Source organism: Falco cherrug, chromosome 4, assembly GCF_023634085.1.
Source record: "Falco cherrug isolate bFalChe1 chromosome 4, bFalChe1.pri, whole genome shotgun sequence".
NCBI classification, from domain to species: Eukaryota; Metazoa; Chordata; class Aves; order Falconiformes; family Falconidae; genus Falco; species Falco cherrug.
This window is the reverse complement of record NC_073700.1, coordinates 66,149,750-66,221,838: the sequence shown is the minus strand read 5'-3', so window position 1 is coordinate 66,221,838 and position 72,089 is coordinate 66,149,750.

Sequence of the window (72,089 nt, the reverse complement as noted above, 5' to 3'; positions counted from 1 at the left end):
AATAAAGGAGAAAGCTAGAGTAAAGGAAAAAGTACAATTATATGGGAAAATTCTGGAACATGTCTCAAAACAAGAAGTGGAAATGATGTGCTGGTAAAGAAAGCTAAAAAGGACCATAATCCTTGACAAGCTAAAACCAAAATCACAAAAAACATGCCAAAAAAATTGGAGAAACTAATCTTTAGTGATACAGCAGTTGCTTCGTATTCAAACCTATCAGAATAAAAAAGGTAGTCTAGTTCCAAGATACTATTAAGAAATAATAGGAATATTTGTGTAATATATAGTGACTGCAGAAAGGCTAACTGAATTGTTCCCATATCACAGCTACTCTTTAAAAGGAATGAGCTTGAGGAAATGTTTCAGACTGGTACATTAATGAAAGTGTTTTGAAATAAGTTAATGCACTTCAGAATAACAAATCACTAGAACTTAGTAGTATTGTCTCTAGAATTCTAAAAAAAGGTAAATATAAAATTGCTGAACTGCTAATTGACACTTGTGATTATTATTTATATCTGTCTTATTGTCAGAGGAAAGCAGACGGGAAACACAGCAACAAACTTTGAAGAAAAGCTTCACTCATGATTCTGGGAAATATGAATCAGCAATTCTGATCTCCACAAAACAGTAGAAATGAAAAAATTGATAACGAATAAATTTAGTAATGCAGTGAGGAATATGACATATTTGGGAATAGGCTTTTGATGAAAGCCATGGCTTTATTATAGCTGAGAAAAGAATAAATGAACATGTAGATATGGCTGATCCAAAGGATATAATGCATGAGGATTTTCAAAAAGCATTTGACAAAATCTCTCTTAAACAAACTAAGCACTCTTGGGATAATAGAACAATATTTCTTATGGATTAATGGGTGATCAAAGAAGGTTAGAAAAAAATGACATGGTTACACAATGGAAAAATTGAGAAGAGTTAGGTACCCAAAAATTTGCAAAATCTTCTTAAGATCAGTACAGGGACATATGTAAGCTCAGCATAGTCTGCATCTGAAAATGAGGATGAATGTTTTGTCAGTCACTGTTAAACCTCCACATTGTACAGACATTTTTGGCAGAGTCTGTTTTGACGTTGACTCTGAAGAGCTACAAAAGGATCTCACAGTAATGAACTAGAGAATGACTTACCATCTCAATATAAAATTCAATGTCACTGAAAGCAAGGAAGTTGCACAAAAAAAGTAAGTTTTGCTCCAGGTACACATTTATGGGTTATAAACATATTTTTATGAGATATAATCATTGTGGGTAGTTCTCTGAATGCATCAGCCTAATACTCAACGGTAGTGAAAAAGGTAAATAGAAGATTGAGCAAAACAAGATTAGTGAAGAAGAGTTTCTGTCTTTAAGTTGACCAATTTCCGCACATCTGTAAAAAGGAATAAAGTATCAAGAAAGTTCAGGTCACCCACTCAAAAGCTGGAAAAGTATCCTACTTATTTAAAGAAATAAGGTGTAGCAGAACAGAAGCTGACCATTAGTTAATAACACCACATAGTGACAGAAATGTACATGTTGAACTGAGATAGGTATGCCTTTGATTTTGAAGAATTTCTGCCCACTTAGTCATTTCATTCCTCAGCTTGAGGATGTGTGCTTTTTAATGTGCACTAAGGTTCTTTATCTCTTTTCCAATGTGTTTCTCTAAATTCTGGTTGAAGATGGTCAGCACGTGAGAGTCTGTGACTCCCACCTTTGGAATGGGATGCCTCCTTGACTGTCTTATGACCCACACAAAGCAGAGTGCTGGCCCTTGGGAAGTCAAGAATTTCATCCCCATGTCACCTTTCTGCTGATGCTGATGCTCCACCTAGAAATATTTGTTCTAAAGACAACTGAGAACAGTTATAATTTTAAATCCCCTTGCTTTCGTACCAAGTGATCTGCTGTATCATCAGGGCCCTGAAAGCACGCATGGGCCTTAGTGTCTTCTCCCCGACCCCATCTCAACCCAGCCTGGGGCCATCAGACCCTGCCCCAGCCATGGGATGCTGTCTCCAGCCCTGCCACATCTGTGCTTTGCTGGGCGTCTCGACCCAGAGAGCCCCAACAGACCAATGTCCTGCTCAGCCTTGGCCATCCCCATCCCAATGGAGGCTGTCCTGCTCCCTGGCTGAGCTGGCGGGATGGGACCCCGCTTGCCAGGTCCTTCCCTGCCTGCCCCAGGGAGCTCCTGCAGCCCCTGGCCCCTCTCCAGGCAGGCCACAGCTCCCTGTCACCCACATTTACTTTCTCAACCACGTATATCAAAAAAAGAGAGTTGGAGAAAATGTGGTTAATGTTGCTGCCGTGAGAAAAATATCACATTCTCCATCTTAAGTCCTACCAGAAGTCCCTCAGCAGCAGTGAGCTCTGAACATCTGGACCTGAACCTTATTTAGATGAAAACAAACAGGCAGCACAAAAAGGGCATAAAAGTAGGGTTTTGTTCATAGGAGGCAAAGTGGAGCTCCCCAGTTTTCTTTTCTGCAGTATAGCAGCCTTGTGCCTTGGTGAAGCGTAGCTTTGTTTTTACCCCCAAAGTGGCTATTATTTGTCAAAACAGATGTAGTGATTTCTGCACAGAAGTGTGTGCTTTTGTGCAGCATTCTGAACTTGTGAAGTATTATCTTAATACATAAAAATTCATAAACATTTCACCTCATTAGCAAATCCTGAATCAATCATTCCACGTAAATCATAATTAAAATGAGGAAAAATAACTGGTGCTACCACTCCAGTTTTATATTAATTAAAGTTAATAAGAGTTTCACTAGTATTTGTCAGAACTGATGTTCTCTTTCTATACACAAAATACAGATACTTCCTGCATATTTCACTTTAAGAAGACAAAACTATAGAAAAGCACTAACCAATCAAATAATTGTGCAAGGCACTTAAATGTCATGTTTTGTAAAGAAATTTTATGTTTTGTAAATAAAGAGATCATCTCAGAGAGAATATACTGAATTCCAGAGTGGGAATCCCACCACAGGTAGCAGAAGATTAAGATGTAAATGCTGTGATAAGTAATTTCTGCTAGTACCTGAATGGCACCCTGAAATTCAGAGGCAAGTATTCTAATTCTGGATTTGGTTGCTAAATATTATTTCTTTAAAATAAAAGACAACTTGGCAATGTGGCTTACAATGTATTGTGGCCTATTTAATAAATAAACACAGAAATCACTGATTGAAGATATTTAGTTAATTAGTGGAAAAGAGCTTTGACGAATGCCAGGAAATAATTTCACAGCCAAGGCATAGTTCTATCTGTGTTTTGAATAATTCATAGAAAATACTCCTCTAAAATGCCAAATATTTTATTCCTGGATAAAGCTGGCTGCCTTATTGTCTACTTTCTAAGTCAGTTACAGATTACGTCTACTTTTTAATTCCAACAAGGAAATGACATATTTTCATCCCCTTAAAGATTAACATTCACTTTGACCCTGTACTTTACGAAAATAAATTTAAAATCTTACATTTTTTGATAGCACTACAGCTCTAAATTTGCCGATTAATATCCACGGGGATATGCAACTCAGCCTGTAAGCTAGTTAAAATAAAAAAGTGCTCCTTGTGCTTTGGTTGCAGCTCAAAGAATAGCAGGTGGTCACTGCTTACCCTGCTAAAGCAAGCCATTCCGTTACAGAAAGCTCATTTTGGACCAAAGCTGAACACCATGCCTGAGTGATTCTACTCCTAATAAAGCAGCCGAGAGTCTCATTCACATTGTTTCATTTGAATGAGAATTAGCTACTGGCAATGGCATGTCCAGGAGCTGCTATTTTAAAATGGTTCTCCAGGCTTGTTGATGACTCTGTCTAAGAATTTGGGAACAATGTCTTAATGGGTCCCCACTTGCCACGTTTGACTTTGCCAGTGCGAGTGAAAGTCAAGCAGATGCAGCAGAGGCAGGAGCGGGAGGTGTGGGGAGTCAGCATCCTCTCTCTGTGGCAGCCACCCTCGCTGCTTGGTGAGTACCATGGATGTGGTAGGCCTATATATTTTCATTATAAAAAGGAAATGTATGTGCTCAGTGTGATTCCAGTGAAACTAGATAGGAATCCATGCTCAGAGTGCACACTGTCAATACAATCACCATGCATACTGTTGTGATCATTACCAGATCTTGGACAAAAGATTGAAACAAGCTGAGATATAAATGCTATTATTTTTTTTAAGTAACAGATTCCCCTACACACACTTAAAAAAAAAAGTCCTGGAAAAGCTAGTGGCTGTAGATCTTAGCAGAGCAGGAAAATGTCACCCTACATCTCTGAGGCCTGCTTGTGTAACAACAGGGTCTGAGATGCCTCCTCTCACGTGTGCAGTATGTCAGAGCTCATCAGAAAAAAACGATTCACATGCTTGACTCTAAATACTAGGGCCACGCTTCTCTAAACAGTCCACAGCAAAATGAAAATTATTGGTGTCCAATTTCAGCTTCTTATGGGCTACCAAAGAAAGCTAAAAATTCTGCATGCTTCAGGAAGCCACCTTTAAAATGTGGACTATTTGTGGTTTATCCTCTGTAATAACTTTTTTCTTGTAAAGAGTGCCATTTAAAATATGAAATTAAGAATGGAAAAAAACTCCTACAATGCTTAGATTGTTATAGTTGGTCAACTAGTAAGCGTTCCCAAGTTATTTATGTGGGGAAACTGGAAAATGGTAAAAGCCCTTATCTGGGTTCATTCTAGGTACCTATGATATACAGGCCATCACAAATACATTATGTAGAATCTACCCATGTAAAGTTAATTAAAAGGGGGTTTAAAAAATCAGCTCTCCTAACAGGCTCGGTGTGGTTTAGACAATTATCTTTAACACAAAGTGGAACAATTTTTTTTTAAAATTAACACATATATCTATGACCATAAGTGAAAATACCAAAGTATTTTGAAAGAGACTTGTATTTTGAGAAAATTCCAATCCTGTGAAAGCAACTAGTATTTGGAATCTTGTGAAACATTTTGAGATTTGTAGCTTTAAAATCAGACTGATGGTTAAAAGAAATTGATTTGACCCTTTAATGTATAGAATATTTATCTAAAAATTTCTGAAACACTTGGAATTTTACTTTAAACAGGATTTGGTTATTTCTGTCCTTGAATGTTCTTCTTTTTAAATACTTTTTCAATACTAAATTAATCTTATAGTATTTGACAGTTTACTGCCATTTAAGAAACACATTGCCATCTTAGTTAACATGCTTATCAATGCAAGAACAGTGCAATCTAATCAATCAAAGACAAATCTGGAAGCCTGTTTGTGTTTTTTCTTTTAGTCTAGATCGCATGGTACTGTTCTGTAGCTCTGGAAATGTCTTATCAGACAAGATTAACTTCTTTTTTTAGATTTTTTTTTAATTTCAATTTAACAGCAGTGAAAATACTGAACTCCTTGGTAAAGCAGTTTCTGATCAAATGATGAAAAATGCTGTGTGAGAACCTAGGTATTATTACTAAACCACGATCCAAAATAATGACTGGTACAAAGAAACTCTGGCTTATTACACTGTCAAACTTTAAATCCTACCATTGACTTCCAATGAAATTCTTCATTAATGTTAAAAGTTTGTCTGATAACTCAGACACTTTCTTGGGTTCATAGATTTTAGAACTACTGGAGCAACACACCCCATTTCTCCCTCTCTGATCTGCTGACTCATTCATTTCCTCTTACCAGTGAAGATAAGAGGAAGACTGCTGGGTTAGAGCTTTTACTGTTCTTGTCCTACGCATCTGGCACTCCTTCCTCTAAAGATTAGACTATTTTTAGCTGGGGAGCTTTTAAAATAGCAAATTAAAATCTCTTTTTGCTTGATAAAGTATTTGATTACTGAAACATGAGGATGAAGTTTAACCTCTAAAGTTATTGTAAAAGGTAGGATTTTTTTCTCCCCTTTTTCTTTTTTATTCACCCTTGCAAGAAACGAAATAATTTGTTTCCATAATATATACATTGCCAAATTCCTTGATCTTCCCTGTTGCTCCCATTCTGAAGATTTTTGCTCTTTCAGTTAAAAGTTGAAACTTTCCCCTCTCATGGGTCTTTGCAATAACTTAAACATATGACAGCAATAGAACGTTCAGCAGTGTATATATTCACAGAGTTATTAACCTTCTTTGCAGATTAGCAACTGACAAAAAAAAAAATCACGACTCCTTTAAAAAATACCACCAATTGTGAAAACTATTGAAGGGCTCTTCAAAATGATTGGAAGAATTTGGGATCTTCTGCAGTATTTTTCAGAGGGGTGACTCACAGCACAAGTTGTCAGGTGGCTGGCTCTGCTGGCACACGAATGACGTGTAGGAAGAAAAGAGCAAGATGCCAAGAGTACACAGGAGGTGAGGCAGGACTTGACAGGCACCTGAGGACTCATTCAGTCTCTGAAGGGGAGCCACAGGAGAAAGGGGATATGCATTGGGAAGCTTTCTGTTTCATTGCTTTGCTACAGTGCAGGGCTTTCTGGCAGCCAATGGCATGAGTTAGCTGTTGTTTGGAGTGTGAAGAATCTTTGAGTTGTTTGACTAAGATCAGCTTTGGATGCTGGTGTATTTTTTCTTTTGGGATGGTAATCAGAATTTTGGTCATGGCTCTATTGTCAGCATTGGACTCCTGTTTTGATGGCTTGTTCTAAAAGACAGATAAAACTCATGTGCGGACCCTGAGGAAGATAATTTCTCCTCCCATGGAAACTCTACTGATGGATTTAGACCTAGAGTTAAATCCAAGTTAACCCCCTCCATGACATTGCCCTTGGAAATCATGTTGATTAGGATCATCCAGAGCAGTTTCAGAGGTCTGGAAAGCAGGCAGAGCCCTCACTGAAGGACTGTCAAGCAAAAGCTACCTGTTTCAGCAAAAATGTGGTGAAAACTTCAATACCACCACAACATTGAAAGCAAAGAAGAGATTTCTTGCCCATAGGATTTACCAAATCCCTGAGTTGCTTTAGGTTGCAGTTATCTAGAAGGAAAATCCTACCTGGCTTTACTCCATGACTGACATGAGATACTTGTGAGAAAAATCAGACTGCTTTCAGATGGATAACATTTCTGTGGAGCTAGTGCAGTATCTTCCCAGCAGAAATGCTGCAATATTCCTGTTTCATTTTCGTGCTTGTCATGCTCTGTGTAGTAGTGAGGAGATTGGTGACATTTAGGCCATGATTTGGAGGCTGAAAACATGAGTTTCACAGCTATTAAATCCTAACAGGGGCACCAAGTCCTGTGTAAACGAAATTGTTACTTCAAGAGCCCAGGCCAGTAGCTTTGCTTAAAACAACAGTGATATGGCTTGTGTTTGTAAGACATGGGTGGGTGAGTTGGCCAGTTTTGTTTTTTGCTAGCTCTTTCATTTTTTTATTAAGCTTATGGAGAAGGTCACAGTGAGACAAAAAAATATGGGTTTTATGTCTGTATACACTCATATGTACATATATAATATACATATACATACATAATTAAAGCTTCCTGTCATGGCACAATGTGAAAACTGACTTTGTTTAGCTGGCAAGTGACTTTTCCTCTCCTGGTGGATGAAGTCAGAGTAGTTATGCGTATCTATTTGGCTATTCATGGGATACTGCTAAAATACCTATAAACCTAAGTGTTGTCACTGGTCTGCTCTTATTCTGAGAGCTATTTTTTTGCAAGAGTTTATCCTGCTCTGTTTCTCTTACTCATCTTGGAAACAAGCTATTGAAGGTGCTGGTACGAGCACCTAGTTAGGGCTACCTTCAGTGAACAGACACATGTTAGCTTTACCTTTTCTTTTCTCTGCTCCGGATGTCATGGTTAAATCCTTGTTCCTGGGTCTGGCTGGTATCGCCACATGGATGTATGAAAGTTAATTAAGGATTGTGTTGGATGGCATTTGCTTTGCTGGTATCTTCACAGTTATACATATCTTCCCTTAAGAGAGTGGCTGGGTGATGTGGGGCTTGAGGAAAGGGGAGGTGGCTCCTCCTCAATCAAGCCTATGAGCACGTTTGAACACAATGTGATGGAGAAAGTGAGGGATGAACTTGTCAAAGGAACAGAGAGGTGGAGTCTTGTGGCATGGTGCTGTGAGAAACCAGCCAGGCTTTAGAGTTGATAACTTTCCTAGGACCCAAAAAGGTACAGGGAAGAGTTTGTTGCTGCTCCATAGTAAAGGAGTTGCCTGGAATCAAGGATGTAGTAGATGAGGAAAGAGGTTGTGTACAAAACCCAACCCTACTCATTTGTCCTTGTTTACTTTGTTTTCCCTATTTGAAAAGTTGCATATCTTTGCTCCCCACTCTTCCCTCCAAATAAAGTCTTCTCTGAGAATTTCCCTATAAAACAACGGTGTAGACCCAATCCCACCGTAGCCAATTTAGCATCCTGTCACTGTGCCCAAACTAGATAAAAATAAAAAACCCCTGGGATTATTATGAGGAATGTATTTTTCTGTTGTATTGCAGGTATTTGTCAGCCATTTGTTTTTTTGTTTTCCCAGCGAACAGTCTGATTTGCTTCTCAGTTATTCCATGATTGTCTTAGAAGTAGCTGGAACAGCTTGCTTACGTTTGCATGTGGACAAGAAGGTACAGTCTTCATGCGTATATCCATCTTCATGCACAGGGGCAATCTTTGTGCACACTACAATGATTTAGGCAAACTCTGTTTCTCAAATTGTTGGAATAATTTTGTTGGTACAGAGAAAAGAGTTCCAGTGCACTGGAGGAATGTTGAAATGATTATATTTTGGGTACCCTGTGATCTATGTTGATTGCTTATTGATTTTTGGGTGGGGTTTGGAGTGTTGGTTTGGATTTACGATATGCTAACTGGCTTAATTTGTCCCTCGAGAAACCTTTTTTTTTCTTTGTGTTGTACGGATGCAGCAGAAATCTGTACAGACCCACACTTCATCTTCTGAGCTCTAATAAAAAAAGAGCCTGCTGGTGGAAGTTTATTGTTTGTGTCTTCAGAACTTACTCATCTTCTCTGAGAAGGCCTCTAAGAAAACTTGATTTTAAGGTGCCCATGCAAAGTCTGTCATTTTGGGGGTGCTTTTCAGAAAGATTTTTTTCCATGAGCAGCAGTGTTGCACTTCAGTTTTGTGTTGGGAAGATTAACCTGCTTGTATTCAAACCTATGGTTCCAGTAAGTCTGAGTATTTAAAACCTGAAGCTTAGCTGAGGCTCAGCAAACAGCATATAAAAATAAAACAGGCTCATTTGCTTAGTTTTTGAGATAAAAAGAGGCTCAAGGTTATCAGAGAAGATAGTGGAAATTAGGAGATACTCGTTTGAATAATGTATTAGGAGTCCAGGACATAAATTACAAACAAATATCAGAAGGCAGAAACAGCAAAAAAGGTGAAGAATGCATACAAGGTTATATAGACATTATCAAGACTCAGAAGGTAATGCCATTTTACTTGATTTCTTCATTTCCCATCTGAGATGGTAACTGAAACATGATTTGCTGTATATTAATTTTCCATGCTTTTTTGCCATTTTCATTAAACATATAAGTAAGCCATTACACATATAAAAACCGGAAGAAAACAAAGAGTAAACTTGAGAACTAAATGGACAGATAATAATGTTCGAAGGAGAAACTTAAGAAACAAGCTACTAGGTCCTGATAGAAGGCATAGTATTTAAATGGAAATAATAGTTTAAAAAAATTATTTAAAGCATTGTAAAATTCCTATTTGAAAAATAGACTTTTACAAGGTAAGCTTTCTGGGTTAGGTTGTGGTCCACTATTCTGCTGCATAGAAATAACTGTAAAAAGCAGCCCTAGTCGGGCAGTTGCAGATTGTCTTGGCATATGGGTGCATCGTGAGATCCAAGGGATTGCACTGGATGACGGGCTACAGATACATTAGGAAAAGGAAGTGAGGCCAGCTGTGTAATTCTTCCTTAGGACATCTCAGTCTCAGGCCAAATCGGAGTCCCTGGGGGGATGCTCATCTGTTCCCAGATTCATATTGTATCCCTGTTGTATCCAGCTTTCCAGAGACATATATATAGCAGGATGCCTCATTCTTTTCTCACAATGAACCCATGTGCTGTTTGGCCAGATTCAAAAATCATGTCCTTTTTAATGCATTGTTATGGAGAACATTTAAGGAGCCAAAAACATTTAGCTATTTTCTCATAATCAGTCTGTCTAAGCAAAGGAAAGGTTTAGTCTGAAAATATACAGTGTGTTTCCAGCTGCTCTTTGCTGCAGTGATGCAGTCATTGGGAAGATTGTTAGAGTCCCTAACAAGGAGGAGATAGTCAAGTCATCCTTGCAGGCATTCTCAAGCACTTTGTTATGGGCTTAGCTTTTCAAGGCAGATTCATGGCTTGTTGCAAAAGGAATTCTATATCCCACAAGTGGGAATGCATAAAGGCCTTCAAAAAGAACAGGTAATCTGAAATGAAAGTCGTACTGACCCTTTAACCAGCAGTGGCATTGCCACACAGCTTGCTATAAATGAAGACTGACAAATTGTCTTAGCAGGATACAGGCTTTCAATTTGCTGTGGGCTCACATCTTAGCAATTCCAAGCTACAAGGATGAAACATGCAATTCACATCTGTTATGGATGGATGTGTCCAAGGCAGGTGTGGGTTCAGCTGGAAAAAGGGAAGAAATGGGGGCTCCTGAGTTTACCATTCACTGGCAATAGACCTTTGCACATTCCTTCTCCTGCCTGGGGAAAGGCCAGGAAAGGGTTTGGGAAGCTGAGAGCATTGAGATGTTATAATTAGCCTGAGTTCTTTTGCCAGACATTCAAATTCTAGAAAGTGAGCCCCTCCAGGTCCACTTGGAAAAGTTTGCAAACTCTCTTCTGTTTTTCTCTTAGATTCAAGGGGGAAAGCAGGTCTGAAAGCTGCCAGTACTTCTTTATTGGAATCAGCTGTTTTAGCTGAGGCTGAGCCCAGCCATATAAACAAAGAGAGAGAAAGAAAAAGAGTTCTGTGAAGGCAAACCCCAAAATAGCTTGTTTGAAATATTCTCTCCTTTTCTCTCTCTGTACCCTTCAGTTGTTTTAACTTAATTAGGATCTATTTGGTCTCACAGAGTTTTGTTTTGATTTGTTTTTTTTTTTTTTTTTTTTTTTTAAAGCAGACATTTAAAAGAGTAAGAGATGTTTTGCAATATTGGGCTTTGGTTTACTGAGTTTTGTTTGCCAAGATAAGCCTCAAGAGAGACAGCACCTCATTTTCACAAATATCCCTGGAGACAGCAGGTGCTTTCTGAAATGTCCACATTTGCATCTGGCGAGTTCAAATAGCCAAATTAGTCAAAGCAGAACTTACCCACTAAATCAAATATCTAAGATCCTTCACAGTCATGTCCCAGACTAGCAAAAGTCATGGAAATGGACAGCTGTCCAACTGCAATTCCGTTCAAAAGCATTGGCTGTGGACTAAAATCTGTTCAAGTAGAAGGAAACATTCCTATGAATTATGCCTTATCTGTTTCACTGCAATATGGGATATTTTCCTCAGTGTTTATGGGATATTTGGAGGTGGCTAATCAGAAATCTCCAAGATTAAGGGGCTGAGATTAAGGTTTGTGAAACACTGTTTACCAGACATTTGCATCCTTTTCTGGGAGGATGATAGCAATCTGCCCAAAGATGGGAATGTAAACAGACACTTAATGAAGATGGCTTGCACTGATACTCTCTCTGGTCTGTTCAGGATGCAGAAAATACAGGTGAATTTGTTGGAAGAGATTGTACTGCAAACAAACAAGTTCAAGTTCATCTCACTTAACCTGAGTTATCCACAGAGCAGACATCTGCAGCCACACTGCTCACCCCGGGCCTCCATAAGGACTAGACATATTCACCAGATACCCACTATTAAGGGCAACCCAGGTAACAGTCACTGTAGATGTCTGCACTTAGCAGAGAAATCCTCCTTACAGTCACTGACAGTGGTGGTGAGCATCATGGTTAAGAATAGCTCCTTTATGTATGGAGTTAAGGCCAAAGCCCCACAGACAGGCTGAAAATATCTGCCAAGCAGCACAAGCTTTTTGAAAGCCATGATGCTTCCTATTACAAAATGTGGGCAGTCATAAAAAACCCAATAATGTCTTTACCTGTCAAAAAAATGGCCAATAAATTGTAAAGAGCACACATCTTTACTGGTTGTGGATGTCTTTTGTTATTCTACCTCCCTCATTAATCGTAATTTTTAATTATCAATCTTTCCCTGTGTGAAATTTGCTTCTGCTGGAGCAGAACTCCTTTGATTGCCAGCAGTCCAAGTTTATTTGGTCTGTCTGCCACATATGGACAGGCCACTGCATGGAAACCCTGTTCATTAACTGATTTCTGCAGGTACTGGGTGAAATGAGCGATAACCCTTCTGAAAGGTACTGGAACAAAACCAGACAATGAATACTCAGGCAGGGCTTTAAAACATAGGTGTAACACAAATACAAAGAGAAGGATGTAAATGTCCTTTCAAGAGCAAAGAAAGGTGGGTACAATTTGTCTCAAAATGCAGAATAGCACTTATTCCCAAGTAGTTGGGCTTTGGGATGTTTCAGTAATGGATATATGGAGAGGAAACATCTCTTCAGCTGCTGCAAGCACCAAGATCCCGAATGCTGAAAAAGCAATTCTTCAAATGTGTTAAGAAGACAGCCAGGAGCTGCTATTGTTCCCGCCTGCCACAGAGAAGCTGTGGTCTCACCAGAGGTGTAGTACACCTTTATATATGGCTGAAATGATTTTAAGAGGTTATAGTCAAGGTGAGGACATTTTGTTTATCAAAGGTAGGACTACTAAATCTTTCCTCACAACAGAGTATAAAATATATACTTTTTTTGCCCTGCCATTTTACCCTCTAACTGGGTGCAGAGTATCCTCCTGGGCCTCTCTATCTCCCTTATTATGTTTTACCATGTCAGCTGAATGAGCTCGGCTAATGAAAATCCAGAGACCCATGGTTCCTCTCTAAGCCTTGCCATTACCTCTGGTGAAACCTCAAAAGATTTTTCTGGAAAATACAGGTTGTGATGCTGAAAGTCTACAGGCTCTTGCTGGACACTGTTCCTATTTGGCTCAAGGTTAGAAAGGTGCTCAGTGGCTGTAATCACCAACATGCTTTGAGTTGCCAGCCCTGAAAGGTAAGAAGTGCAACAGGAAGATATTTTTGTGTCCTCTTTCTCTAGCCTGAATGAAGTTCTTGATCTCCCAACCATTTCCAGTGTTTCATATTCACAAATATTTCATCTTGAGAGACTTGATGCCTGGGAGTTCTTTTCTACTGTAACAGCTGGTGTTCTGGATAGACGCCTTGAGGCCCCAGACATTTCTCAGTGTGGGATGCACACTGCTTTGTGAACAATACTTTTCCATGGGAAGGAAAAAGGGGAGAGTTTCCAGGTGGTGATGGCTCCTTAACAGGGATGGTGTAAGCAGGCTAACTGTACCAGCGTCATACAGGTGTTTTGTTGCATAGGACCACAGATAATTTCTCAGTCAGTGTAGCAAAAGGGCATCTTTCAAAGACATGGCCTGCATTGGTTAGACGGGCACCAGCAGAGCTCTTACAGGGTTGAAAAAGGGATGTTGCTAATTGAGGAACAGGGAGAGGCCAGGCATCCTCACAAACATGACAACTTGGCCAGAGTACTTCCTGTGCCTCATCCTCCAGCTTATCTCCCAAGCAAACATGACCCAGCACTGCCAGATTACAAATGCTTATCTGCAGTGACTGGTGACTACCCATGGTTTTGCTCTCCTAAAAAAAGTTGGTTTGGGCTTTGGCAGGGGAAGGGTCAGCAGCGTGTGTGCGCTCAGGCACTGGTCTATGTTTCCTCTATCCAGAGCTTACGGTAGTAAATGAGAAAGCTGATTCTCATCATTGTGGCTTCTCCTGGAACCCCAGCGAGTATTGCTATGATAAACAATTGGACTCCAGATAACTGAAAACTCTGTTTTGGAGTTTAGCAGTCTGGGGAAGTCAGGGGGAAGTTGAGAGGAGTGCACAAAGCATGGCTGGTTCCTGGCTTGCATGCTGAAAACTTTGTAGTCTGAAGGGACTTGGGTGTCTGCCTAAGCCAGATAACAACTCTGGGAGAAGGGAGAAGAGTTTTTATGCAGGTTTGGCCAACAGCCTCTATGTGAGGAGGAGAGGGAAAAGAAAATAAGAAGCAAAAGGAAGGTAAAGGAACATTTTCTCACATCTGGCCACAATAATATAAGTAGCACCAGCTGTTTGTACGTTGGCAGGAAGGAGCATCTAACGGTTGTGCAGGATCAGGATGCTAAAAATGCTCCTTCCTGGCAAGGAGCCCTGGTTCCTGAGGATACACACACACTGTTTTTCCCAGTCTTAGCCAAGTCAGGTGCAGAATCTGCAGCAAAATAGGACTTGAGGTGATACCTTTGCAGACTGCACCAGCTTCCTTTTCGAAAGTGGTTGTGGCATTTTCAGCACTGTAATGATTAGTATCTCTTATCCATCTCTGAACTTCTCAAAGTCCTTGCCCAAGGGCTTCTGGCATCTATCTGGACTGCAATAGGCTTGGCAAACTACATGTTTTAAGGCCTGCCAGGCCTTTACTTTTCTCCTAAGCACAGTTTGAAACTCTTATGAGGCACCCTGAGGGGATAGATGGGAGACAGTCTCACAGATCAGAGAGGTAAAGGCATAGGTGAGATCTCAGAGTCTCCATCACTAGAATGTCTCTGGAGGTGGAAAACAGGCTTCTGTGCCAGAACATAAAGCAAGAAATTACAGTCTCTGGAATGTCAGAGTGTTAGGCAGCACACGGTGACCAGATAGGCCTGTCCTGGAAGGGTGCAGAGTGGCAGGGAAATTATCAGGGGGAAACATTAGGTGAATTAGAAGGGGACCATGTGTAACCGTAATACAAAATACTACATTTAAATGTGGCAAATTTATTCCTGATCCAACTGGGAGTAAGTTTGCTACTACAGCATTGTAGAACTTATTCACACTGGCTTTGGTTTCAGATAACTTCCCTTTAAATAGACCATAAAACAATTCCCTAGTCAAAGGCTTGAAAAAAACATCACCATAACAGCCATGGTCACCAGGAACATGGAGACTAATGCTTACTAGAGTCTGTCAATAAGCAGAGGTAGGGGTTTCTCACAGGAAAGATGCAGGTGGTGGAAATCCTCTAGCAGAAGGAGGGCTGGCCAGAGAACTGAGGCTAACCTTTCAGCCTTTTACCAGTTTTTGTACTTCAGTTTTTCCATATAACTTAGCTGATAATTTCAATGTTTAAACTAGACTATTTCACCTTGCAAAACCACATATCAAAGACAAAGTTAAATGCTTGGCCGCAATACTGCAACAGTTTATCCTGCAGCATTTATTCCTCACCTTGTATTGCAAGGAACCTCTCCCTGCTTCTGTAGGGTCAGTGGTTGATGGGGTCTTGCTATGAAGCAGATCATGAATGGATTCAGTTTGGTCCAACTGAGAAGAAGTCTAGGCTGTGGTTTTTTGTTGAATTTTACTCCCAGGATTATTATCTTTGCTCAGTCCAGTCTGCAGCCCCACAAGTGCTTGCAGTAGTACCACTGGGCAAAGGGCTGGAGAAAGGATCCAGCTCATATAGCGTAATGGAGCCCCAGGGAAGAGCTAGTTACAGTGATTCAGCTGAATTCTGTTAACTGAGTCATAAACAGTCCTGTGGTGAGACATATATCCCTCTACAGTTTACACTCCTTTCCTGCTATTTACCACTCTTTACTGGTTTCATTTTATCAGCACTAAGGGGCTTTAGCTTCCTTCCAAGAGAGAACAGACTTGAGGAAGGTGTTTCAGTGGCAAGGTGTCTTCAGTGTGAAACAGCAGGTACAAAATTCTGCAGCCTTTTGTTTCCAGGCAATGGATCTTATTATCCTCTCCTTTAGATTAAAGAGACCTTTAATACCGAAAACCTTCTCTGCACATAGGCTCTAAACCAATCAGGGTGTAATGTTTAAAGGTGCTAATGGCCTGCCATTAAAGGTCACTGATGTATACACATGCAGACCCTAATTAAAGGGACTGTGTAGGTTAAGATAGTCTCTTTTGTCTGACAATTAAAGCTCGGAGGTTCCTTTGTATTGCAAAGTGGCACAAGGGGAGATCTGATATTTAGATCTCACCTTTGAAGGCCTCAAGTTTCCAACAGCTTTTAGGTGAGGGGCTTTTACAAGGGGGCAGGAAGTTCTTGTCCAGGTCTTCGATTTAGCGTGAAACTTTGGAAGAGATAAGAAATCGCAGGCAGTTGCTTTTTGGGCAAAGCAGTGAAGTCTGTGGTCTCTGTGAGTGGCAGAATGCCATTTGTTATCCCTGTTCACAATCCACTCCTCCTCACAGAGAAGGGTTAGTGAATATTTTATAATAAACTATTCACATCACAAAAATAGCTAACATAAGCCGATCATTTATTACTGCCCCAAAGAGGACCCTAATTTACAAAGTACAGGGTTTTTTTAGGAAAAGTTCCTACTGATCTACAAAGCAGTAACAGTATTAAGAACACTGGAAGAAAAAAAAGCACAAAACATTTCAATCTGTCTTTAGATGTAGCACAGGTTTTAGATGTAGCTTTAAGATTTCCAGCTACTGTGGAGCTGAGTGCAATTATCCTCACTTTTAAAGGTGGAATGCAGAGGGGCTGATTTCTAGCTTTTGAAGGCTTAGCACAAAAAATGAGGTGCTTATGACTGTACACAAACTTACCCAGACTGATTAGGTCTTACAGAGAAAGGCTTTCTCACATGATTCGTGAAACTTCCCACTTCCGTTGGACTTGAGTGTGGAGTCGTGCACAATGATTCTTTAGATCGTATACTAAGTGACTAATCAGAGAAATGTGGATGAACACTGGAGATAAAATAATTCAATATGTTAGCAATCAAAGGAGAGGAGAAAAAGAAAAGAAAACTGGAAAGTATACAGCCTATGTGCTTTACCAGAAAGGTGAGATTATCATCATTTGTTGTCACATGAACACTTTTTAGAGAATCTGTTTGATATCCTAATTTGATTGACTGTACCTAAAGTGTAATATTCTGAGGATTTTCTTTTGAAGATTTTTGTGTTGTTCACTTGTCATATAATTTATTTTAAAAGCCCATTAAAAAGTAAAAATACTATATTAAACATATCAAGCAGGTTCCAGGTTCCAAGTTTCTCATAACAGTTTGCAGAATAAGAAAAACATTAGCAGAATAAGAGAATAAGACATGAATGTAAACACGCAACTGAGAAAAACCTTGCAAAAGTTTTCAAGGTAGAACACACCAGCAGACATCCTCAAGCAAGGTGTCCCAGCTCTGATGTTGCTAGGCTGCTCAGAGCTTCCGAATGAAGATAAATTTAGGCTTGATTTGCACATTTTAATTCTCCCCCCACCAAGCTTTGCTTACAGGTGATTTTTACACTGAAAATATTTTAAAAGCAAGCCCACTGTAATGATGCCCTAATTTATAGTTGTCTTAAACTGGGTTTATCTACCTTCATGCTGATACAAATGAGAGTCTTGTCTTAAGAGCAATCGAGACTGTGAAAGAATTTGCTGTTATTCAAATGTTGATCTCCTCTCCACTCTCTTCCCCTTCCCTGTTCCTAGCCCTAAGGACCTACTTTCTCCCTTACACTTGCTCTCTCATTTTCCAGATATGCCCCTGGGCTCCTTTAAAGCACTAAGCCAACAGAAGTCTAACCCTCTCCCTTCCCTTTCACTACCTCCTTGAATTAGTTTTCTGCCTGAGTAGTGAGTTAAGCCAGCACAGGGAAGGGAGAAGGACTGTCCAAACATATGCCATAGCCAGCCCTAAACAGGGGGTAGTGTTTTACATGTGGAAAGGGTGGAGTAGAGTAGGAATTCCCATTTTTGGTAGCAGCAAATTCTACCTCATACTGCAGGACTATCTAGCAATTATTTTAGTGTTAACAAATGTATGCAACTAACTTCTGGTAAAGTAATACAAAATATATCAGCTAGCATCTCTCCCTTACCATTTGGAACTATTCAGCACCCCCTTTCCCTCCTTTTTCCCCACTTGGTGACCACTGGCTGAATAATGCCTTCCATACGAACCTTACACAGTGCTCACCCTGTCTGCTGGGAAAGAGGTAGAGCAAAATATGAAGTTGGCCAAAGCAAGAATTTGAGACTGTTGTTCTCAAGGACTGATCCAATGGCAGTCTGTTCCATTCCCACGGCATGAGGCAGATCCTGGCAAAGGCCAGGCTGCAGCAGACTGCGGTACTGTTCCTGAGCTGCCAGACCAAAATCCAGTTTGTGGTTAGTATACGATTTATAAATTGACATAAAAGCCACACATCATAAGAGAAAATGAAATTGAACCGACCATTTCCTAGGCAGGAAATATGTGGAGCTGGCGAGCTGGCGGAGCAGTGGCAGTTGCAGCAAGGGGTAAGCCATTCTCCTGGTGAAGATTTCTTTGTCATTAGCTGTCCCTTCTCCCTTCCCAGAGGTGGAGGAGATAACAGCTACTTGAGAAGAATTGCTAAGAGTGGGGGAAAGTGTTCTGCCTTGCCTGTGATGTTCCCATCTGTAGGAAATGATGGACCCTAATTATGCAGATTTCCTTAGTGAATCATCTCTCACCACTTTTGCTTACAGAAAAGAATAGAAAGTAACAGTGTTCATTAAGTGTGTTGGGCTGCTATCCTTGGAGACTAATACCTCCCTGGTATGGCTCTTATGGTATATGCAGTTCAAGCTCTCCGCATTAGCGTGCTTCAGTCCTCCACAATTCACTCTGGACAACCACAGGAGAAAAGCATAACTCAGCGCATGGACGTGCATGCACATTATTTCAGGAAAGCCCCATCTGCCCCTGGGGAAAAGAATAAACCTCCAGAAAACTGCCCGCATGACATAGCACCTTGGCTTGAGGTAAAACTGAGCTCAAGGGGCTCAAATCTGCCTCATTACCCCGCCGAATAGCTACATGTGTGTCTGTGTGTGTGTGTGCACGTGGTTGCCCTGCAATGGCTTCCCTCACATTGCGCCAGGTGGTTTCCTGTCCTGGGGTACCTCTGTCCAGGAGGGCAGAACCATGGGAAGACTTGTTCTTCCAGGGAAAACTGCTTTCACTCTTGGCCCTGGCTGTGCTTTTTCTCCATCCATCTCTCCTGGTACCTCAGCCGCCCACTCTTTGCACTCCTACAAACCTAGCGCAGGTGAAAGAGACTGAAATGGTGTGGAAGAAGAGGGGTGGAATCTCTGCAGTGTAAGGGGTGATAGTGCAAGGGGATGGCAGTGCAGACCCTGGGCGGTGAGAACATGGCAAACCTTGCTGCCAGTGGGCCTGAGGGGAGCTGGGCTGCCTCCCCTCCCCTCTCACACATCTCCCCTGGCCTCTTCTTTCAGGCCTGTGAAACCGTTTCCCTGGCGGTCCCAATGGCTAGGACAGGGCCAGTCTGCAGTGGCTGCTCTCTGCTGTTGATCCCCACATGCGAGAGGCAGCAGAGGCCATGCCAGGGCCTGCGTGCAGAGGCAGCAGATAAGCTCATCTGCAGGCAGTCACTGGATTTCAATAACTGAATAGCCTGGTCGCTAGAAGCAGGCCCCTAGAGCTCACTATTCTATCTTTTGGCCTAAGAGAAGTGACAGTGGTGACTTTTGTGGTCACTTTCAAGGCTGAGGCTAGGGCATGTTCAGGGAGGGGAGCAGTATGCTGAGAGCTCAGTCGTGTGTGAAACTAAAGTTTCTATTCAGATTCAGGGATTTAAAGCCTTGGCATGTTTTTGATCTCATAAATACTGGCGTAGCGTACTTACAATATCTAGAGAGAACGTCTGGAATTCAGATTGTTTTATGTAGTGTTTAATATAGTTGAGGTAGATGTGAAGCACTATGGGACACCATAATTTTCCACATGGAGTATTATTCCAGGATGCTTCTGAAACACTCTGGCTCTATCACCATCATACTATACTTGTTAAATAGAAGATGTTAAATAGAACCAGGTGATCACCCAGTGAAGGCAGGATCGGATGGTACTTTGTGTTTTGACACGATGTCCAAAGAAGCGTATCCTGGTTTAGTGCTGCAAAGACTGTTAGAATACAAGTGTTTGTTATTCAAGTGAGGCTGGCATTAATCCCTGAAGTCAGTGTTATGCATTCCAGGCTGTGGGACTGTGTAGTGAACAGATGTGCCAGTGCATATGCACAATCCTTATGTGAAAATACAAACCACTTGTATTTTGTTAGAGCAAGGCTCCGGTATTGGCATTCTCCCCTTGCCTTAGACAGACAGTATTTCTAGATTAAAAGACATCTGCAAACCGTTTTTGTGGTGGTGGGGCAGGAAGCATTTTATAGGCATTACATGACTGTACGGTATGAATATTCAAGCTACATTTTATTAAAGTACATAACTCCTCTGACATAACTGGGTTATTTCTTTCTCTAGATTTAGTATACAGCAACACTGATTTGCTTAGTAAGGGGCAATATTTACTTTAAGGGTCCTGTGATACTTACTTCTGGACCCACATCAGTTTCTGATGACTTCAGTGGAGATTGGGACAAATTCTTCCTTATTTTTGTGAAAAAGAAATGGGACCTCTCTCAAAATTTTCCCTTTCCAAGTTAGAGAGCATATATCAAAAGCAGATGTCCAAAAAGTGCTGAAGAAAGACTAAACGAGGAGGAGGTAACGTGGAGAGTAGATACTTTTATAATCGCTATATAGAATTCGTAGCCAGTTTTCCATAGTGAGCTTATTATGAGACAGTTCCCAGAAGACAGACACCAATTAACTCTTTATTTTGGCAGTGATCATTCTAGGTGTTCTTTAATGGGCATTATTCTTGCTAAATTATGAATGAGCTTTATAGTAAGACAAATGCCATTATCGGAGTTATTTATTCATGGGCTGTCATCCGTAACATCCCCACACTAGTTTTTCTCCAAGTTTTGTATCGATCATTTGCTTTAATCAGATGCATCAAGGGACACTCAAAGTATCAGCAACTGCAGCTTTGAATCTCAGCATATCTCTCTGGGTCTTTGCCAGGTCTAAGTGAGTACTGAGGCCATGTCAAGCATTAGGTAACAAGGGCAGTAAGTGGGGGCTTACTCTCCTTACCTTAGGATAACTGTCTGTCCCCCCCCAAAACTCTAACTTGACTGATGATTAACCTCTCTGCACTGACATGCCCATTACTCTGTTTTTCTACTCATTCTGAGATCCCCCAGGGCTCTGTAGGGACGATGCTCTGAAGAATTTCTGGGAGTGAAGAAGGGTCTTGCTCACCTTAATGGTATTGACTGCTGTTGGCTCTGTCTCACCAGGTAAAATCTTCTAAGATGAGAGTAAATATTCTCTGCTCCATGGTATCTAGGAGGCTCAAACCAGGTCTAAAATCAGCATTATGTTCGACGAGGCAATTTAAGATGATACAATGTCTATTACTGTTTATACTGCTTACAGAGCAGATAGGAGAAAAGCATGGTGTCAGCATCTCGCCTGGCTCAGTGAGTGCTTGCTTCTGCATTGATCTACATGTGGCAGAGACTGCCTTATTTTCACTCTTTATTTATTTACACAAAGATTCTGCTTTACCATACTAAATCCAGGCACGCGCAGTAAGAAATATGCCCTCCTTTTTCTCCTCTCTTCACTGATGTATATGGTGTCCCTGAAACACCCTGGTTAAAGTCTAGGTGTGAATTAGCCACCATAGGCATTTTCTAAACTCAGTGAGGAGAAATGAACATCTCTAGGTGTCAATTTATCTAAAAAGGGCATTTAAGAGGCATCAGGCAGGTTTAGACACTAGGCCTATTTTTATATTACTAAACTGAGCCAGCCTTGCGCACCCGTGCATGACCATGCATATGGTCAAATTGCAAGCACTGTCAGCAGCATCCCAGCACTCTCCCAGACAGTGCCCACACACAGTTCAGGGCGCAGCATGGGCCTGACACATCCTCAATAAGTGTATTAAATGCAGTCAGTTTGTTTTGGGGGCTGGGAGAGTTTAATAATGTGAACGTGAAAAAGTTAGCCCAGAGCTGGAGAATAGGTCCAGACCCATGTTATTTTCTAATATAGTGTGAACTTTTAGAAGTCTGTTACCAAAGATGAGCTGAATCCTATGGTAAGTATAATTTTCAGTGTTTTGGAGGGCACTATAGCACATCTGTGACATGCTGGGGTAACACCTGACTTCTACTTCGGAGCAGTTTAAAGCAAGCCTAAAGCCCTACAACATGCCCTTAGGAAGCAGATTTGCTGTAGTAGGATCAGATCAATAAATTAAGGTCCAGTCCTTAGGTTTTTCTACAGCAAATAGGAAGCTGTCCTTTGAGGATAATTTTGTTTTCAATTACCAGAGGACAGACCCAGAGCAATTTCACTGAGGCCTGAGTAGTTACCCTAGTGTAAAAGCTGCTGGAGACTCAGGCCTACTGACTTCACAGTTTGATCCTTACACCAGCAAATGTCTTTCTGACTCAGGAAATCTCAATGAAAAATTTCAAATTCAGCTTCATATTCAGACCTGGTTTGTAAAATAGGACATTTCTCTGTTTTCCATAGTCCACTTGACTTGTCCAAAATATGAAAAGAAAAATGTTTGTTCCTATTTATATTTATTACCAGGATAATTATCCCTGTATAAATCATCTATAGCATGGTACTTTTGTAAATATCTTCTACTGTTGCTATTAAAGATTTCAACATATTTTAAAATCATGGTTTACCACAGCTCATTATATTTTAGCACAGCCTGGCCTCCTTATCTTCCTGCTGGAAAAGATAGTAAGAGACAGAGTGTACATATTCCTTTTAAAATGAGATACACAATTCCCTCTTTCCCTCCCCACTAACACACTTTTTTGAATTCTAAAGTCCCACCGTTTTGCGTAGACCCATCTGCTTCTATTTTGAGGCAACTATTCTTCTGGCTCTGGAGCGCTGGGTAGCACTCCTGTTAAAGTCTGTCACTGTCTCTGGTTAATCAGCTGGAGAAGCTGCTGCTGCTATCTCTGCAGTGCTCGGTGCCCATGACAGCCTGGGGAACAAGAGGATTGGAAAAGAACCTGTTTCTCCCACATGCTAGTGGAGAACAGATCACGCAGGTGCCAGCCTTTTCCCCCGGCCCCTGCTTCCGTATATTTTGTGCCATAGCAATAAATAGTCTTGATAGACATGTGCAAGAATTTAAGCTACGGCCAGCAAAATGGGTCATCTATTAATTTTAAATAATTTAAATTGGAAATATCCACAGTAAACCTAAGACCAGTAAAGTGGCGGAGGCATTTAGGAGTTAGGCTATGTAGTTAATCAGTATAGTCATTTTGCTGGCTAAATTAACACATATTTAAAAATATTTGTGTGTAACCTTTGTGTGCATGCATGTAGAAATTCCACCGAAACAAAACTGTGAATTTTTTAGCTGGATAGAGCGTTTAATTCTCCAACCTTTCTAGTGAAAGAAAAACACATTTGGGAAAGAAGGCCAAACTCCACCAGGAGTCACAGGCGGCAGGTCCAGGCATGGAGGGCATAGGCTGGCCCAGGCTGCCAAAGCCCCAAGCTCTTGGCCAGGCTGCCCTGACTGGACGTCTGCTCCCTTTTGGAGCCGGCTGCCTGTCTGCGGCAGAATGGAGCCCGTGGTCAGGAGGAAGCTGTCTCCAGTTCCAGTTTGCTTAGCAACACCGCAGCATCGAGCCCTGATTTACAAGGAGAGCAACTGCCCGTGCACTCAAGGTGGAGCGGGCTGCTGAAGGCAGTAACCTCAGCCAGAATTTTGTTCTTCATTTTTTTCATCCATACAAACTCCCTTACCTGGATTCCATCTGGTTTCAGGAGACGTGTTAATCTGAAACTGCACTTTCTGGTGCACATCCATGACTTTCAGCGTCTCCATCCTGAACATGTAACTCGTAGGCATCTAAACCACTTAAAAACAAGATTTACGGTTTTAATGCAGGTACACACTATGAAAAATGTCACCCATAGTCTTCATCTGTGCCTTTTTAAATTCAGTATGAACACAGCCTTTTACCTCATTGACCTCAAAATGGAAGTCCTGTATTTGCATAAAAAAGAATTTCCTCATTTTCAGTGGTCACTTTTATTGATTTTTTTTTTTCCTGGATGGGCTGCAAAGTTGTTCTGTTTTATTTCATTCTCTTCTTCCTGGGCTTTGTCAGGGCTTAGAATAATTTTCTTGTATAGTGAAGATAACGTTTAATGAATCAAATGTTTGACAGCATTTTCTTGCTTTCAGAAAAAGCATTCAGAGCACTGTTTTTATAAGACCGAATCTGTACATTCTGCAGCAGTAGCTGAACTTTCCGTTGTAACCTGTGTGTGATGTTTCTGCCTTCCTTCCTGCATTCTAATCTCTGGGCATATACAATTATGAAGTGTCGTATATACCATTCACACCTTTATTCTAAATGAGCTGCAGAAAACAGCCTTATCACACTAGTGTCATTTTCCTTTCAGAGCTTGAAATGAAATGTATTAATTGCCAGCTATTACTTATTTATGATTAGTACACCAAATCCATATCTGCTTTTCCGTAGTTCTGAAATCATGTTCTGGACCATTAATGTTTTTATTGCTACTAGTGTTATTTATTTTTCTTATATTGGTGTGCATATGTAAATGATACTTTTCAACTAAAATTAAGACTCTTTTCTAGTTTTGATATATTTAGGTAGTGCTGAATGAAATAATGGCAATAATAATTTAAAGACACACACACACACTGAAAGACTGCTGACTGTGAAGTTTGGTCAAAGCATGGTTAGGGGAAAATTGTCAAGGTACAGAGAGATTTATGCATGCATTTATTACTTGCACTAGTGGGAGTTACACCAATAAATCCCTTGGGATGAATGTGAGCCTACATTCTTCAATGCTAGTGGAACAGATCTTATCTTCAGCAATCATTTTATTTCCACACTTTAATGTTCCCATTCTGCAGTTTAGCTCTCTATAATTTTTCTAAAATATTTTTTATCAGTCTTGATCAAGTGTGTTAGTTGATAAATGGTTGAGAGGTGCAGACTACAAGGAAAGATGCAATGAGTCATGCAGTCTCCTAGAAACCAGACAGCAAATAGCTTTCAACAACTATTTCAGCCTTCCCAAGTACCCTCCATTCCAGTACTCTCTCAAGATATAATATAGACTTCCACATAACCTGTTTGTTCACCTGCCCAGGAAAATTTGGAAGCAAATGTAATGAAACAAAGTTTAAATTGAGTCCTTCAGTACCTACCCAGAGGGATGAGACTGATAGTAAAAGAAGGCAAGAGGACGATAACAAAATACGTAGGTAAGGGAACTATTTCCTCAACAGTTTAGCCCAGTCTGAATGTGGGCTGCTGCCAAAAGCAGCGGTTCAGCTCTTCCCTGGTGCCTCTGACCACACATTCCCTTCACTTGGGGCAGCTCTAGCTGTCATATCATGAATGATATGAACAAGCTGCTTTGCCTGAAAAACACATGGAAAAAAAAGGGTTAGTTTTCTGCATTGTGAGGCTATGCAATTGCTGCTGCCAGCACAAGTGATGCATCAAGAACATAAGGCAGGAAGCGTGGGGGAAAGACTGCTTTAGGCTACAGTGCAGTCTAAGATTGCTCACTGAGAAACTACACCCTCAGCTAGAGTGGTTTATTTTGAAGGAACACATTTTTAATTTTACTAAATAGACAAGCTGAGCCTTGAGGGGGCCTGGGGTAACATCACGGACAGTTGAGAGTAACATTGCTGCAAGAGCAGTTCCAGGGACCTCCTTCCTTCCCCCATGTGCCGCCCGTGGTGCAGAGGTTTTGCAAGTGATGCAGGACACAATACGGGGTATTGCAGGCTGACTCTGGTCGGGTCCAGCGCTTGGTGAAAAGTAAAGGTCTGTTGGGTGACAATCAGTTATTGCCCTGAGACACAAACAGGGGAAGCTTCCTAGGCTAGGGTATGCAGAGATTCCATAGGCTTGAGTCTGGAGCAGAGACTGAACCTCACTGAGAAGTCACTCCCAAAAGCACTTGTGTTGTCTTCTCCAGTTGCCTGTCCACACAAAATGAGGCTTCCTTCTAGGACTCCAATGAGATGATTTGGGATTTTTATTCCCATTTAGCAGGTAGGAAAACTAAGAAAAAACATAAATAATTTGTCTAAAAAATTGGAGTAAACCTTCATAAGTGTTGATGTCAGTGGAGCCAAGAGGCCGAGTCCCTCATTTCTGTGCCCTGATGATCTGGCCATGTCTCTCTAGATCCTGTAGCAATAGTTTCTATGGCAATGACCTACAAGAAAGAAGTTATATTTACATATGCCTTTACTGATCGCACTTCCTTCAAATTTTATTCAAATAGTTTAGTAGTAAAGGATAAATATTGGAAAAGCCCTATGTGGAAATTATGAAGGTGAGCACCACACCACTTCTTTTCCAGCTGCAGGACTCCTGAGAGTGCTGGCATCAGCTTCAAAGCTGCGGTGACTCTCAGAGGTCTCAGTCAGCCATAGCATGGGTGCACTGAACATCTTAAAGCACTCTCTTACTGAAGAAAGTATAAGCACCATGATGCTGCCAACACCTGCCTGTGACCCACTGGGTCCCTGAGCTGCTCAGATATAAATGCCCTGCTCAGGCAGTGTCTCCTGCAGCTTTTTCCCATAGGGCACCCTTCTCATAGGTGTCCAGAGTGATATGGCCTAAACCTTGTGGCATGTACTTACAAGATGAAATTATGAAAATAAGGTCATTGAATGGGGAGATGATAGATGTTGAACTGAGCTGTCTTTGTGTAAGCTCAGTTTATACATATATTTGATTGCAACTAGTTTACCCTATCTGCTAAGAATGTGTTTTACCCTGTCATCACAAAATAGATATTTTTCTATGTTTTGCCTAAGAACTTGTTCTAAATGCCTGCCTGCCTTGCATCCCTATTCAGCTTTTTGTGGGGGGATGTGAAGGGAGTCTTCAGTAGGTTTTTGACACTGCAGATGAGGTTACTAAGACACAGCAATCGGGAATCTGATCTCAGGTTTCCAGGACATGGTTAAGCCTGATCTTGAAAGGGCTGGGAGGATGATCTATTCATCTTCCCTGAGGATGTTTTGTTTGTCACAGAACCGATCTCTTCTTTCTGTTTGCTCCTACTTTGAGGTTGTAATCTCCTGTTTGTGATACCAGCAGGATTCCCACAGCAACAGATTATGATGTCACAAGCAGAGATTTATGAAGCCATGGGATGGAGAAGCAGGAAGAAGGGCTCTGTTGTGAGACAGCCCTGTCTGCAAACACTTTTTGTAGTAATTACCCAAGTGGGAGGAAACCTATCTTACAGAAGTTATATTTTAACCATCTAAGTGACTGGTTATCAAAGTGTGAATGAGCATGGATATTCAACAGCAGGTTTTCTGCTTTAAAACCCATTCATAAATCCTGACTGATTATGCTAAAATCCTTTGAGACGATTTCACAAATGTTGCTAAAAAAACGAGGAAAATGCATCAGCATGGACAACAACTATATCAAGTGTCTCTGTAAAATGAAGGAAGAGACGCTGGGAGCCGCAGAAGTCTGCTCAAGGGATGCCCTAAGCAGTGACAATACCTGAGGTGACACCATCTTTTTCACAGACTCATGGCAAGCAGGGAAATACAGAGTCTGTACTTTTTCAGAAAAAAATCATTGGTTCTCTGTGAATACCTCCTTGGCTCTGTCTTGGCTGGGTTGCCTCATTTTGGGTGATACTCAGCTCCCATTGCAGACACACTAATGAGACAAGGACTCTAAGACAGAACTCTGCAGGATTTTCTCCCCCAGTGGGTGAGCTGTAGAGCTTCAGTTCTTGTGAGTGGTCAGCCACATGCTGTGGTGTAAGGCTCAGTTCAGAAATTCACCTTCTGCTCATCTATTGCACCCTTGTTCTGAACAGACAGAGACAATGGCAGATTCAGCTGTCCAGCTAGGTCTAGCACCTGGCTCATGGAACAGAAGAATGGCTTTAGGGTGCCGTGGAGATGGAAGGGGTCTGTTTGCCTGTGTACATTTTGGGAACTGAGTATGTGGGGTTTGCTTTCATTGTGTGACTCTTGACTGGTTTGCACACTCTTCCCTAACTTGTCCTTACTTGTCCTTACCTCAAAGTGTCCAGAATATTGCTTTGAGTCTTACTTGCATGGTAACTAGCAGCATTCAATCTGGCATTTTACTGAGATGTAACCAAATGTGACTTGTAGAAGAAATTCCGCAGCAATGGCACTTGTACCCTTTTAGTGGGATTTTAGTATAAGTTCTGGACCTCAGCTTTCCCTGTGGTTTAGCTTTGGGTTGAATTCAAACCAGAAGGAGCACTTTTTCCAGATCAAAATCATAAAGTATAGCTAATTTTCCACAAAAACATCTAAAATACAAAATTGACTTTGTCTTGCATATGAAATTCCCACAGGTCAATACAATCGAAACCTCATCTGATTCAAAAAATGTAAAAGAAATTCTCTTTTTCCTTCAGTTCTTTTCAAGAAAAAAAACCTTTATAAAAATCACATTGAAAACTATAAGCTGGTGTCAAGTCATTCAGTTGTTGGAAGCTCATGGCTGATTTTCCCCATGGTCACAAACCATACAGGATCAGATAAAAAGACAGGAGTCTTGTCTGAAAAGTCACAAACTATGCCATCACGAAAACAGGGTGCGTTTTTTTTCTGCTGAATTTTAGATATATAGGATGAATTTTACAGTAACATGAGTTGGTGATGTCACTAAAAGGTCCCAGCACCCTTCTTCATCTGCTGTTCATCACTCCCACTGCTCTTTCTGTAATGCTGGCAAAACTATTCATGTGAACCCTCTTAATGAACATGAACATAGAAATCACAGAATCATAGAATCACAGAATTGTTTCGCTTGGTTAAAAGACCTTTGAGATCACCAAGTCCAAGCATTAATTTAGCACTGTCAAGACCACCACTAAACCATGTCCCTAAGCACCACATCTACACACCTTTTAAATAAATGGTGACATAAATGCAGTAAAAGGCAGCCTACAATGGTAGGTGCATGAACACTTTTGTTGGCATGAGTTCTGACTGATACTGATTTAAAGTGCTTATGAAATGACAGTTATATTTGCATATCTGTGTGTTGGCTTAAATTCTCCTCATGCTGTTGCTTGTACAGATTATATCTCTAAGAAATTAACATTTACTCAGAATGTTTTACAGGCCTGTCCCAAAGTACTAATCCTGGAACCAGCTGAGTCTCTGTTTCCATCCCAGATCTTCTCTCTATATCCACTCCAGTTTGGACATGATCTGAACATCCATCATTTGACCTAATGTCAGATTTTGACCTTCATATATGTAGGATAAATGTTGGGTAGCAGAATGTTCAGAGGATTTGGTGACTGCTGCTAGACTTTCAAGATAATTCTGATTATGATACTTGATTTACTACTTCTTATTGGAATCATATAGACATTCTGATTATGAACAAGCACTAAACAGCTGTGGCACTAAAAGAGATGGGCAGACACAGCAGGCAGAGCCAACACATGGTGCTTGATGTAATGCACTAGACTGTTATTGATATATGCTTTAGTGTCATTCACTTTAAGAAGGTCATTCAAACTAACACTATTTAAAAAAATGTACAGAATTAAGTAACAAAATCATACTGATATTTTTGGAGTTCCTCATTTCTGGAAAAATGAGTTGTCGTGCTATTTAAAATTCATCACAAGCACAGCCAGTAATAATAAAAAAAAAAGTCCCCTTGAAGATTGTATTAATTTGTACTCAAATTTCCAAAGTTCGTGGGCTTTTGCCTTGCTTATTTAAAACTTCTCTGACTTTTCTAGACTACCGCATCCTCAGTCCCAGGAAAAAGCATACACAAGTGTTAAAAACTATTAGTCTCTAAATATTTTGAATGCCAAGTAGGAAATGAATAATAAAACAAAGAAAGTGTGTTTCTTGAACATGACTTACATCAGGCTTACACCCACACTTTCCTTAAATAACTCATAGTGGAACTCTAGCTATTTACTTTGTATATCTCTCAGCCCACACTAATGGTTCTTAGGACCTGTAGGGTCCTGCCATTTGAGGATGTGAAGCGACTTTACAAATATGATCAGATCACAATACCTAAAGGTAGGTTTCACGATCTCCGTTTCAGACATATGGGTACTGAGGCACAGAAGTTCAAGTGACAAGGACACAGAGGAAACCAGTGAGAGAGATGAGAAGCCCAGAGTTCCTGACCTCTCTGTTCTGCTCACTAATCACAAAATCACATCTCTTCTGTGTACCTCAGAGATTTTTCCATTGTTGCTGGGGAACTGACCGTTCAGAGGTGTCTCTGTACTTGGTTCCTTCTGCAAAATTCCCTGTTAGCAAGCATAACCTAACAAAGGTTTTAAGGTGAACAGTGAAAAAGCCAGAATTCTGGTTGAATTTCTGCCACTTTAGGCTTAAGAAATGCAAAAGGTATGTTCCTGCTGGGTGGCTGACAGACACTTTCACATCAGGTCTCCCTCCTTTTGACAACAGCCCAGGCACGTACCTGGGACATGTAAAGATCTCTTAAGGCTGAAGGACCAGGGCACTAGTACTAATTTTCTTGCTTGGCATAGGTACCAGCTAGACTGTGTGCACTCCACAGATTACAGAAGTGACAAAGCTGAGCATATTTTGGCAAACCACAAATGATATGACCGCCTGGGAATTAGTTCATAAAATTTACAGCAACCTTCAAGCTGCTCTAATTTTGTTTGTAAACAAAGACAAAGAATCAGGGGGTCATAAGAAAATCCCTTATGCCTCTCTCCTGATGGAAAAAGGAAGTAAGTCCATTGTCTGTGAAAAAAGGTCCATCTACATGTGACAGCACTTATCTATATTCCAAAGGCATTCCACATATGGTCTGATTTTTTTTTTCCATATATTCAAGGCTTCCCTTCAATTCAGTTCAGGTCTAAGAACAAAGATGCATTTCTTGGGTTTCCCAGAGTTCATTTCCCTTAGTTGAGTGTGACGGTTCTTCAGGGCTTTTTGACCCAGGTTTCCCCTGCCTGGTGCTAGACACCTTGTCCTGGCTCCTTGGTGATTACTATAGGGAGAGGAAAGAGTTGAAATTCTCCTTCAAATAAATCCTTTCTTGTTTCATTGTTATTTGTAATACTATTTTTTAGTTCTTTGCCTGCATATATAGAAATAAATGTAGAAAGTGACACCTCCTAAGTAGGCAGAAGTGGGAGAAACCTCTTGGGATGACAAAGTCCTCTCCACCCCATGTTTAATACAGGCAGTCAGATCGTGTAATCCTTTCCATAAAGTTAAAACCTTTTAAAAACTCCTTATCCTTTTTTGGTCTTGCTAAAACGATGATCCAGAACTTCATAACTGTAATGGCTCTTTTGAATTTCTTCACTGCAGTCGCTGTTGTTAACTTAGAGCAGTGTGAAAATGCTTGAGCTAATTTTAAACAAGGAGTCTTTGAAACAATCTAGCTGGGCAGTGATGCTCAGCATGGTTTCTCTTAGTTTGCTTCTCAGCAAGTAGACATATTATTTAGCTGTGTCTACATTAGCAAGAAACATGGTTTCATATAACCAGATCTGTAGAATAAAGCCTGGTGCTGGGTCGTCCGCATCCACATTACAAACACTTTGGGGATTTTACCTAGTCTGCTTGGTTGAGCCTGGTCCTGTGGATTGAACTCCCATTAGTGGCTGGAGCTCACCAGACGAACCTTTATCACATATTCCAGATTAATTTAATCTGAAAGGAATCCACCTGGTGTCCTCTAAAACTATTCTGCATGGTGAAGCAATGAAATCAGGAGATCTGCTTCAAAAATTATCTGAATCAAAACACTGATATAAACAAACCTTCTTCTTTCTTAGGCTAAACAAACATGCATCTGTGTGTGGATGCAGACAAACTGACATCACCCTTGCAGCGCCCTGAATGGGCCAGATGTGACCCAAATGTGATATGTAAGTGGAGTGCCAGGATCTGGCTATTATACTTTAGGGAGATCTGAAGTCTATCTGAATCCTCTCACTTAGTCTTGTTCTCAGTCTCTTCTAAAATGAAATCTATTCTCCATGCCAAACTGGGAGTAATTTTCCTGGCCTGCACCATTTTTAATATGTCTTTTTGGAACAGAGATAAACAGAACTGGACGTACTACTCCAGATGAGCCTAGTGTTTGGAGCCTGTCATTTAGATTCTGCAAATGCTAGTAGACATCACTACATCAGTTACAGGCAGTTCCCATTTCAAGGCTATTTCAGCAATTGTATCAGATAGAAATTTAGCCATCAGCTACAAATAAGACAGGCAGACACTGCAGACCCAGAATAAAAGAATTACAGCATTCTGTACCACAGATCACCAGCCTACTCTGAGCAGCACCCAGACAAAATTGTATATATAGTTAGAACTTATCCATAGTCAAGACCATACAAAATAGCCAGGACATATTTTCTATGAGCTATAACTCTATTCATCTGAGAAAAGTTACAGAAGAAAATCTGCTGGGAAAAGCACATGGATCTGCTGTTATGTCCCCTATAAGATATCACTAGGGCAGATTTTAGAATACTTTTCTCTCCAGCTGCTCAGGTCTTAACACTCCTGGAGTTTGAAATAGGCCATTGACAGGCCAATTAGGACCCTGATGTGGTGATTACGTTGATGAAAGTGAATATTCCAGGGCTGCACATTTTCATAGAATTTCTGTTGTCTAATGGGCCCTCCATCCCTGCCCACATTACCCATTACTTTGCATTTATGCACCACAGGCAGAAATCTTAACTATCAGTAGGAGAGAATATGCCTAGTTGCAAAATAAAAGACTGAAAGGACAAAGAATAACGGAAAAACTTCTGTTCTTGACAGCAATACATCTTAAATACATAAAAGACTTAAAAGTTGGAAGGCAGCACACTCCCAAACATTTCACAGTTGCTGTCATTGGGCACTTCATGTCAGAAATATGATTCTGACTGACATTTGTGGGAGTAGCATTCACAGGAAGGATTGTACTGAACAGTAGCTTTGATTTGGCATATCCATATTGTACCATACAGCATACTATAGATATTCCCAAGCCAGCTTCTCATCTGGTTTCAGGATAATGTTGTGTCTTTGATAATGAGCCTTGTTGAGAGGCAGAGTTATTCTGTTAGGGTCCTGTGCTATGTAAATGTAGTTCTGCCTCCAGGACCTGATCTAGGAGGTCAGTGTCAGGGTGCTTTTGCTTGCAGTGGATTTGAGCAACAGCCAAAAGTGTAGTAGTGCACTGGAAGGTGTGGACATGTCCTCAGCTGGTGATGCTGCAGAGAATGAGAGGTTTATCTGCACCACTTTCTCCATGTCTTATCTTCCCATTTCTTCTTTCAAGGTAAGGAGGACCTTTGGTGTCCAGGTGGTTTTACCAAATTTTGAACTAACTCAAACACTTTGGGTTCAAAAGTTTACTTTCAGTGTTACTGGTTTGATGTTCTACCAGGATAAAACTGGGGTAGAAGGCTCTGAAAGAATAATTTCCAACAAACAAAAGAAAAGAAAGAAAAAAGAAAAAGAAAATATGAGCAAGGGTGTTGCAGAATTATAAACAAATGAACAGATGAACAGAATGAGAAAAAAAAAAGGAAAAGGTAATGGAAAAAATAATACAATAAATACATTCCATATGGCCAAGGCAAGGGGCAAATTTGCTTTAAGGACAGTCTGCCATATACCATTTGTTTGTTTTTTTTTTCAGCTTAAATTGTGTGTCAATGTGGGTTGTTTCTTTTTTAATTGAGTAACTGAATTATTCTGGAAAAACAAATAGGGAGGCTAGCAACCTTACAGCTCTCAGCAAATAGTTTTAGAGTGTCACAAAAATATCTGTCATTCTTTCTTTGATTTCCAGCCACCTCTTAGAAACTTTATTCCCACACTGGTGATGGGGTGAGAGCCCAGGACTTAACATGCTCTCTGTTGGACTCTGGCCAGTGGTATTTAAACTGTGCATACTTTTTGCCAGATCTACTGAGAATCCTGTGATGACATTTTTGGAAGGGCAAGATGTCTCTCAGAGTTCAGGGAATGGGTGGGTTATCTGTCACTGTAAGTGTGCATGTGATCTACATAATTGCTTGGCTTCAGTTTGCAATCTGGGCTGAGCTGCTGGTTCATTGCTCTGATCTCTGAACCAGGAAGTCCACCCTGAAAGCTTGGGACATGTCCTGCTTCTGTCCACCATATTTTCACAATAATTTTCTGAATTAAAGGGAAGTCTTTAAAAATAAAAACATTTAGGTGGTTTGTAGCTGTCTGTACCATAAAATGAACTAAACTGCCATGACCTTCTGGGTCTTACACAAAGACCCTTGAAGTAGGGTTAGCCTGAGGGGTGGGTTAGCTGGGCAGCTGCCCAGCATGCTTAAGACTAGAATGCACGACTGAAATTCTAGGTTAATGTTTATCCCCAGTCAATTAGCGTTTTGGAAAGGCATGAAATTCTGGCTTGCCCTGGGCACTGTTTGACTAAAGGCCAGCCGTGGCTGGGAGCCCCAGAAGGTTGCGGATCTTGGCTCTGCGGGAGGCCTGGCTATACAGCGACAAACAAGATTTACTCCAAAGACCCTCAGTGCTCTGTTCAAAAGAATTTTTCATCCTCCACCTGTGGCCATGAAAGAGGGTTGACAGATGGGCTGTTGTAATGGGCTATTGTGTAAATAGCATGCATTTAGCAGAAATGCTGAGGGTCTGTATTTACAGGGGACTTACATGGATATTCACTGGACATGAGGAGGGCTCCAGAAGAGCCACTGCAGGCCTGCTGCATTAATTCCCTGTGCAGAGCAAAGTATTTTCTTTTTCTTCATTAGCTTCTGTTGGAAAGCAAATACAGCAATTCAGAGAGGGAGGGAAGGAGATGCTTTGAAATAACATTTGGCCTGGATATTAATGGTCACTTTTTAATAATCCCGCCTCTGAAACCTCAGACTTGCAAAGGCATTTTTACCCATGTACATTTTACCCATGTACAAAGGCTCATCCCTCTCCTTCTCACATCTCTATAGAATAATCAGGGATATAGTAGACTGGGGGGAAATCAGGAGCAACAGGGTGGACAGGCCTGTCAGGTGTGTGTTGATAGGATGGAAGGAAATGTGAAGTAATGTGTGAGGGAGAGCTATAAAACTGGCTGCAGAGGATTCGTGGGAACCTGCAGGTTGCAAGGGGAATATGAGAAACAGCAGAGAAAAATTCAATAAAGAGATGAGAGGAAAGAGAAGGCCATTTCAATGAAACAGTAAGGACCTGATAGGAAGATGATCCCAAATAAAATTGGGCAGAAATAGAGATGAGCTGGAGTAGCAGGAGAAGTAATGGAAGGGTCAGTCCGAAGGACACTGATGAGAGCAGGAGAGGTGATGAGCACTGGTCCCTGGGTGACCTAACAGGCAGGTGGAGATGGCTGGCCATCCTCTCCAGTGTTGGCCTCAGCAGTGTGTCAGCTGGTAGGGCTGGGAGCTGGCAATAGAGCACTGACAGGGTGATGAGCAACACGTGGTTTCACTGGCAAAGGACAGCCATTCTCAAGGGAATTAAAAAATTTTGATATATATAGAAGCAGATCTGGCTCTCAGGCAGAAGGCCAGCAAATGAGAAAAAAGTCAGTACACATGTCCATGTTAGTACTCCCTTCTAGTGGGGACCTAGCCTCTGTGAGAAGAAATGCTCTCATGTCTGCCTAGAGCAGCTCCTGATTGTAGTCCAGCAAGTTCAGTGTGGGGCCACCAGAGATAAGAGTGTCCCTCATCTTTTCTCTGAATCCTGCAATAAGCCCACATTTCTGTTTCCAGCTCAGGATGATATGCTCCGGCTGACAGTACAGACCAATTGTAGCCAACCAGACAGCACCATGACAGCCCACAGGGCTATTTTTGGAGGATGAAAGAGTTTGCTGGAATCTGTACCAAATGCCAATGGGTTCAGACAGCAGGGAAGGTTAGTGCCACTTACTTTAGGTGCATCAATTTTTCCAAGCCTTCACTGCTGGTGTTTTGCACAGCAAAGGGTTGACTCTGTGTAAAATATTTAGAAAGGGTGTTAATGTTCTTGTGCTGTTGACTGTGCTGACAGCAGGAGTAGCCCTGTTTCCTAGGAAGATGGTAGAAACCATGATTCTTGTAGAGGATCCCCCTTTTTCTCCCCAAAAGTTGTGTGAACTGGTGGGGCAGTGAACCATTTTTAACCGCATGAGGGAAAAGTCATCTCTTGAAATTGTCATCACATTAGTGTGGAATCAGGATATCCAGGTCCTATAGATGAAGATGGGCCTAAGGAAGTGGTCAGCTTTGGCTGGTGTCTGAAGAGTAGGTTTGAGGCTGTCTTCCTGGGCACTGGATTTCAGTGTGATTGCAGTGTTCAGATGAAGGAGTGTACCCATTAAAGATAATTGTACTTTCGTGCAACTTGTGCTTTCCATTGCCATGTTTCTTATTTGTGCTTTCCAAACACACAAAAATGAAGTACAGTCAGTTTTGTTGTTGATTTTTCTTTCCTGATTCCAGTCAATTGTTAATAATAATGTTGTCATTTTTTTTAAAGAGTTGGCACCAAAACTTCATTCATTCCACTTAGAAAGAACCACCACCAACTTATTACAAAACCTGTCATTATCTCACAAAGTCATATTCTTGACATCTGTTAAGTAAAGGTTTATTTTACACTTCAAAAGTCAATCTGCACAGCTGACTAAACTTCTTCAGAACTGTACAGTCTGCTCCTGTCAAATATTTGGGAAAATAAAAGTTGTTTTAAGAAAAATATTTGTTTTAGTTAGAAAATGAGTCACCTTTTTGTCTCTATAGGGAAAAATGTGACTCTTTCCTTAAAAATTGAAGTAGGGGGTGGAAGAAAGAAGATGAAGCATTTCCTACGTACTGTATCTGATTTTATCAGTATCTGAAAATGACAGTGAATCAGCTCTCTGTACATTTCATTTCAAGCTCTGCATTTTTTAATTTTTTAGCTATAACATACTGGAAAGTTGATAGGGGTCAAGCTAGGCTACTCTAGATAGTTTACAAATAACATTCTTGAAACTATTTGATTCAGGATATCTGTGATTTGCAACCAAATTTATGCTGCATGATAGTTTTGTCTTGGCTGTCAGACCTGGTTACACCATTAACCCGGATACCAGAATCTAATGTGTATAATTACAGGCCTTGGCAATGACGCTTAGAAACATAAAAGTGCTGGAAGAATCTTTCAGGTTTTCCAGCAGCTGATTCCACCCTATTTATTTATCACTAGATCTGGCTGTGCATGTGAGGTATTTACTAGACAGTCTTGCAACTCTTGAGAGCAACGATACAAGTGCTACTGTAGACAACTCAGATATATTTTTACCATCATGGAACAAATCTCAACAACATGGTGGAATATGTGGATGAGTCCTTTCTGCTCCAGGTTTTGTCCATTTGTCAGCCTTGGCCACACTGTGTCATTATTAGAGAACAAACCAAAAAAAGGTCTCTTGAATCAAAGAAATAGACATTGTTTGGGAATGTTTTTTCAGAATAATTTATTAAATAGAAAATTCAATTTCCACAAGATAAAAAATGTTCCATTCAGTTTTATACCCCTTCCCTTAGGAAAAAATAATAATCATGGATTCTCTCAGAGCTCAGGAGATCTAGAGAATGGAAATTCCAGATATCTCTCATCTGTGCAGTCACTGTCTGCGGTCACTCGTCACAAACCAGGAAAAGAATCAATTTACCAGTCAGTGGCCAGCAGCCAGAGCAAATACTTTTCTGATGATCACTGAAATAAGACAAGGATGCAGAAAATTCAGTTAATAAGTGGCTATCTTTACTGTAATACAAAGAAATTTTGATTGATTCTAGCCAGGTAGTCTTGGACCTTATCTTATGACTCCATGTCAGCTTTGGGTCAACAATGTTGATAACTGAGGATTAGTAAAGTACATTGGGTCTGGCACAAATAAGCACACCTCATCTATAGAAGTAAAGACCTGAAAAGAAAGTCTTCTTGGGATTATGCTGCTGCAGTCAAAGGCAAAATGACAGGGAAGCCATGTGTGACCAGAAAACAGGAGTCACACTTCATGTATACTGTTGGACTTGCATGGTGAATTCCAAAGGGATGATTCTGAATTTCTGTGAAAGAAATCAGCAACATACTTTTTTTTCTTCAGTGCAACAATAAAAGATTGGGCCATAACCAGAAGGAATATTAGATGTGATTGGTCATCTCAGGTACTCAGATCCTTAAATTAGCTTCACAGCTCTCAGTAGTTGTCCTTTTTTAAACCTGAAGTATATTTATGATTTCAAGAATAGGGTTCATTTTGCCTTAATTGAGCCTTTGTCGTGGTTTAACCCCGGCTGGTAATTAAGTACCACTCAGCTGTTCGCCCACTCCCCCCTCACCCCAAGGGATGCGGAGGAGAGTTGGAAAGAAATGTAAAACTTGAGGGTAGAGATAAGAACAATTTAATAATTGAAATAGAATAAACATGAAAGAACAATAACAATTATGACAACAACAGTTATAAGGAAAAGGGGAAGGGAAAGAATAAAATCCAGAGGGAAAGGAAGAAAGGAACATGTGGTGCTTAGTACAACTGCTCACCACCCCTTGGCCGATGCCCAGCCAGTCCCTGAAAATTATCCTCCCATGCCGGGCAACCCCCAGGTATATATATACCAGGTATGGCGTCCCATGGTATGACACCTTTTTGGCTGGTTCTGGCCAGCAGACCTCCCAATTCTTTGTGTACCTCCAGCCTTTTTGCTAACAAGGCCTGAGGAACTGAAAAGTCTCACATCAGAGACAAAACACAGCACTGCACCAGCTCCTAAGAAGAGAATTAACTCCATCCCAGCTGAAACCAGGAGAGTCCTGAAAAATGAGTGTATAATCTGAGTGGATTGTTTAGCCTCCTTCTGTAGTCCTTGGAACAAAACAGGTATGTGTGCAAGGTGTTGTTTATATGATAGTTGGAGTGACTTGCTCTCTCTCAGAATCTATTCACATCCATTACAGAGTGAATTTAGACAGCTTAGACTAAACATGTTACATGCCAGTCAACTCGTTTGGTGAGATTTATCCTCCTTGGTTGTTTTAAATTCCCACTCTAGGCAGACTTGCAGAACAGTTCAAGTCTTGCCTAAGTCTTGCCATAAGTCACATGGATTCTTCTACAAGGATCTAGAGCAAACCAAGCAGCTGACAGCTGACCTGCCTCTAATAGAGCCAGAAAATAGGAATGCAGCAAGTGACTTTTTTCATCAATGCATAGAAGACCAATCCAGGACAGAAGTTCAGCTTCTTCCTAAGCCAAGGTGGATTTGAGCCTTCATCTCCTGTCTCCTGGAATGTGTCTTTGTCACTAACCTGAGTAGGCAGGTGTGGACACCCTCATCCTGAGTCTCTTCGGCTTTATATGGCTAAAACATTCACTGAGAAAGAGAAAGCAAGTACCAAGTAACAGAAGTTGGGCTAGAGAACGCTCTCATTTGTTATAATATTTTACTCTTACACATTCCTGTGAGTGATTGAAACCCTGGGATTTAGAGTCATCTTTCCTTTTCCATTTCACTGTTTAAATGGGTCACTTCAGTATGTGGGAACAAGAGCAACCCTTCACAAGCTCCCTAAATCTCTTCTTAATCACTATGGTGCCTTAGGGAGTCAGGAGAACAGGGCATAAATTCATTAGACAGAGAAGGGAATTGAACCCAACCCCCCATATTCTAGAAGAACGCTCCACACCCTGGAACTCCGGAAAACAGGGGTGAGGAATAATAGCATTTCCTTCTCCAGCTGTTTTTTAAAAGCACCCATTATAGAAACAGGTTTTTACCTAGCTTTTGGAGAGAAATCAACACAGCAATGGGAGCAATGTGTTCCCAGACCCTGGGGATCAAGGAGGGAGCATGTGGAATTCATGGGGTTTTTGTAATTTCTTACTATCTAACTTAAGAAACGCCAGGTCAGCAGACCATGTTGTGTTAGGCAGAACTTCTTACAGGGTTATCCATCTCAGTGCTCTGGGTACATATCAAACCTGGGTGCATAACTTAAAAGACTAGATGCTACAGTGTTCTAAAGAGCAATGCTCTTATTGACCTAATCTTAGGATTACAGAACACCAGAAAAATCTAGGTACTATCTTTCCATCAATTTATTTTGAATTTGATCATATGGTCTAGGTTGTCACACCCTAGAGTCCACTACTGATGTCTAAACCTATCCTACATGAACTCTGGGCATTTTGATTACATTTCATGTTGTTACACTTCTGTACATTGCAGTTCAGGTCATAGAATCATATAATCAATCATAGAATCATAGAATCATAGAATACTTTGGGTTGGAAGGGACCTTAAAGGTCATCTAGTTCCAACCCCCCCGGCCATGGGCAGGGACACCTCCCACCAGCCCAGGTTGCTCAAAGCCCCATCCAGCCTGGCCTTGAGCACTGCCAGGGACGGGGCATCCACAGCTTCTCTGGGCAACCTGTGCCAGTGCCTCACCATCCTCACAGTAAAGAGTTTCTTCCTAATATCTAATCTACATCTACCCTCTTTCAGTTTGAAGCCATTCCCCCTTGTCCTATCACTACAGGCCCCTGTAAAAAATCCCTCTCCAGCTTTCTTGCAGGCCCCTTTAGATACTGGAAGGCCACTATAATGTCTCCCCAGAGTCTTTTCTTTTCCAGGCTGAACAACTCCAACCCTTTCAGCTTTTCTTCATCAGAGAGGTGCTGCAGCCCTCTGATCATGTTTGGGGCCTCTTCTGGACTTGTTTCAACAGGTCCATGCCCTTTTTACATTGGGTGCTCCTGAGATGAACACACTACTCCAGGTGGGGTCTCATGAGAGCAGAGTAGAGGGGAGAATCACTTGCCCTTGACCTGCTGGCCACACTTCTTTTGATGCAGCCCAGGATACGGCTGTTTTTTTGGGATGCAAATGCACATTGCTGGGTCATGTTGAGCTTCTCGTCAACCAGCACCCCCAAGTCCTTCTCCTCAGGGCTGCTTTCAATCCATTCTCCTCCTAGCCTGTATTTGTGCTTGGCATTGCCCCATCCCAGGTGCAGGACCTTGCACTTGGCCTTGTTGAACTTGTTCTTTTGGGCCCACCTCCCAAGCTTGTCAACATCCCTCTGGAGGCATCCCTTCCCTCCAGTGTGTCGATCACACATTTCTGTATTGTTGGTAAACTTGCTGAAGGTGCACTTGATCCCACTGCCCGTGTTGCCAACAAAGGTGTTGAACAGCATTGGTCCTAGTATGAACCCCTGAGGAACACCACTCATCACTGGTCTCCGCTTGGACATTGAGCTGTTGACCACAGCTCTTTGAGTGCAACCATCCAGCCAATTCCTCATCCATTGAGTGGTCCACCCATCAAATCCATGTCTTTTTAGTTTAGAGACAAGATTATTATGCAGGACAGTGTCAAGACCTTTGCACAAGTACAGGTAGATGACATCAGTCACTCTTCCTTGGTCCATCAATGCTGTAACCCTGTCACAGAAGGCCACCAAGTTTTCCAGGCACAATTTGCCCTTAGTGAAGCCATGTTGGCTGTCACCAATCAACTCCTTATTTTCCATGGGCCTTAGCATAATTTCCAGGAGGAACTGCTCCATCATCTTGCCAGGAACTGAGGTGACACTGACTGTCAGTAGTTTCCTGGGTCTTCCTTATTTCTCTTTTTAAAAATGGAGATTATGTCTCTCCAATTCCAGTCCATGGGAACTTCACCAGATTGCCATGACTTCTCAAATATGACGGATAGTGGTTTAGCCACTTTATCCGCCAGTTCCCTCAGGACCCACAGATGCATCTTATCAGATCCCACGGAAGTGTGCACCTTCAAGTTCCTTAGATGGTCTCAAACCTGATCTTCTACAGTGGGTGGTTCTTCATTTTCCTAGGCCCTGACTTTGCCTTCTGTTACTTGGGTAGTGTGCCTGAAACACTTGTTAGTGAAGACCAAAGTGAAAAACTGGAATACTGATTATTATTTCTGTTGCGTTTATGAGGTTTTGGTGGTAAAGTGTTTATATAAGAAATGATGGAAATTTTCTTCATCTACTAGTATAGTATTATCACTGGGACATAGGCTTTGGATAAATCTCAGTGTTTCAGGTTTAATACACCCTTACGTATGTAACCATAATGTATTTAACATATTTTTTAAATAAACGCACTCACGTAGGCTGCAGATCAATGAGTTTTTCTTACATGGGAAGATTGATTTTCTGGAAGCCTAAGGCTTAAATATGACTACCTGCTTAGTTTAATTTGTAGTGAAGTGTTTGCACTCTTACCCCAGTCATTTCGCTTGTGTAAGGCAGCCTCTTCACAGTGATGGATGCATTATAGATTTAATATAAGTTAGAATCAACTTAATACAAAATGACCCACAGAATTTCCACAGGGACAGAATGTAGTTTTTCAGCAGCTGATAGAATAATTCCTTATGAAATTATATCAATTGGGGTACTGCTATTTCCAAAAGAGTATAATATATTAAGTGTCAATCAACATGAGTTTATGAAAATAGTTCTTGTCAAACAAACCAGATGTCTCTCTCTGATGGGATTACAAGCTGGGTTAATAAAGGTAAATAACATTGATACAATATACATAGATTTATGTCAGGAGTTCATCTGAGCACCCAGCAAACATTTCTTTAAGAAACTGTAATGACTAAAAATCAACACAGCACACATTGAGTTTATTAGAACTGGCTAACTGGTAGGTCTCAAAATGCAAACAGGGAATCATGACTGAATAAATATGGCTTTTGTGATCCCTGGAAGAGTAAGAAGTTTGCCTGTTATATCTTATCTATATTTTGTATCTCTATGACTGTGACTACATTAATGGGTCCAGTCCTGGGGTTCAACATCTTATGAAGTCATCTGCAAACTGGTGAGGGGAGAGGATAAATTTGTGGAAGAAGTACAGGGAAGGTTAAAGGACAAGAAAACAAGGATTGTAAACTCAATGAGTTCAATCTGTTGAGTTTATCAAAGGAAAGGTTAAGAGATGACATAATCACAGTTTATAAGTATCTCCATAGAGATAATGCATTTGATAATTAGGCTTTCTTCATTTCAACAGACAAAGACATAACAAGATGCAGTAGATGGACACTGAAGCTGGAAAAATTCAGATATAAAGGCATTGGTTTTATAAAGAAGATGATTAACCTCTGGAACAATTTAACAAGGATTATGGTGAAACCTCTGTCTCTGGAAATCTGTAATTCAGAACAGGATGTCTTTCAGAGACATTGGATTAGATTAGCACAGTGGTTCCTCACAGTTTGTATAATCTAAGAAACACTTGGGTGACTTAACCGTTCTGTCTGCTTATGTTTAAACGGATATCTGCCATTTGTATCTTTACAGTTTTGTCCTGGCTCAAAAGTGGTAGCATGGACCAGAACCCCTCTCTCAGATGAGAATGTGTTTATATGCTGGTACACTTTGTGGGTTGCCATAAAATTTAAACTACTCCTTTAAGTAGTTCAAAATGAAATACAGTCTTTGGCAGCAGTAGGATGTACACAGCTGTAGCATGTGTGCCTGTCATGTCATACCCCTAGCAAACACTCAGATCCTGGCATGCATTTTCTTAACTTAAATAGTTTAGAGTACATGCTCATGCTCTGAGAGAGAAAAAAATTGCTAGTGTACTGTAGCAATCCTGGCCAATGGGGATTTAATGCCCTCTTTAGAGAAGCCATCTCAGTGACACAACTCTACTGGCTTAGTCTATCATTTAACAGCTCTCAGAAGCAGCTCAATAGCCTGGTCAAAATTTGGACTACAAGCTGCCCAAAGGTAATGCCAGGCTGTGTGCCATGTGATGAGAGTATGCAGTCTGTCTCTGAGAAAAATGGGAATTAAAGATATATTTGAATCATGCATATATTTTAATGACTAAGGGAACTGGATTTGAAAGCCTCTTCGTTGATGCTTCTTTCTGTTGGTGGGGTGGCTGTTAACAGCTCTGACATAGGGAAGGAAAGGGGGCCTCATCCAGCCAACTGGCAGTGCTCGTTCCCACCTCCCCCCATCTGCACAGCCTCACACCTGAATGCTCCAACCTCTGCTTTGTCAGCTATACTTCTTAATGCTGTCATGTGGTTAAAAGAGAAAACATGTGTGTCACATTTTTTTGAAATTATTCCCGGCCTCTTGCTCATATTCTAATTTACATCATTACCTTTTCCCTCTGCATTCTTCCTTGAGTTTCAGTTGGTTGCAGTATTTCTTCATATTTGCTTCCTAATAATCCACAAATACCATAACACGTAGAAAAAGAATGTAGATGTTTCAAAAAAAAGCATTTAGCCATTTTATGAATTATAAGGATAACTGTGGTTTATCCAGGACATAAATCAATCCACATTCTTCAGGATATAAATCATACACTAAAAGTCTGAGATTTAAAGGAGAAACTTCCCTCACCAACATGTTGTTGTATAATTGCCTATTATGGCAGTTTTATGTCTTCCTCTGAAGCATCTGGTAGTGGTACCATTAGTCTGATCTGGAACGATGACTCTGTGCTCCTTTGTGGAGCATTCCTGTGACAGTTCAGCAGCTGCTTCATTCCATCTCGTACAGGGCAGCCAGATGTCCCACAGCTTTAAGGTCCCACTTTGCAATATCCTACTCTACTTCCTTTGCTTGCCTAAACGAAGGCTAGCTAACTTTGTATTTTGACACACTTGTGTTATCTAATGCCTTTCACATTGGGACATAAAGCTACTCGCAATGTGATTGTGACACAGAAGGAAACTGGTTACAGTCAGGGAATTTTCAGAAATCTGGTACTCAGGAAAACATACAGAGAGAAAGTATTGCTCTCCAACTAAATTCATATCCTGTTTTATGTCTTTCTTACTGCAAGGGGAGGTATGTGTTGTAAATCACAATCATGGCAAGAGTGATCACTATAATTAATTTTGTATAATGTTTTCCATTCCCAGTTCTTTGTTTTCAGTAGTTCATAACTTTCTAAAGCTTTCACTTGTTGATTTTGAATAAGGGAAGGAAATTACACGCACACACACACACACACACACACACCCTATATTTTTCTTTATTACCAAGCAGTTTTGGTCACTGTTTTCAACTGGTTCTGCTACTCAAACAGCTGTGGGTAAACAGTTCCCACTGAGATTAGTGTAGGCTTTTTGAAGTAGATTTGTATCTTTTGAAGCGTGGAGCATGCAAATAGCTCATGCTAGATATTCTGAGCAGATTTCTTTCAGGAAATATCTTGGTACAAAGTGCAGTAAGTGAAGAAAAATTGCAGGTATTGTCTGTGATGTCTATCTTGGATGTCCTGAGATGACTGGAATGACCTAGGGACTCATCCTGAGAAAATGCTGAAAGTTTTAACCATGGGGTTAAACTTTAGTACCAATTCATGGGCTATCCATTTATAAATTATTTAACTTTTTCTGGACAGAAGCAAGGTGGAAAGACATAAGATGGGATTTGAAACATCAGAAGATATCTACTTCCGAACTAATTGTCCCAAGCTTTTTTACAGTCAGTGATGATGTAATTGATATGGTCATTGGAATCCGTTCTAACGTAGGCATGCAAAAGAGGTTGTATGAATTGCTTCCTGAAAATACCCATCTTTGCTGGCTAAAGGGAGATTGGAATGAAGAGCTCTTCTCGTTAAGGTGCCTAAAGTTTAGAGACATACTCCAGCCCATATTCATCTTGATCCCCTTTTCTTCTGTCTTCTTCCTCGTAAGACCCCTGGGTTAACATTTTGCAGAGTTCAGTTAATGTCTTGCCTTTATTTTTTTGAACCGGAATCTCTTATGATATACGCACGACAATATTTAATTCAAGTAGGAATATACATGCCTGTTCTTCTTTTCCTTATCCTTTGTCTTATTTGACAGCTGTGGCACTACATACACTGGCCATGAAGGTTTAAATGTGCGAGTGTTGCAATCATAGTCAATGATTTCAATGTTAAGCTTGCTCATTCACCTCATCTTTGGGGTAGTGGAAGAATAAGCTTCCATGTTTGACAGCAGATTCAATTTATGTTCTTCCCGCCTCCCCATTTAAAAATACCCCAGCAAAAAACTGCAGGTCACTTTCCCTATCCAGGTCATGGTGTCTCCCCAGTCCAGGTCATGGACAGCTATTCCAGCCATGCTGAGGGTATGCAGGGGGAACAAACTGGTTAAACCAGTGCTGCCTCAGAGAGAAATGTCAAAAATGACCTGAAAAGTAAGTAGGCAGTAAGGTAAGAAAATATGCTGATGATACAAAGTTATTCAGACTCGTAAGACAAGGGCAGACTGTGAAGTATTACAAAGACTGAGTGAGTGGACAATGAAATGATGGATGAAATTCAATGCAGATATATGTAAAGTGATGCACATAAGGTAAGCAGTCCCAGCTCTACTTATAAAACAGTGTCTGAGGTGTATTAGGATTTGAAAAGGTCCAGAGAAGGGCAACAAGGATGGTCTCTTTTTTTCTGAAATGGTTTCTGCACAAACAGCAACTGCATAGGCTGGAGCTCCTCATCCTGGAAAAGAAACAGGGAGGATTTGATAGAGCTCGGGATAATTATGGGCAGCATGAAGATTGACAACTCACTTTCTTTGCCAAAAAGGAGAATTGGGGCCATTGTGTGCATGCATAAGGGCCAGGTTCAGAACAGACTAAAGAGGGTGGTTCTCCTGTGGGTGATAGACCTGTGGGACAGCTTGCCAGAGGGCGTTGTGCATAAAATTGGCATGATATCAATAGGCAGCTGGACAAATACTTGCAAGAATTGCCCTCTGGAGATTACTCAATAGGAAAATCTCATCAAGAAAAGGAAATCCTTGAGCTGAAAATAGTTTCAGTCTGAATATGCTTGCTCTTGCTTGGATTTTTACCTGTGGACACTGATGGACAGAAGATACTCAGCTTAGATATTCACTTATATTCATCTATGGCATTGTGAGTAGGAATTTTCCCTTTTGCTGTGTTTTGCAGTAGTCACTGTGCTGCTTTCATACAAATATGGAGTCAAGAGACAGTCAGCCCAAAAATCTCATCTTAATGGCAAGTTATAACGTGTGTAGGGGTAGATGGGAAGAAGTCTAACTAAGGAACCAGTTCAACATGTTTTTCCACACTCTGTCTTAACCATCTATAAATGTGTGAATAGGAGCCAGAAGACAATTAGGTGTTAAGAATGTAACTATAGCTTTGCTTTGTTGAAGAGCTCTTAATGAATGTATCAGTTCTAAGTTTTTTACTTCATTTTTAAACATCCCTATGAAGAATTTAATACTTAAGAAATTTGTTGATAAGTTTGGGAATGCACTGAGATGAAAAAGCACTCTAACTAAATGCAAGTAGGAAATACACCACCTCCTATTACCCACTAAGACTCTCTTTTATTCCCAGAAACACTACATTTTGGCAGAAATAAACTGTAGAAATTATTGAATAACAATGATGCTAGACCAAACATTTTCTAGTTAGATCAATGAATATGAATATCAATATGATATGGTGTGTGCCAGATTATATATATAATTTCATGTGATGAACAAGGAATGCAAAAATGTATGCCTGTGCTAGTATCTCTGTATGACTATACAAATGTCTGTGTGAGTTGATCTGTTTGCATATATTTAGGTAAGACTATTATGCTGACAAAGAACATACATGTGTGAGCACTCACGTCTTCCTACATATGGCTGAGCTATCCCATTTTCAATTTTCTTTCCTTTCTCTAAAATTTAATTTACCTTCTGCTTCCTTCATATTTTTTTTTTAAAGCAAAAAACTTTTCTGTTTTACAAGTCTTGTAGGATTTTCTTTCCAGGACATTTTGGGGAAAATAATCAGCCAAATCACTCCATGCAATTTAAAACCTCCAATATCAAAATAAACAAGAAAGAAACTCAATGGGGAAGGAAAACAGTACTGCAACTTTTGTTCACTGATCAGCATTTTTGCTGTTCAAGACTTCCTGAGTGGTAAAATAGCTCAGCCACCCATGCAGTCAAGTCAGATGGCAGAAAATTTTTATATTACTCAGATTTCCTCAAGGGGATGACCATGCTGTGACCTCTTTACATTCTGTAAAACTCTGTGACTCAGAGATGTTATGATGCTTCTATTTTAAAGAGTTTCTCCAGTGAACATTCAGACATTCCTCTGTGACACTTTTCAACTCAAGGTGGGTAAAAGCATCTTGCCAGATTTGGTAACCTATGGTCATTCTTGGACTCCCAGTATTAACATTTGATTAGCTGTAATAGTCTATTTTACTGTCCAAACTGCGTTTTACTTATGTAACTTGACGCACTTGAGTAGCCCCACTCATTTCAAGCTCTGATGTAAATGAATGACTCTATTTACAGAGTCATCCCATCTGTTTTTTTCTAGTACAAGCCTGGTAAGCCTTTTTTAATTAATCTGGAAAAAAAAAAAAATCCTTTAAGGCTTGTAAAACAGCAACATGTTCCTGTTATAAAAAGGAGGGGGAGCAGGGGGGTGGGGAATAATAGCTGCATGGCTAGGATATAGACCACAGATATATCAAAAAAAGAAAACAAACAATAAAGTAAGTGAGCAAATTATTGACATTTAATTTATCCCCATTTCCAAGACTGAAGTTTAAAGCCTCCTAGGATTAAAATAATAAATTATCAAATGTAAACGTGAACTTCAAGATTCCATTGTGACAACTCCTGTAAGCTAAAATGAACAATTTCTCAGTATTGTCCTGATGTACTTCATTTTGTTGCCTTCTATTTTCATGTTTGTTACTTAACAAACATAGTTATACACATCAAAGAGAACATTTAGAAATATATACAGCAGATTTTTCTTATATTCCTATGTATCTAAACTGTGGGTAGCAGAAGAAATCATGCACACAGTTTAAGAAGCAGGACATTTAATACCGCTTTTGCAGCTTGATTTTATATATAAAGTGACGTTGGAGTAGTTTATGGGAAATGGAAGCAGATACTGTACACAGTATATGAATAAACTGAGAAATACTTGTTCAATCAGCTCATTGAGACGCTTTTCCCCACTTTGCATGGCTGCTTTACTGCTGATTGTGTTGTAACTTGGCACAGGGAGCTGGCTGGGAAAAAACGCACTCAGTATACATAGAAAAACAGGTGAGAGAGGAGGAGTAAGTAACCTGAGTGTGTCCCATAACTTGCATGTCCCAAAAGCTGTGGTCAGGTGGGAGACACGTAGTGTCACACATCCTTGTTTTTCCTGTACTCCAAAGAGGACAAAGCAGGCAGGGAGCCAGGATGGGACCATGCATTTGATTCACAACTCTTGTACATGCTGCAAATGCATGTTCTCCTGACCTTCCTGCCAGCCTGTCTTCCTGGTCTTTCTGAACCATGTAAAGAGGCAACAGTGTGAACGTAATTCAAGCACAAGAAAAAAAAATCACCATTTCATACTCTAAAACTCTGTGCTATTTCCATATTATTCTGGGTTATTTGTTATAGTACATAAAAGCTTAATACAATCTTTAACATTTCCTAAGTTGTCGGGGGTTTTAAATAAAAAACAAGGGAAATCTAGAACATGACATCTAAGTGACGTTGAGCATCTGACCAAAACACAGGTATAAACAGACATTTAAGAGCAGTTATTCAATAACATTGGTAAAAAGCTTCCTATGTAATGTAAAAGTTAGAGCAATTCACTTGCCTGTATAGAGACATCTAGGGCAATTTTATGCAACTCAGGGTATGCAGGACACCGTGCAGGTATGGTACAGGTCCTAGGAGAGACCCACAGCTTTCTGGAGATGCCTTTAGAGGCCACATGGAATACCAGGGGTGTCTAACACCACTCTGTGAATGACCCCTCCTGTGTCTGCTAATGGCTCATCAACCAGTCTCCTATCACTGTCAGTTGTCTCTCCTGTCCCAGGTGACTTAGTCTAGATAAATTTTCCCTCTTTCCATTGAAGGAACTTAGATGATTAAGTAGAGTAGTCCCTGACATGGCTAAAGGTAGGAAATGTTAATCCTGCTCCCTGTGTTGGAATATTATTCAAAAAGAGTTGCCACATCTATACAGTAGTTTGTATCTATGCCATACAGCTCAGTTCCCAGTCATCCCACCGGACCATGGTCATATTGCTAGTTTGACTGCCTGAACAGGCAAGGGGCAGCCATGAACTTCACCATTCTTTCTGTGGCTCTTGCAGATAATCTACAAACATTGAAAAAGGAGAGGATCCAGCCCTGACACCATCTCTAGGAGGTTGTTCAGAAGTAGTTAAGCTAGCTTTCTAAAATCAAAATTGATTGATTATTTAGGTACTTAAACAGGCATGGATTTTCAAGTTTAATAAATGCAGTCATGCCTTGTTTTATTGACAATCAATGTGGCTAAAAAAAAGCTGGGAAGTCAAGAAAGGGAGGACAACAGTTTGCAAAATGCTGTGAAGATTAGCATCTCACACAAACTGAAGTCTGCAAGAAAAGAGCATGTTTTCCAGTCAGCTTTGATAGTGGAGCAGAGAAAGAAAATGCTACTCGACATTTCCTGTGAGGAGAATCAAAGATTCTGCTGAATTCTCCTTTATCTATGACTGATTGAATTATCCATTGCAAATAGTGTTTGTTGCTAATTTGGCCGTTTTGCAGTTCATGAATCATTCTGGAAACAATCCTGATTTCTACAAACACATTTGTTATTTGTAAGTATTCACTGAACAATTTTATGTGAACAGATTTCAGCCTGTTTTTTTGTTCTCAAATTGTTAGTGTCATCTATTCACAATTTGAAGTGTTTGACTGGTCAACCAAATCACATACTATTGTCTGCACTCCCTGATTGGGTAACTGAAACTTATAAATACAAGTATAATGAATAGCAAATGATGAATAGCAAATAGGGTATAACAAATATTGAATCTTCTGAAATTTCATACAAGAAATACATAATTCATGTAACTTTTAGGACTCAAACATTTCCCTGGATACCTGGCAGCTTCCAGAAGATCCTGGAAATATGGGTAATATATGTCAGAAATATCAGCAATTATACTCTCCATTTCATTAAAATAACATTCAAGAATTAGGACTTCTGTATAAAGAAATGTTAAACATATTGGCAAGAATGCATTTATCTGCATTTATGAATGTGTAGATGTGATTCATTATTACTTTCCACCAATATTCTAAATATATTGTAAAGTATGAGTGTATGAACCTAGTACGAGATGCTTTCCAATCAATAACAGAACATGACTTCTTTATATAAACCAAAATGGAATAGAAGGAATGAATGAGCAGGGATGGGGAATGTGTTTTACACTGAGATTTGGTGAGGCAGAAGAAAAGAGTTCCAGACTGCAGGGGCCACACAAAAAATTTTCAACTAACAACTTGTTTTAATATTGTTTTTAAGATCTTGTTTTCTCTTCAACTTCTTTAATTTTGTTTTTAATGTCTTGATTATTTTTAATTAAAATATTAAAGATGTCTAGATTGGTGTTCATTTCTTTTTTATATCTTTAGACATGACGTTGTCTTATATTTATAAATACACCCAGACACAGTGAAATTTAATAACTAAGTGATTATTAATGGTACCAGTATTTGTCTTGAAGGAGAAAAGTTAGTTATAAAGAAAAAAAAAAGTGATAGTTAGTTACCCAACACTTCTTCATGGTTTGGATCCAAGATATCAACATACTGAATGCCTTTACTCAGTGGCCAAGAGGATGTTTTAGCTGGTCCAGACACAGCACAGGTTGGGACTGCCCCTTCGCTTCCTGTGCATCCCTCTGCATCATTGCCTCTAACTTGTCCATGCACATACACCTCATCAAAAGATTATTGGAGAAAAGCAGACTGGGCAAAGGAGGGGACTTGGTTTTATAAGCCCTTTGAGTCCATCTGGGGATCAGACAGCCAGACCTGCAGGAAGCAGGTACCATCTAACCTATTTCCTGATGGGATCAGTGTTGTGGGTTAACCCTAGCCAGCAACTAAGTAGCACACAGCTGCTTGCTCACTCCCCACCCCCCGTACCCCGCAACAGGATGGAGAGGAGAATCAGAAAAAGGTAAAACTCAAGGGTTGAGATAAGAAAAATTTAATAATAATAATAATGATAATGATGATGATGACGACCATGATGATGATGATAATAATAGTAATAATAAAGAAGATGAGAGGAAAAAAATCCAAAGAGAAGGGAAAAAAACCCCAAGTCATGTACAGTACAATTGCTCACCACACAGTGGCAGATGCCCAGCCAGTCCCTGAGCAGCAGCCGGCTGGCCCTGCCAACTCCCCCCAGTTTATGTACGCAGCATGACATCCTATGGTATGGAATATCCCCTTGGCTAGTTTGGGTCACCTGTCCTGGTCGTGTCCCTTCCCAGTTCTTGTGCCCCTCCAGCCCTCTCGCTGGCAGGGCCCGAGGAACTGAGAAGTCCTTGACTTAGAAGAAACACTACCCAGCAACAACTGAAAACATCAGTGTCCTGTCAACATTGTTCTCACACCAAATCCATAACACAGCCCTGCACCAGCTACTAGGAGAAAATTAACTCTGTCCCAGCTGAAACTGGGACAAGCAGCCAGCAAAAAATAGTCAGAACATCTTGTCATTGGTATTTTCAAAGGCCAAGAAACAAGTTCACTGGGAGGTGTAGCATTGTCCTTTTCCACTTTTTTCCTCTTCTTTTTCACTTTATTGCCACATTAGCAGATAGCATTAGTTTTTATGCAGAATGATAGCAATGGCACCCCCAAAACCTAAAGGTTCCAGTGAAGTAAGACATACCAAGTCCAGCCCAAAAATATGACAGATATAGAAATAGGCCTCGGGACATTGAGTGATGGTTAGGAGCAGCGCACATCTGGAAAAAATTTCAAGTGGAGGGAGAAGACCTCAGGAAGAGAAACTGCAATACATAGCTTGAGCAAGCTCAGTCTCCTCTTGACATCCCCAGAATGTGTGTGAAAGGGTCTCTTTCTGCTAAATGTAACTGGATGTTGTATATGTAATATAGACATAAGCAAAACTACAGTCTCCTATTTCAGATCCTCATCCAATGTTTGGGTCCTCATTTGCCTTTCATCAGATCCAGTCTTGTGCAAGAGTAAAAATATTTTCTCTAATTATATGAAAGGAAGGCATGGAGCCTAACTAAATATACAAACATTAAAAAAATCTTATGCGTAAGTATGAAGTACAGTACTGCTGTCATGATCTGTTGATTAGTTTAAGACTATCAGTTAAAAGCATTGTATAAGATCAAAGTTGCATGGTTGTTTTGGCACAACCACTTAGCCAAATGCCAGTAGCCTTGCCTTCTCTTTCTTCATTTTGAAAGACAACACATCTTAGGGTCTTTTCTGGAGTTCACTAGTTATAAATTGCCACTCTCCTGCTAAGAAATCCCCAGCCTTTCCTTCTACTGAGTTCCATGACAAAGCATTGTTTTCTCCATTTTCTTTGCCCATAACTGCTTCTTTCACTCTGATGTTTTTATATTCATTTTTTCTGCTGCAATATCTGTCCATAGCCTGCCATGCTGGCCTAATATCCCTGCAGCTATAGCCAGTCAACCGCTCTGGCCACAGGTAGCAGTTTTTGATCAAGCCTTGCTGTGTGACCCACTGCCTTGGGAAATGGCTTTTGTTGTTTCTAGGAATCTCACTAAATGTAGTTTAATTACACCTTTCCTTAGGGCTGAATGATGGTTGTTTAGCGTGACCATTGCTTAAGCCTGTTCAATAATTATCTGGAGACCAGAGTCACTTGAGAGCAGTCACTCATTTTTCCTAGTATAACAATATTATTATTTCCTGGCCTTGCCATATGGGCTACATAGGAGTGGGACACAAAGCCAATTAATGGAGACAAAGGTTTAAGTCAAAGCAATAATGATAGTGCATTTAGTGCACTTTGGAGCCATGGTTATCACTACTGAATTATAAATATTAATAACAGTTAAACACATTGTCAATGGTGCAGCCATTAAACATCTGCTACCTCTGTTACATGGTGCTTTTTAGCTGGACCCCTCTACTTTGGGGCATATACAAGTGCATTGATATTTGTGCCTTAATGTAACCCAAAGTTCTGGTGTCTCCATAATGGCATTTTGACTTCCATATGGCTAATATAACACATTTACTTTTCAGGAGCGTCTGTTTTTCCAGGCTGTTGGTAAGGATTGTAGTTATCAGCGGATGTAGGAACAAAGTACAGGATCAACTGATGATTGCATTGCAGGCTCAGGGCTTCAGGCACAAGGGCTGTGCCAGCGAGATTTAGGCACAGAACTCCTTCATGGGTGCTCTACAGGAATGCAGCAATTACCTCCTCCTCATCGATAAATTGTGCTAGCATGCAGATATCATATCTGTGTCTCAGTGTGGCCAACAAATGAGTTCATTTTGTGAAAACAATAATTATGTAATTTTTATCTAATAACATGTCGAAGGGTATACCAACCTTCTCCCAACCTCTCATTTTTTGATATCCGCCAAGACATCCTGGGCAAAAACTGTCAAAACCAGATTATTCTGAGAGAATATATTTTCCTCAGAGTGAAGACTATAAATATTGTCTTTAATTTCTGAGCACATAAATGAACATCTAACTGTGCATAACGCTTAGGAAGCTGAACAGCAACAAAGAAACTTTAGCAGACTTTATTTTTTTAGAGTTTCATTTGGTGCTTTTATCACAGGTAAATGTACCTTAACAATATGCCAGAGGAAAAAGGAAAATAATCTAATCTGCCAGTTCTTTTCCACAGAATTACTTTGTTCCAAATCTAAGGCCCAGTGCTCCCAAGGTCATTTAAGCATCAAACTGTACTTCTGGTAAGAAAAAGCCCTCTCAGAAGGAACAGCCAACGACACCATGATTCTCAGAGCAGGTGTAATCAGAATTTTGTAAAAGGAGAAAGAAAGCAAACAGGAAAAGAAAGGAGGAAGGAAGCACAGCGTGTTAATATCTGCATTCCTTCTAATTTCATAGGAGGCAGAGAACAAACCAGTTCATAGGCAAGACATTATGTGAACAGATACTGTGTTGGATTGATTTCAAATCCAGAAAGAACAAACTATTCTGTTGATCAAGTAAAAGGTTAAGAGTTAGCTTAGTCTAAAATGAAGAGGCTATCTCGTAGCAAATTGTTAAATTCAGCAGATGCCCCAATAAGAAAAGACAAAAGACCAGGAAATGTTAGCGGGAGATAAACCACATTTTTAATACACAGTGGAAACAGCTATTGTAACAATTAAAAACTACTAGAACCCAAAATCTTTATTTAAAAAATAACCACACTACCATGCAATATTTTTACACTAAGGACTTAAGGAAGTTTTTTTGATTTGAATTTAAACTCCTTGTTTTGGACTAGGCTTTGAATCTCACTGTAACCCAACTCTGCTATAAGCATTACATCTTCAGTGACTCTCAAAGGACTTTTGGAAGTAAAAATGTTTACATATCTCTAATATTTTAATTCCTGGTTTACATCAGAATCCTACATGGTTAGCTCCCATGTATATTAAACAAAAAAGAAGGCTAGAATTCAATATGCAATATTAATTCACAGCATAATTGAATCAATGGTATTAACTGTACAGATGAATTTAGCCGCTATAGGATTATGGATTAAAACATATTTAGCAGAAGCTATAAAATGGCAATTTAACAGATTAAAGGGCAGCTAGTAATGTGACATAAATAAGCCAGAGAAAGGTAGACCCCAGCAGAAACAGAAAGTGAAAATTGTTAAGTAAACTGTCTAGTTAAACGAGTTTATTGCTATGCAACAGCACTCTACATTGCCAACTTAGAGCTCGGTTGAAGGTGTCACAATGTAAATGTCAGGTCTAAAAAAGAATGTTTTATAATTTGGAAATCCATTACAGTGGTGTTAAGATATTTTGCAGAAAAGTGATGGAGAATTATGAGTGGATACCACCCAGAGAAGGGTAAGCATTCACCATACCTCAGTAGAACTAGATGCCATGGAAACATTAGCTAAGACCTCAAGTGTTTTCTAAGTATGTTTGGTTGCTTCTTGCATTGATTTCTGTTTAGGATACAAAGGACTAAGATCACTTACTCTGGATGAATCTTGCTTTTGCAGTGAATTTCTAATTAAAAAAAAAAAAAAAGAAGAAAGGAAAACAAGTGAAGGAGTCTGTCTCCAATTTCCCAAACCATTCTTGGCATCCAGGTAAACTGGTAAACTGAGCCACTGTTTAACACCCACTATGATTTACAGTTCACATTAGATGTCTCTTTGTACGGTGTTTTGTAGATGCCAACATCTGAAAGCCAAAACCAGCAATGTTTTTGGCTAGAAAATAAGAACATACATCTGTATGAATTGGGTTTAGTGAGCTTGTCAGCAAGATGGGATGGTGAACTGCTTCTGTGAGTACACGCCTGGGATGGCTGGCACACACCACTTGCTGCCCTTGCTTTGTCTTGAACTAGGAATTCCTGCACCATAGGTACTGAGTGGAAACTTAAAAAAAACACGGTGCCATACTTTCAGTGTTAATAAGAAGCACTATTCTGTAGCACTTGCTAAAGGATTTAGTGCCACTAAATTTCATTTAAAACTAGCTTGAGGATAATCTGATAAAGTTAAATTCACTCAATTTATAAACATTTTCATGTTATTTATTCATATCGTTTACATGTGTTTGCCCTGATAACATGAGCCTATGTGAAACAGCTGTCAGCAGCCACCAGAATCTGCTTGTTCACTGCTTTTTGCTGGAAGCCAAGAAAAACCTGCCCAGGCCCCATGAATACATTCAGTCCATTTATCCCAATTAGAAACTAATTTCAGGCAAGTGCCACTAACCAAGAACAATGTGAGACAGAACAAAAGAAATTATCTACAGCAGTGCCATAAAAGAAAGAAAGAAAGAATGAATATTAAGAGATCCTGTGGAAAGTGGTTTCTTTTTGCCACGTTATAGATAATGTGTCTTTCTGATACCGAGGTTTCTATTATCTGTGCAGACACATCAGGTTCAAATTTTGAATTGAGTTGGGGTGTTTGACTTTGTAAAACCCCAATGAGAATCTTGCAAGAAAATTTTTTCCTTTCTGGTTCCAGTCATAAATACTGCAGGCACAGCCCTCTTCACAGCCTGCTGGTATGCCTACCTTCTGCACTTGGTCAGCAAGCCTAAGTGCTAAAAACCTTAAAAGTTTCAAAATTACATAATGTTTCATTCCAATTTGGACTGAGGTTCTGGGAAGGCTCTTCCTCGCTTGATAGCGGCTGCTCATCTCTAAGCTAAACCTAAGTGCCTACATGCACCTGATCCATAGTTCTGCCAACAATGATTTTCTGTTTATTGATTCTTTTTAATGTTGATCAGTTTTTCATACTTGGGTGTGTCTTGTGTCATACATTGAAAAGGCCAAGGTCATTCAGCCACTTATGCAGACATGTAAACAAAGTGCGTGATGAAACACAAATTTGATAGCTACCACGATTCTATCGACCTGCAAACTTCCCTGTCAAGTCCGCATGAATTCTACATGGTTTTCCCTTGACTTCATTTTGATTTGTTTACAACTTTGCATTAAATGTTATCAGCAGCAATGTAGAATTATGGTACATCATAGGAAAAGGGAGCAAAAGACTTCATTTCACATAATTTTTAAAATAACTATAAACAGACATTGATCAGTTCTAATTTAAATGTGCCACCTTTTCGAGAACAGGGCCACCCATGTGTGTTGTAATGGAAGTATTTGACACTTAAGGTTTCATTACAACACACATGCTAATCTACAGATAAGTTATTCAAGGTATGAATTAGAGTAATGGTACTTTTATTAATATTAAAATATATAGCAAAAGTATATTGAAAATATAAGCATACCCTTAATTTGTATACTATTTGAATTATTCTTTAAATGACACTGGGTGTTTATTTTTTAGCCATATCATTATAGGATAAACAGGAGATTCTAATATAGAAAAAATATTTAAATATAATGAATGTGAGCACTTATAATGAATGTAAGCATAATGAATGTTATTGTAACATAACATACTAAGAAATGATCATATGCCATACTATGACACCATAAACTAAGCAAATACATTGAAAGAATATTAAAGTAATATTTTCTTTTTTTTTTCCCAAGGTACAATTGTTTTGGAATTCTGTTTTGCAGAACATGTGTTATTCTGATTTTAAATGAAAAATAATCATGATCCCAAAAACCTATTCGAGGTGGAATTCCAAATCTCGATCACTTCTAGTGATAAGGTATACAAATCCTATCATAAATGCAAATTATCTTTGGGAAAAACAAACAAAATCCTAATAAATTTCTGTTAACGTTTCAGTGCAGAAATTTGAGACAAATAAGATTACAGCAGGCAAGGTAGCTACCACTAGGCTATCAACAAAGAGAGATTAAACCATACCCATGAGACCTTCAAAAGGGTGTCCAGCTTTACAAGCATAGTTTGACTTTCAAATGACACAGACTAAGCAGATGCTACAGATCACTGCACTTGCTTGACAATGTTACCTGTGATGTTTAACAATTAGTTTTGGGACTTAAATTTGGAGGAAGAGTTAATTATGTACTATAAAACTTTGGAATGCTTGTTTGACAGCAATGGTATAAGTGAAATACTTTTCTAGATACTGAGGCACAAGTTTTGTCCATGTGTGTCCCTCCCTCCCTCCCTTCCTTCCTTCCTGTTTCCTTCTCTCAAAAGTCTTTTACAACCTAAAAGATTCTATGATTCTTCTCTCTCCTTGCCCCTCTCTCCCAACCTTAGCCTTATTCCTTTGTTTCCCTTTTTCTAAAGACTTGATTCATGCCAGGTTGCCTCACAAGCTTTTAGGGTAAGGCAACTGGAAAGCAAACACTACATCAATATTTAGTAAATGCCCTTGGTTGTTTTAAAATACACTTTATATCTTGGAAATTAGTACCTCATACACTCATCAGGGCCAAAACTGGGTTGGTCCCTTTTGTGGAAATGATTTATGTGACGTCTTTTTTCAGTTACATAATTATTCATATATAATGAATGTGTATTTTCAAAACAATTCTGCAGCTCACTACTGACACAGAAATTACAGATGGCCTACGTTAAATATGCTTTTTTTAAAATTATGCATAAGGTTTATATCAAAAATCTTCAGCTGTGTCAGAATTAGACTCAAACAAAACTTCTTAGTTTTAGAATAGCTTCTGTTTACTAAACATAGGACACTAAGGTAAGGATAAAAGTATTTTATTATTTGCTTGGCTGCTGTAAAAGAACTGGAAAAAGAGAGGAGGTAAATGGATGCTACAAGCTGCAGAACCACATCATTATATTATTCCTAGAGACAGGAATTAGCAATACCTCTTATTAACAACCTTCCTTTATACTCCCTCCTGTGTCCTCTGGTCATCAAATTCTGGCTCTCTAACTTGACACTATTTTTTTTTTTAATGCCATGGGCATCAAAAATAATAAAATATACTTTGATTTTTATTACTAAGATTTTGGAGGGGGAAGTTCATGTTCCATGAAATTGCAACAATGCCTTTGTTAATTACCTCTTGTTTACACATCAAGGTCACATAGGAGAACCCTTTGCTTTACTTAAAGAAGTATAACATATGCAGTGTTGATTGTTCAGATAGCATTGGCTTCTAAGTTCAATCTCAGATGCATTCTTACATGACTGAGCACAGTACTCCACATCTCTGCTCTTGTCACCATAAGTTTATGAACATTTTGCAGTGAAAGTGAGATTTCTGTTAACCCTGAGGCTGTCTAACAGTATTTAAGATGGAACAGCACCTGGTCACCATTGATCATTTGCCTGCTTACAAAGATTAAAAAAGAATATGCTAAAGAATGAACAACTACAGCAAAAGTAAAATAATGAACAACTACTTCATTCCTACACAGCCAAAACTAGATGCCAACTGATCAATTCTTTATGCCTGCATATGCCTTTAAAGTGATTTTTTTTTCAACAGCTATCCCCACCAACATGTTCTACAGCTGTAAATCAGTACTACTGAATTAAATTTTGCTCAGGGCATTGTGTACAATTACAGTATTGCTATTAATGCAGGGAAAATAAACAAGGAAAAAATGTTTAACATGACATAAGATCTGACTTACTAACTGATTCAGTATAAATAAATCTAATATTTATTTATATAAATAATGACAGCCCCAGGATCCATCCAACATATAGTTGTTTGAAAAAACATTTCACCAATGGTTTAAAATATGTTATTCTCTCATTATGTTGTCTGTACTTGTAAGCGAGGGAAACATAGCTTCATTAAAAAAAAAAAACCAACAAAAACCAAAACCAAAAAGAAACACAGCACTTCAAGTAAAAATATTGCATAAAAGAGATTTTCTGTATCAGAAGGGTCAGGGTAAAGACAGTGATTAACAGAAGAGAATGTATTACCAAAAAAAAGCTAGACTTCTTTCTAAAAAAGGAATTGCTGAAGACAAGAAGTATGAAAAGCCCATTGCCATGGTGCTGGATGTGTTGTTTCTCTCTGACCTCACCTTGTCCAGTCAAGATGACTAAAAGCCTTACTTTGTTATTTACTAGCTTTTAAGCATATGGTTTTTGACAGTCTTCATTATTCTTTAATAAGTTTCTTTTGTAGTGGAACTCACCCTTTAAAAACTCAGTTAAGGAACTGAATTGAATGTTTCATCTAGAGCAGGTTCATTTTAATTCATTTAAATATGTAAAGACATTCTGTTTTGTTCTGTGCGGTTTTTTAAATACCCGTGGGCTTGCAGGCAGAGAGGTATATAGCCTTATCTCTGAGTGAAAAGTCAGGTTTCAGTTCTCTGCAAACTTTTCCTTGTTCAAATTAGGGCATCTCAATGCAAGAGCTTGTTAAAGTTTCGTGTTATAAGGGATGGATTTGCCTTGGCAGATTAATTTGCCAACAGGAAAATCTACTTCTGTTTTTCTTAATGCCAAGTTTTAAAGCCTGCTTACTTTGTGGGTGGTGTGATTCAAGGGGAAGCAGGGTAGCCACAGGCATGGGATCAGAGCTTCATCCTTATGCACATGAGCATGTGTGTGGGTGTGAGAGAAAAGAAGGCGCGAGAGCTCCATCCTTCCTCCTTGCACCCAAATAACTTTCCTCAGCATCCCAGGCTGTCCTGCATGTCTGTGATCGAGCACACCGAACCATTTTGACAGGGCTGAGAAGCTTGAAAAACTTGCAAACGTGTTCCTGGGCTTGAAACGAGAGGAGACTGAGGATGCCATGCCTGCAGGCAGGAGCCTTGCAGCCCTAAGGAGGGCTTCACAAAGCCCAGAGCAAATCCCACCGTGCAACACTGTGACTGCAAAAGGGGCAGCAGGGCTCCTGCACAGCACCACCAGCACTTGCAAAAGAGCAGCTCCACAAAGGGCCAGAAGCCAAATACGTTCCCAAAAGGCAAATGTTGCAGTTGACCCTACACAGTGAACTGGGCCTTTTCCTGTGCACAACTGTTTTGAAAGAGCTGCCAAATTAAAATGAGAGTTTTTGTATATGTTGATGCTAATGGTTAGTGTAATAAAAGACAACAGCATTTACAACATGAGCTGTGTGGAACCATGGAGCAGGAGCCTGTGGCTTCTCCCCAGTCGGTTTTCATATAGGTGTAATGATCAAAGTTGACAACTTAATGTACAAATATTTGTAGGCCTGGTCAGCCATTGACACAACCAAGCAAATCCCATAGATGCCTACAGGAATCACAATGCCTGCACCCCTCACAGATAAAACTGGCTTTTGTTTGGACCCGGATTTTGCAGCTTTAACTATGTAATACAGTGTGGACTTTCTCCAAGCATATACTCAGACAATGCTTTAAAATTGTTTCCGGTCCTGTAAACATTACCTGGATGAAATTTTCAGTGACCTGTGGTGCCTTTACTCATCAGAGCCCACTCTGAGAGGCAGCCCTGTGCTGCTGCTGCTATAGCCACTGTGTCCGCTGCCCCTAACCTGGCCCATCTAAAGGCACCTGGCATGCCTCTAGGTGCATTGCAGCATGGAAACGCTCAGAGATACTCCTTCAAATCGTAATACCTTACTTTTACCTTGCCCTAAGATTCCCAGCGACAAACACTAGGTACCTTGCAGAGTGCCTGCTTTAACAGTTTAATCATTCCTGTTTGGGATTCCTGACCACTATCAAATTTGGAATCAGGAACCTGCATATTGGTATTTCTACCCATGATACTCAGGTAGAGGACAGAGACTCTTTCCTAGCTATGAAGATCCAGAGATAGCAAGAAATATGGCCAGGTGTCTTGTGAGGTCCGGTAGCCTATATGTTGTAAGAAGAAGCTGTAAGACTCCATTTGCAGCTTTAAAAACAGTCAGAGTCAGAATACAGTCTTTATTGTTTGGCTTAGATCACAATATTCTGCCGTTTGCCAAAGCAGGAAGAAATTGGAATATCTGAGAGTAAAACTGATCTTCTGGTTGCCTTTGCACAGCCTGTAACCACATAACTATATTGCTTTTGCACTGAGATCTCTGTAACTAGTTTTCTCAAAAAGCAGTTTATCTCAAAAAATATTGGTACAGGAGTGCAGGGAGAACAACAGAGAACCTGTTCAGAATGTCCTTCTCCACCAGCTTGCACCGTAAAACATTTTGCTGCTCAGAGACTGATGTTTTTCTCACCTCTTCCATCTTCCTCTACTTGGTCTGACTTCAGCACCTGCACCTGTTACTGCAGGATGTTGCCATCTAAGGCTTTCCAACACTTCTAGTTGGCTTCTTGTTTCTTCAGAGAAAGTCCCCAATTGTTGCTGAATAAGCTTAAAATTAATCTGAAATAAATACAAATAAATAAATACATTTAAAAACCCACAACAAAGAAACCCTACCTCTTTCAAACACAGTCCACAGCTTCATTACTAAGTCCTTTTTTTCTGGTGACCTTGCAAGTTGCTGTGCTAATACTACACAGCATTCCTTTAAGGCTTAAGCATATACATTTTAAACGCTGATAACATTTTTTCCATTAGAGAGTCTTAAGTCCTTTTATGATATGTTCAGGGATCACGATTCATGAATTCAGTTTTCAAGCCAAGTAAAGTCAGATGTCCTAGTACCACAAGGCTTAATGAGTGAACTCTTGCCTCACTAAGGCCTGGAAGATAAGAAGAGACGAATACTTAAAAATAAAGGCAAACATTTGCTTCAACATGTAAGTGTATTTAAAGACTGTAAATTAAATTCAATTAAGTTCAGAGGGTAGTATCCTAAGCCTTTTGCTAATTATGCTTGTGAGTTTCTACTCATTAAACTCAGATAGTACTTTTAAATAAAGGGAATCTGCCAGGAAAACAGCCCATTACATGGCCTGGTTATTTTGTTTCCATTAAAGCATCACTAAAACTTTGAGACCTGCCTTTAAGATACTCCACAGGAGAAGGAACAAAGGGAACAGAGAATCAAGGGTCCTTTTGCCAAAAGAAGATGAGCTACATAAAGGAATTTGTATTTACTGGATGTGGAAAACCTATAGCTGCACATCCAAGGATATCCTTATTCAGCATCTGGGTGACTGCTGTGCTCAGGAGTCAGTTGCCTGTGATGCTGCCCACCTTGACAGACCTCCTGGGACTGGCTGGTGTCTCTCTGGTCAACAGCACACTACTGCTCAAAAGAGAAAGCTCATCTGAAAAAAACTATACCTCTCAGCATTTTAAGGCCAAATAAATGCTCACTTTTGTGATAACTGCTAGCCTGGCCAGAACTTCAAGGCTTGGTTTGGGTATCATTTGGCCTAAAACATGAACAAAACTATGCCAGGGAGCCGGAAAAGAAGAGGCGGAACTGGGGTGACACTGATACTCTGATACTCTGTTACAGTGGAAGAAAAAGCACAAGAAATATGACTGAGGCAAATGTAGTCAAAATAATGTGAAGAGGAGATGGGGAAGTCCAGAAGAAAGTACGATTTGGGAGCCTACATGTTCCCTAATCGAGGGAGAAAACAGCATAAAGAAGAAGGAAACTGAATCTTTATCAAATCCCTGGCATGAAGGAGCAAGAAGGAGGCATTGCAGGCAACTGGAGAAATAAAAATCAGCAGGAGGTTGACACGTCAGGAGGGAGACAGGGAAGATTGCAGCCTCTGGAGACTAAGCCAAGAACACGGCTTACAGCAGCTACAAAATGTGCAACTGAGTGTTTTTATAGAGGGACTAGCTAGTGTTGGCACAAGACGGCAAGTGTTAGCACTGGAAGACAGGAGAAGTGCTCAGTGTGTGACAGTGATGAAGTCCCACGCAGCCCTGCGAAAGTATGTCTAAGCTGCATAAAACCGAGGAGCTCACTTTGAGCTAGTTAGCCAAGCCTCAGAAACAGTCTGTGCATGTTAACATTGCTGTAATTAATTTAATCGGGCTAATACCCCTAATTTGTTGGAGGTATCTGTAAACTGCACTTTGCAGGGTTAAGCAGACTCAGTGTGTTTTTGTTAGAAAGAGTCACCCCAGAGACAGCAAAACAGGTCAGTCCGTTACAAACCCATTCAAACCCTTAATTTTCCTACTGTGTGTCCTTGGTCAGTGATTATGAACACCAGAGCAACAGGCGTCAAGCAGAGACTGCCAACAAACTGAGGCCACTGAATAACTGCCCTCTCTTAATTACTGCCAAGGCTAACAACCATGGCTATGTTCATACCAGGTGGTCTCCCTTTAAGAAAATGCTCTTTTGCTTTCCTTCTCCTTTTCTTAAAAAACATTTTGTTGTATAATAGAAAAAAATTGCCCAAATGCACGCTATCTGCAGCAGACAAAAACTTCTGCTCATATGATTTTTCTGTGTTGTGTTTTCATAATGCTCTAAACTTTCTGCTGGATTTGAACTCCTGCCAGCGTTTTAGCATAGCAAGTTGCTTTCTTCACAACATTCAGCAAGCGTTTTTGCCTCCTGAAAGGCTTGGGCTGCAACCCAGGGAGAATTTTACATTGTGAAAGAATGGAAAGTTGGTTACAGCAGGAGTAGCAAAAGCTACACACCTCCTTCCCTCTGACCACAGACTAACCCAGCACATTGCATCTACAGTCTGGGTATATGATATTATGACTGTGATCATGTGGGACCCAGCTCTTCTAGCAGGGAGGGAAACATGCCTCATTCTATGGAGCAGAGGCTATTCACAGGGCTCCTGTGGGCCTGCTGCTGCATGCATGGGTTTAATATGCTCATGCTTACGTGACTGACTTTGTACACATTGTAGAACAGAATAACACAAGTAGTAATCAGACATCTCCCCAAAAGTGGGAAGCCAGGCAGGCACATCTTCCTCTGTAGCAGTCCAGCCTGCCTACTCCTGGCTGCCCTCTTTCCAGATCTCCATCACATGATGGGAAGGGAACGTTTTTCCAGGGGAAGAGGGAGATTTGGGGCAGGCTATGACCTGGATAAATTATCCTAGCAACCTGCACATGGCTTGCAGAGTGTAGGCTGAACAATTCTGATTTGCACAAGTGCTGTGAGAATCAAACCCCACTGAAACCAACAGAAAGCTTTCTATTTGCTTTAGTGAACACTGGGCCAAGCCTTTAAGTTATTAGATACACAAAGGTGCCAACAGGGGACCTCTGCGGGTTGTTGGCAGAGTGACTTTGAATAGAGACAACCGCAAGGTACCCTGAGGCTCCACCACCTTTGTTGTCCAGTGACTGGTTTTTATTTGTTCCCTACTGGAGCTAGTCTACAGCACTGGGAAAATTTGGCCTATGCTCTCTGCTCCAGAAGGTTTCAGTCTAGGTGCTTTTGGCATTGGGCACAGGGTGCTCACCATGCAGATTATACCAGGTGTCAGATGCAAAGCAGCTTTAGGTAGTTGTGCCAGCATGCAGAATAAAGGAAAGCATACTCATAACACAGATAGGCTGGACAAACTTGAAACCCACTGTTCTTGAGCCAGCCAGCCAGATTCCTCTTCCCATAGTTGGTTTTCTGTCTCCTAGACTCAATGTGATACCGTTTGCAGGGAGAAATGGAGCTCCTGCAGTGCACATTGTGTGTGTGACTCTTGCTGCTGCAACACTTTAGGCAGACTATTATTCTGTCCCTTCCTTTAATCATCAGCTAGTGACAAGTTAGTGCTAGTTGTAGTGCCACCACTTGTTAGGAATGACATGCTAATTTATGGGGATTTTTTAATTTATATTTTTTTAAAATTAAAGCCACTTGTTGCTAGGCAGTAGGTCTTGTAAATTAATAAAACAAGCAATAAGAAATGGAATAATAAAAATAAAAAAATGGGCTGGCTTAAAAAAAAAAGTAATACTGTACATCAACAATAATGATGAAGGGTGGGAAAGGACACGATCTCCTTGCGGATTATGCTGGGTCAGAAAGCATCATTACAGCTGGGGAACTTGTCCTAGAAGCCTCAGACCTTGCCCATGTGAATCCATTAACCAAGAGAAACCCCTAAAACCAGTGTAATGTGGCAAATTTACCTTGGAGGGATCAAGTCTTCATTTGTAACAATACAATACATCTGCATTTCATTGCTCTGCCCCCTGCTTTCTTGCGCTGTCAAACAAACGGTCAGGTCACAGGCACAGTGTGACTTGTTTCAAGTTTATGCCTTCAGTCTTACTTTTCCAAGCAGACATTCACAACTGTGGTCAGGTTGGTCAAAGCCTGGAATCTCAGTCTTGAAGGACTACTTTTGAGTCCTGCTGTACACTGGGTACAGCCGGATGGAGAGTCTAGGCTTCAACTTCGTTTAGTGTATTTATTCCCATCTAATTCCCAAGACTTTCTTACCACATTTTTCTGTCTACATAAAAACTAACATTAACCTGGTTTAAATAAATAAAATAAAAGCACCATCCATCTTAACAGTCTGTTCCTTCCTTTATTTTCACTGTGTAAGAGCAAAATTGCAAGCTTCACTCAAGGCCTGTGGTGATAAATCTCAGGAAGGGCAGGACCTTCCATTATGAATAGAAAGATGGCTTTAATTAAAAAAAAATAATCAATACATTATTTTCAGTCATTAGAATTTTGTGCCAGTTGCAAAATCAATCTTTTTCTTATTAAAGTGCTTGCATTCCCTGTAAAATATTGTATGACTTAGAATCCCCATCATGAAAGAGCTGGACTAGGCTCTCAGGAAGCCAGCAACTTCCATTGTAATCATAGATTTTGCATAGTGAAGGAGAACTTCAGTTTGTATTCCTGGAACTCCTTTTGAAGGAGTAGTGGAATGGTAACTTGGATCACCTTCAGGAAGACTGGGAGTGTGGGCAGTTATATACAAGGAAAATTGGACCTAGGACATGTAATTAAGGTGTTTCTAATCCATGACAGAAAGTCATTTAATGTCTTTTGGCAAAGTCTGTCCAACAAAGAAACTAGATTCTGCAGAAGGAAAGGGACAACATGACCAGATTTACTCTGATCAGGCATGTATAGTGATGAAAAAGAGAGGTAGGGAATGAAATAAAATGTTGGGAATTTGGTTTGTAGTAAAGTTTTGTTTGTTCTTATCTCTGCTGAAAGTGACTGCTCTATTTATTTTTGAATAATTAGTCTGCAAGTTGGATTAAATTTTCTTCTCTCCCTTGGTTTAATGTGGCAGCAGAGACAGTATATATTATACACTGGCATAACACATGCCTTTTAGAAAAAACCTTGACAACACAAAATTCCCATAGGTGCTATGCTCACAAAGCATTAGCATAATGATGTCAGGGAGATATCTTTGCTCTTATAGAAACTGTTTTATATCAGTCAGGGTCTTATACGCAGATTGTTGCAAACACTATGGAAATGAAAAACCACACTAAGACACAGTAAAATTCTGTTAGTCATTGAGCAAAAGCAGAGTCTGAAAATGAGAAATGAAGTTTCCTCTACTAGAATAGCTATATTTTTACTATGGTGAAATACAACAAAAGCATCAGAAAACAGAGATGGAAATTATAAACCAGTGCCGTATTAGTGCAGGACACTTAAAGGCCTAATTCAAATCCGTCTGAAGCCAGTGTTATGACTACCAGGTCTAATAGTAATAATAATGGTAATAATGGTTGTTCTTCATAATTAAGGATGATTATGAGGCACTTAGGGTAATGCAGCTATTTACTTCCACCACCCATGTATTTGCTTGTGTGAGAACAGATTTAACTGTGATGAACTGCTATGGTTGTGCATGTTCAGTTTTGATGACTGGGAAGTGCTAATTGATTCTCCTTGAGCTTTCTTCCTTGAGGCTCTTGTGGCTTCCATTTCGTTAAGCATTTTGCCTCATAGGCCGAGTTGTATCATCATACATCAGGTATCTTGATGTAAAGACTTTTTCCCCACTTACTGAAAAAGATCTTGCAAGCTTTAAGGGGTGATTTCAGCGTGTCCTTCAAACTGAATCTTAGGAGTTCTTTTGCCACAAACAAGCAAGGTCCCCTCCATGGATCAAGAGTATATGTACTGCCCACCTGCACAGTTTTCTGCACTGACCAAGACCTTACCAGGAGAGCTACAGCATGGGTGGCTGTTTAGAGGACAACACCCTGAGTCTCTGATCTGGCTATGCCTACATCCCAGTGTAGGCAGAACGGTCCTGTTCTCAAATACAGCATCTGTGACAACTCAGATCTCATCAAGAACTGAGGGCATTACAACGGACTGATACATGGCAGTGGCTGTGCTAAGAAGACATAAGCTAAACACAAGACCAGATCTAGGGGACAGAGAGGACTGTCACCTGCTAAGAGCAAGGAACGAGGATGAAGGCGTCTTGTAAAGGGTTGATATTTTTTTCCCTTTGGACAAATGGTATTGCCATGTTCCTAGTAGATTGGCATGAGGCTTAGCATACACAATGGAAGTGGCCACTGGAGGAAGAGGACCAGGAAGAGGAAGATTAATAAATCACTTACAGGTTAGTACTATGAAGCCCTTTTTAAGATGTTGAACCACCAAAACCCACCTAGAGAAGGCGTCCTCATCTAAAATGAATTTTACCTCCTGAGTAGCTGGGGAAGAGATAGGGCTGTTCTTCTACAATCAGTGTTCCAGAAGTACATTCCCATTAATTCCCCAGTGGATTACCAACAGGAAAGTCAGAAGGTTTACAAGGAAGGTGTGCTTTTGTTACAGGCTTCATGGAAAACTTTGGTCTCATGGTTTACTCATTGAGGATTTCCCACGGTGTCCAGGTAAGAGACAATGCTCTAAGGGAGCGAGTTCTCTTGCTTTCACCTCTCCCACAGATCAGCCAGTTCTACTTCTTTCTATGAGTTGATGCTTACAGAAGAGAGGAGAGATATGGGATTGAGTGACTGTGAAATAGTGCTTTGCTTTGTAGTTGAGTTTTCTTTTTAATTAAGTCAGGTTTTGAAGAATAAAATTAAAGGTGACAGTATTTAAAGCATGTAAAATTCTTCTAAAATGTCAATACATTAAACAAGAACTTATGGAAACAAAGTAATAACAAGAAAAACCTTCCCTGACCTGAGCTTTGCTTGGTGAACTTCAGGAGTATGTGGCTTTTGCTACTGAGAAGAAAGGCCCTGAGAAAAGGTGACTGGAAGCGTGGAAGCCCTGATCCAGGCACAGGCACTGCAATGCCATGAGCCCTATTCTAATTTCTTTCATCCCTAACACGTCCCTTTAACAACTGTAACAAAGCAAGCCTTAATAAAGTAGCCTTATATCTTAATCCACAGTATATTCATAAGCAATTTCCATTCTTCCCTCTTCTCCCTTTTGAGACACAATAATGTACTACTAAAAGCAGGGTTTCTGCTTTTCAGTCAAGTAAGTTTGTAGTGAGAAAATAGAGTTCCCTTCATTATCAAAGTCTCAGAGAAACGCAAACAGAGAAGAATGAGCAAACATAAAACCTATTTCCAAGGTGTTCTGGAGTAATGGATCAGCCTCTGATCTTCAGATACACATCAGTAATTCCAGACTTTGATCTACAAAGCACTTAAATACTTACATAACTTCCAGCATATGAGTAGCCTCTTCAGTTGAGATTAGCATGTGGTTAGGTGCTTTTCTGGACTGTGGCTTTTAAAAGGAGTGTAAGGATTAGTTATGTATTTTGTATTGTGGGAAAAAGTACAAGGAAGGAAGGAAGGAAGGAAGGAGGGAAGGAAAGCTGGCTTAGGTTAAAAACCAACAAATCCAACCAGAGCTTCCCAGCAGATTGAGACCAAAGAGAAATTAGGATGTATAATACATGGCAGAAATAACTCAGCACCTGATGTCATTATATTACAATGACTGCACTGAAAAATCCAGGAAATTACACTTTTACAAGAAAAAAATGTTGATCAATGAGAACTTGGAGCTTCAGGACTATGTGAAATCTGTTTTATTCACGTCTTCCCTGGTTTGCTCCATTTCTTCAGCTTCCCTGCTGGAAATCTTGTTCCTTATAGCCTTTAGATGAGATGATTATGAGATGCAGCTTCTCTGTTTTGATCAAAACAATCTGAACTCATTTAAATAGAAGGTCTGAGCTCATTCATGTTTTTAATTTGAATAGCTTAGGGATGGTCACTTCATATTCTCAGCTTATAGGTTATGCCCAACTCATATCAGCAGTGAACTGGCACACTGGAAACAGACATGGCCATGCACAAACTGCCCATAGATAAGTATGTAAGAGATTCATGTTACACCGTTAATTAGGCAGGGCCAGGGGACATTCCCAGGCGCTGGAGCTTGATTATTTATACTATGAAATTATTAGGAGGATGCCTGGCATGTTTTTGGCAAAGGTACAAACACCCCATCTAACACACTGCCAAGCAATTCCCAGGAATAGCACAGGGAAGGAATCCTTCTCCATCGGCAGTTTGCCACCCTGTTCTGGAGGGTACGCTAATTCAGTAGCATGGATGCAGGCTGTTCTGCATCAGCTTGCCTCAGTGCCAGCAAGTGTTCCTGGGCATGCTTAATTTACTAATACGGATGTAGCCATAGGTCCTATTCATGGACACAGTGCTGATTCAGTTGACTTACCAGTCTATTAAAATCTAGATAGAGCTTGATTAATTGTAAACAAAATAAATACTTGAAATGCAGTAGAGGTGAAACAGAAGGAGCCTGGGAAAAAGTGCAGCTGCAGGAGGATCTGCTTTGAGAATAAACTGTAATAAAAATACACTGTCTATAGATGCAAGGTCATCTAAGGAAACAAAATTACAATCTATTGAACTGGCACAAGAAAACAATTATGTTGGTGAGCCCTAGAATTAATGAAGTCTGATTTGCTATGTTTTATGTTTCGTGGGTCATTGACACTGCGCAGCAGGAAAACTGTATCCTAGACGCCATCACAGAAACGTGGTGGGGTTACTCTCACAACTGGACTGCTGCAATGGATGGCTATTAATCCTTTGGAAGGGACAGGCAAGGAAGGAGAGGCAATGGCGTAGCCCTGTGTGTCAGGGAGGGTTATGATTGTCTAGATCTTAATGATGGTGGCAATAGGGTTCAGTGTTAAAGGGTAAGAATCAGGGGGAAGGCCAACAAGGCAGATATCATGGTGGGAGTCTCTAATAGACCACCAACCAGGATGAAGGTGCAGACAAAACATTCTATAAGCAGCTGGGAGAAGTCTCACAATCGCTAGTCCTTGCTCTTGAGGGGACTTCAACTTACCAGATGTCTGCTGGAAATACAATACAACAGCAAGGAAACAGTCTAGGAGGTTCCAGGAGTGTGTGGAAGATAACATCCTGACACAGCTGGTGAATGAGCCAACTAGGGAAAGTGCCCTGCTGGACCTGTTGTTTGTGAACAGAAAAGGACTTGGAGGTGGTGTGGTGGTTGGAGACTGTATTGGGCATAAAGATCATGAAATGATAAGAGTTTTCAATTCTTGGAGAAGTAAGGAGGGTGGTTAGCAGAACTGCTACTTTGGAATTCTGGAAGGCTGGCTTTGGCCAGTTTAGAAGACTAGTTGACAAAG